The sequence below is a fragment of the Sus scrofa genome, chromosome X (genome assembly GCF_054392235.1).
Source record: "Sus scrofa isolate SSC_HxYL_T2T_F1_AM1 chromosome X, Sscrofa_HxYL_maternal_Yorkshire_Landrace_v2.0, whole genome shotgun sequence".
NCBI classification, from domain to species: Eukaryota; Metazoa; Chordata; class Mammalia; order Artiodactyla; family Suidae; genus Sus; species Sus scrofa.
The window spans coordinates 47,068,290-47,140,378 of record NC_139401.1 but is presented as its reverse complement, the minus strand read 5'-3'; the positions used below and the strand labels follow the sequence as shown (position 1 = coordinate 47,140,378).

Below are 72,089 nucleotides of genomic sequence, written 5' to 3'. Positions count from 1 at the left end.
GTGACTCGCCCCCAGAGCCAGTTCCTTTGTTGGAGAGTTCCTTGAACTCCACCTCATAGCAGTTTTTAAAAATCTCTTTTCTGCTTAAAGAAGCTAGAATGGATTCTGTCACCTGCAATGAAGAAGCCTAAATGGATGAAGAGAGACTCGAAAGCAAACAGGAAACCAGTCAATGACAATGTTTCTCGTTGACACATTCAGGGCTAGGCATCTGAATCGGAAGCAATGAGTAGAGGATTATAAGCCTCATCTAGCTACCTATTTATAAAGTTATTTATTTAAACTCTTTTGCAATTTTATTATTTATTTATTTATTTATTTGCTTTTTAGGGTCACACGCACGGCATGTGGAGGCTCCCAGGCTAGGGGTCAAATCAGAGCTGTAGCTGCTGGCCTACACCACAGCCACAGCAACGCAGGATCCGAGCCATGTCTGTGGGCTACACCACAGTTCACGGCAACGCTGGGTCCTTAATTCACTGAGCAAGGGCAGGGAATCGAACCTGCATCCTCATGGATGCTAGTCAGATTCGTTAACCGCTGAGCCACGATGGGAACTCCTAAGCTCTCTTGCAATTTTAAAAGTCATAGAGCCGCCAACCCCACTAAGGCCAACTCATCCACTCACCTACCAAGAAGGCTGAAAAGATGCTTCTTATTGGCATTGATGTTCCTGCATGACGTACACTGACCACAAGGTGGCGAAAGAGATTATCACATCCAGCCAGCCTCTCTGCCTCCACACTATTACTGCACTAAAGAGAGCATTTATTGAGCACTTAGTGTGTGCCAGAACTGTTCCAAAGGATCGAATGCACTCAGTCATTTACTCCTCGTGGTAATCCTGTGAAAGAGATACTATTGCACATATGAGAAAACTGAGGCACAGAGATATGTGTGTGCCTATCTCCCTAGTTCATCCTTTTTTTCCTTTATTGGCCACGCTGCAGCATATGGAATCCACAAGTCAGGAATCAGCTTGGAGGCACGGTTGTAACCTATCCCACAGCTGCAGCAGTGTGGGATCCTTAACCCAGTGTGCTGGGCCAGGGATCAAACCTGCATCCCCGCGCTCTGGAGATGCCACTGATCCTGTGGCACCACAGCAGGAACGCCTCTAGCTCATCTTTCATCTCTATACCATTTATCTATATGCATTTTCTATCATCTGTATCTACCTGGCAACCTATCATCTATATCTTTTGATTTAAAGTTTATTCTTTTATAAAAATAGCACAGGCTCATGGTAAAAATATTCAAATGATCATGACTGGTAAGACTCTTTTAAGTCTCCTCTGCTCCCTTCCCACCATCCCAGTTCCACTGCCTAGTGAGAACCACTGTGAACAGTTTCTTGTGTTCTTGTCCATAAATTTTCATAGAAACGAAAATTGTACTTTCATAATCACATAAAACAAATATGCAAGCATATTTTATGTCTATCCTACACACACACGGGACCATATCCCACATGCTACTCTAGAGCATATATCTCTGCTTAGCTTTTCATCTTGGACATTAAGAGGCGAGTGAGCCACTTGCCTGAGGGCCTCATTTATAGGCCTTGGGTGTGACCCTGGCTGCACTCTCCTGGGCACTAGAGAGCAAGTGGTGTGGTCTGGTTCACTGGAGCCCCAGGTGACAGTGAGTACTGGAGAGGAATCGAGTTGACAGGCTGTGGGGGGTGAGGAGACGTGATGGCGTGGAAGGTGGGTCTGTGGATAGATCCCAGGTGGCTGTCACTTCTAGTGTAGTCCAGCCTCTAGCCCTTGTCCTAGACAAATTGAGGTTTGGCTACAACCAACATGCCCTGTGCCTTTAGAATGGGCCTAGCTTTCCCTTTGAGCATTGCCATTTTTCATTTCATTTCATCTCTGCGGAATCCCTGTGAGGTAGGAATTATCTCCAGTTTACAGGCAACAAAGCTGAGACTCAAAGAGGAACATCTACATGTTACATGTAGACACATAGCTTTTAAGTAGAAGGATGCGCCAACTCAGTTCCTTTGATTCTCCTCCAGGGCACTGTCCTCTGCACACCAGCAAAGGCTTCTGGGGAGAGATTGCCTTGCATCTCCTGTGGTACTCCCAGAGTATAGGCTTTTTGCCCCCTTACACAACCCTGATCCTCCCGTCCTTCCCTTCATCCATGCAGCCTCCCCCAGCACTGCAGGGCCAGGGACCGAGGGATGGCCGGGTCCAGAAACGTCCCCGAGGCTGGGAAATGGCCCCCCAGAGGCCCGGTCCTGAGGAGCGCCGGCAGAAGCTGTCACAGGCCATCATCTCCGCGGCTCAGCCTGCCCCAGCCCTGTCCCAGGCTCCCTGCCCACCCTGGGTTCTGCCCTGCCCCATAGGCACCAAGACCCAGGGCCAGGCCTGGACCCCAGAGCCACAGGGGCAAAGCTCCCAAGGCCACTGGCCCCAACAGGCATGTGCCATGTCCACCTGATCCGTGCTCTGCGGAGTCTGTACCTGCTCCTCACCTCCTCCTCGGGCCCCCAAGGCCAAGGGAGGTTTGGCAGCCGGCCTTGCAACCCAGCAGACGCTGAGCCCCCTGGAGGGGGTGGGGTGGGGCAGCGGGAGGGACAAAGCACGACAAGGCTGTGCCTCCCCTGGCACCTCCCCTACTGCTGAGAGAGGGGCCTAAATTGCAGGACACTGTCCCAAGACCCTCGAGCCTTAGCAGAGCCCCAGGCGGGCAGCAGGTGGGAGGGGCAGGGATGCCTTAGCAGAGCCCCAGGCGGGCAGCAGGTGGGAGGGGCAGGGACGAAGCTACCTGTGGGGGGAGTGGGAGGAGAGGGCGGCCATGCGGCTGGGGGGTGCTCCTGCGCTGAGAGCTGCTGACAGTGGGCAGCAGCACGGGGGGGGGGGGCACGAACACGGAGCCCAGAACAAGTAGTTTGGGTCTTGGGCAGCTGGGGGATGTTGGGAAGCAGCCACAGGTGCGGGTCCCAGGGAGTGCAGCCAGGGCAGGCATCAGGACAAGGCTGAGGAGCAGCAGACTCCGGGATCAGGGAGAGTGTGTTCTAGGAGAGTCTGGTCCCTGAGTCCTGGTGATGGCTGGCCTTGGCCCGGTACACACAGCGTGGCCCTTGGGGGCTGTGGTCCTGCCTTGATTACACTGGGGCAGAGCTCTCCGTGGGGAGCGCAGGACAGCACCCCTCCACCTGGCCCCTTCCTCCAGGGAGGGGGAGGTGCCTAGGCCTCCTGGGGTCAGCAGCAAGAGGTGGCTCTTGCCATCTGGAGCCCTTAAGGAGGGTAGGATGCTGGTCCCCATGAGGCTGCCTCCGTGCTGGTTCTCCCAGAGTGCCAGGAGGGTTGCCACCTCTCAGGTGAATTAGACAGAGAGTGCTACATCCTCCATGCTCTGGGGTTTTGTTTCACACAGCAAGGCAAGGCAGAACCGCTACAGGTGAACCCCCGGAGCTGCCTTGGTGTCTCCCCTTCCTAAGCCAACTCTTGCTTTAATTCCTTGAAGTACCCCAGCATCTTTCCAATGCCTGCCCTTTGTGGCCTGCAATAAAACACTAAAATTGGTCCCCTGCTGTCATGAGCCACCTAGTTTAAAGGACTCTTCCCATCCATCTGGCATCTTTCTCCTGTCCACAGATGACACTTGCAGAAACTGACCATACTGTCCAGGTTATATGAGGTTTCCTTCTATCTTTTTTTTTTTTCAATTGCTCTTTAGGGCCACATCTGCAGCATATGGAGGTTCCCAGGCTAGGGGTCTAATCAGAGAGACAGCTGCCCACCTACACCACAGCCACTCGGGATCCAAGCTGCATCTGCGACCTACACCACAGCTAACGGCAACACTGGATCCTTAACCCACTGAGCGAGGCCAGGGAATGAACCCGCATCTTCATGGATCCTAGTTGGGTTAGTTAACCGCTAAACCATGAAAGGAACTCCTCCTTGTATCTTACAGCAATCCAATACATGTTGAAAAGTGGGTAAAAGCCCAAAGGAAGGACCGGATTCAGTGCAAGGCTATCTTAAAGGCCAACTAAACAAATGTTTTAGGTCACCAGCAGGAAGGGAGCTCCCAACGATGAGAGAGAGATTGTTAGTAACATTTGATACCTGAGTTTGATATTCAAAGAAACTACAAAATCAACATCATTGGGAAAAGATAAAAAATTTACCATTAATTTTTATCATGATATATACATGGCATGTGGAAATAAGGGCATGCCGTAATCTTCCTGAGGCTCAGAGCCTCTAACGATCCTAAAGTGACCCTGGCAGAAGGAGAATCAAATGAGAGCTTCTGCTTCTCCTGATAGGGGCTCATGTGCACCTCAGAGCACATCATGGCTACAAAGTAAGTGACCACAAGCTTCTCTTTGAAAACATCTTAAATAACAAAATCTTACTACTTTAGAAAAACAAATGTCATCATGATCAAAATTCAAAAATCATAAAAGGGTATAAAGGAACAAGTAGAGTCCTCCTGTCTGCTTTCTAATCTTACCCATTTCTCTACTCAGGGAAATTTATACAGCCTTCACCTAACTGTGGAAAGGTGTCCCTGTTCCTCTCCAAGGCCAACCCCTCCAATTGGGCTTGGATCCCTCCCCTACGGGTTTATCAAAGTCTTTCATCCTCTGCTGGACCATTCTCAGTAGCACACAAGTATGCCTTAATACAACTCCACCAAAAAAGAATCCTCCCTTGACCTCATGCTGGCCTCTTAGCTAAACTTCTGTTTCCTTCTTCTTCACCATCAAAACTCTTCAAGAATACTCTTCTGTAACATAGACAAAACAAAAAGATAACCTATTGAATGGGAGAAAATATCTGTAAATGATATGACTGATAAAGAGATTAATATCCCTGGTATATATATATAATAGAATATTAGCCATAAAAAAGAACAAAATAATGCCATTTGCAGCAACATGGATGAGCCTAGAGATTATCATATGGAGTGGAGTCAGCCAGAGAAAGACAAATATCATATGATATTACTTATATGTGGAATCTAATAAAAATGATGGAAAGGAACTTATTTACAAACAAATGGACAGATTTTGAAATCAAACTTAGGGCTACCAGAGGAAAACCATAGGGAAAGAGGAATAAACTGGGAGGATATCCACTATTATACATGGAACATATAACTAGGTAACTAGTGGAGAGGTCTGCTCAATGTTCTGCAATAACTTACATGGGAAAAAAGAACGGATATATGTACACAGCTGTTTCACTTTGCTATACACCTGAAGCTAATACAACATTGTAAATCAACTATACCTCAATAAAAATTCTCTTAAAAGTTTAATATCCAAAATATATAAACTCATATAACTCATCATAAAAAAAATAACCCAATTAAAAACTGAGCAGAAGAGTTCCTGTTGTGGCTCAGCAGTAAGAAACACGACTAGTATCCATGAGGATGTGAGTTTGATCCCTGGCCTTGCTCAGTGGGTTAAGGATCCGGCATTGCCGTGAGCTATGGTGTAGGTCAAAGATGCAGCTCAGATCCAGCATGGCTGTGGCTGTGGTGTAGGCCAGAAGCTGCAGCTCCAATTTAAGCCCTAGCCTGGGAACTTCCATATGCATGCCACACATGCAGCCCTAAAAAGCAGAACTAAAAAAATTTTAAAAAGCAGAAGACCTAAACAGACATTTTTCCAAAGAAGACATACAGATGGAAAACAGGCACGTGAAAAAATGCTCAATATAAATAATTATCAGAGAAATGCAAATCAAACTATCACCTCACACCTGTCAGAATGTCTATCATCAAAAAGATCACACACAGGAGTTCCCTTGTGATACAGGTGTTAAGGATTCAGTGTTGTCACTGCAGCCACTCAAGTCACTGCTGTGGTGAGGGTTTGATCCCTGGCCCAGGAACTTCCACATGCCACAGGCATGGCTAAACAAACAAAAAAACCCCCACAGGAGTTTCCATGTGGTGCAGTGGAAACAAATCCAATTAGGAACCATGAGGTTGTGGGTTCAATTCCTGGCCTCGTTCAGTGGGTTAAGGATCTGGCGTTGCTGTGAACTGTGGCTCAGATCTGATGTTGCTGTGGCTGTGGTGTAGGCTGGCAGCTGTAGCTCTGATTGGACCCCTAGCCTGGGAACCTCCGTATGCCAAAAGTGCGGCCTCGAAAGGCGCACAAAAAACAAACAAACAAAAAACCCCACAAATAACAAACGTTGGCAAGGATACAGAGAAAAGGGAATGCTCATGCCCTGTGGGTGGGAATATAAACTGGTACAGCCACTATGGAGAATAATATGGAGGCTCCTAAAAAAGTTAAAAATAGGTCTTCCCTGGTGGCTCAGTGGGTTAAGGATTCAGTGTTGTCACTGCTTGGCTCTGGTTACTGCTGTGGTGCCCGTGCAAGTCCTGGCCCAGGAACTTCCACATGCCATGGGCATGACCAAAAAAACAGAATTATCATATGACCCAGCAATTCCACTCCTGGGTATGTAACAGAAAAAATGAAAACACTAATTCAAAAAGATACATGCACCTCACTGTTCATAGCAGCATTACTTATAACTGACAAGATATGGAAGCAATCTTAGTTACCATTAATAGATGAATGGATAAGGAAGATGTGGTGTGTGATACATATCACACACACACAATGGAATATTACTCAGCCAAAAAAAAAGAATGAAATTTTGCCAGCATGGATGGGCTTGGAGGATTTTTTGTTTTGTTTTGTTTTTTGCCTTTTAAGGCTGCACCCAAGGCACACGGAAGTTCCCCGGCTAGGTGTCCAATCAGTGATGCAGCTGCCGGCCTACACCACAGCCACAGCAACGCCAGATCTGAGTCACATCTGCGACCTACACCACAGCTCACAGCAATGTCGGATCCTTAACCCACTGAGCAAGGCCACGGATCAAACCTGCATCCTCATGGATACTAGTTGGGTGTGTTTCTACTGTGCCACAATGGGAACACCTGTGAGCGTAGTAATCTTAGTGAAGTAAGTCAGAGAAAAACAAACGCTGTATGATTCTCCCTTATATACAGAATCTAAAAAATACAACAAACTGGAGTTCCCTTTGTGGCTCAGTGGGTTAAGAGCTCAACTAGTATCCATGAGGATGTGGGTTCGATCCCTAGCCTCGCTCAGTGGGTTAAGTATCCAGCGATGTCGTAAGCTGCAGCGTATGTTGCAGATGCGGCTTGAATCCCACGTTGATGTGGCTGCGGCATAAGCCAACAGCTGCAGCTCCAATTTGACCCCTAGCCCAGGAATTTTCATATGCCATAGGTGCAGCATTTAAGAAATAATTTTTAAAAATTTAATTAAAAATTCAACAAACTAATGAATATAACAACAGAAAGAGACTCAGACATAGAGAACAAACTAGTAGTTACCAGTGGGGAGAGGGAATGGAGAGGGGCAAGACCAGGTAGAGGATTAAGAGGTACAAATTACTATATATAAAATGAATAAGCTAGGAGTTCCCGTCGTGGCGCAGTGGTTAACGAATCCGACTAGGAGCCATGAGGTTGCGGGTTCAATCCTTGCCCTTGCTCAGTGGGTTAAGCATCCGGCATTGCTGTGAGCTGTGGTGTAGGTTGCAGATGCAGCTCGGATCTGGCATTGCTGTGGCTGTGGGGTAGAACAGCAGCTCTGGCTCTGATTGGACCCCCAGCCTGGGAACTTCCATATGCCATGGGTGTGGCCCTAAAAAGCAAAACAAACAAACAACAAATGAAGCTACAAAGGTATATTATACTGCACAGGGAGTATAGCCAATGTTTCAACTATAAATGGATGGAGTATAACCTGTAAAAATTGTTAATTACAATGTTGCATACCTGAAATTTATACTGTGTATCAACTAAACCTCAATTAAAAAGTACATTTCTGGAGTTCCTGCTGTGGCACAGCAGAAACAAATCTGACTAGGAACCATGAGGATGCATGTTTGATCCCCCCTGGCCTCCCTCAGTGGGTTAAGGATTCGCCGTTGCCATGAGCTGTGGTATAGGTCACAGATGCAGCTCAGATCCTGCGTGGCTGTGGCTGTGGCAGTGGCCACAGCTCCGATTCAACCCCTAGCCTGGGAACCTCCATATGCTGTAGGTGCAGCCCTAAAAAGCAAAAAAATAAAAAATGAATTCTATAATTACTCTTTCCACTTGCTCACCTCCCATTCTCACTTAATCCTCTTCAGTCAGGCTTTCTTCTCCACAACCCCATTAAAACGGCTCTCATCAAGGTCTCTGGTGACATGTCTAATCAAACTAACACTAAATTTCCTATACCTCTTTTGCATGACCTCTCAGCAGCATTTTGTTATTTTGTCTTTTTAGGGCCGCATCTGCGGCATACGGAGAGGGGGTCGAATCGCAGCTGTGGCTGCTGGCCTACACCACAGCCACAGCAACATGGGATCCGAGCCGTGAGCTGTGACCTACCTACACCGAAGCTCATGGCAATGCCGGATCCTTAACCCAGTGAGCGAGGCCAGGATCAAACCTGCATCCTCTTGGATACTAGTCAGATTCGTTTTCACGAGCCATGTCGGGAACTCCTCACCAGCATTTTAAATTACTGACCACTTACTAGTTTAACTTTATTTCACTTAAACATTTTATTGAAACACTAGATTTTGATACCTTTCTAGTGGTCCTTTTTTCCAGTCCTTCATAGGTTCTACCTTTCGTAGAGTGCTCCAGGGCTCTATCCGTGGCTCTCTTCTATGTTCTCTCTCCCTAGGTAATTTCCTGTGGACTCGGCTTTGAATGCTCTCTATGTCCTTAAATTAATTTCATATTTATTGTATTCATTTTATCCAAATGCTTACTGACAACAGGATAATCGGCAATAAGTAACACCATATTTTAAAGAGATGGGGATAATTTATTCCCTCACCCTGCTGGCCTAACCAGTCTATATAAAGATAAGATTAGTAGAAGTTTGAAAACTCCTTAAACAGAGGTTTGTTGAGAATAAAATGCCTAAATAGTGAGTTATCAACTCAGTTAGGGCTGGTCTGAAATAAATCCTCCTTTACACTAAGCTGGAGGGAGGAGTAAGTTACCCATGCCCCTTTGAAACCAAATGAACTGGGATCTAAGAGAGCCCCTGAAAGATGATTGAAATATATTTAACAGGGAAGACTGGCATCTCACCAGCTGTATGCTCACTGAACTGTGGGAGAATCAGAGACCCATTCTAGTCCTGCACCAGAATGAGGTATGATGACTGAGATTTTAGAGCTTGACATGTACTCCCTGGAAACAGGTATCTGGTTTTTGCCTGAAGTTTGAAAGAAAGGCTTGTAGAGCTGCCTGTGACAGTTGGGAGAAAAGAAACAATAGCATAGGAAAGGAACTTGAGCTACTACCACTATGTGGGTATGGCAAGAATGAACTAGTTTCCTAGAGGCCAAGGGAAAGCTGAGGAAGGCAGCAAGCCTGGAACCATTGCCCAAGGGTTCCTTGCCTTGTCAGGGCAACCAGACTAGAGCACTAAAATCTTATACAACTGCAGGACAGGAACACAAAGTTAGGCAGAGTACGTCACTCACATTCAACAACTGAATACATATTCTTTTCAAGTACATATGGAACTTTTTATAAAAACTGACAACATGCTGGGTCAAAAACACATCTCAACAAACTTCCAAAAACTGAAATACACAGTGTATATCCCCTTATGAATAACTGCACTGAAAAGAATATGTACTGAATATGTAGTGGAATTAGGCAAAGTTTGTTAATCATGATGTACCAATCTGACATTATCCTCACTGATTGCTCCTTGTGGTTCTGCCAATTTTTCCATTACATTTTGAAGACATGGTATTAGGTTCATGCTTAAAACTGTTAAATCTTCCTGATAAATTCAATTGTTTTCAACACGAAGTATCCCTTATTTCCAGTAATTCCTGTTCATCTTAAAGCCTATTTTCAGTTATTTTGTATGGAATACTGGTCCATCCTTTTACTTTCAACTTTTCTGAATTCTTATGTTTTGGCTGTCTCTTCTAAACAGTTATATCAGTTATGTGTGCTACATAACAACAAATTAGACAATGTTCAAATGTTTAAAAGTTAAAAGAAATACACTTAGCAGTAATCCATAATTCAAAGAAAACAAGCTGAAAATTGGAACATATTTTGAGCTGAATAACAAAATTACTGCCTATCAAAACTTGTGAGATGAAGCTAAAGTCCTATTTGGAGAAAATACTATAATTTAAAAGTATATGTTTAAAAGGCTGAAAATTGATGAGCTAAATATCTCAAGGAGTTAGAAAAGAAGAAAAGAAATGATAAAGGTGAGAAATGAAACAAAACAGAATAGGATCAGCACAGCCAAAAGCTGGTTTATTTTGAAAAGACCAAAAAAAAAAAAATTGGTAAACCTCTGGTGAGACATTAAAAATGCAAGAGAGAAGGTACAATTTTATCAGTACAAAGAATGAAAATGGCAGTATCACTACAGATTCTGAAGACATTAAGAGGATAACGAGAAGATACTATGGACAATTTTGTGTAAATAAAGATTTAGATAGGCCAAAGTCCTAGAACAATAAAAATTATCCAAACTGACTGAAGAATAGGTATTGAATTATTAATTAAAAACTTTCCTAAAAAGAGAACTCCAGGCCCAGATAACTTCACTGACAAATTCTATCAAATAATTAAGTACTTCCAACGTTAGATGAATTCTATCAGGTAATAGAAAACAAGGCTATTTAACATCAACTCACTTTACCCAGCCAGAATAATCCTTGATATCAAAACCCAACATGGAGAGTACTTTTAAAAAAGTATGGGCCAAGCTAACTCATAAACAAAGATGCAAAAATCCTACACAAAACATTAGGAAAAGGAATTCAGTAATACAGATGAAGGACAATATATCATTTCTCAAATTGAGTTTTTTCTAGGAATGCCACATTTAGAGATTAACGGATGGAGTCCCCGTCGTGGCTCAGTGGTTAACAAATCCGACTAGGAACCATGAGGTTGCGGGTTCAATTCCTGCCCTTGCTCAGTGGGTTAAAGATCCGGCGTTGCCGTGAGCTGTGGTGTAGGTTGCAGACGCAGCTCGGATCCTGTGTTGCTGTGGCTGTAGCATAGGGTGGTGGCTACAGCTCCGATTAGACTCCTAACCTGGGAACCTCCATATACCACAGGAGCGACCCAAGAAAATGGCAAAAAGACAAAAAAAAAAAAAAGCAAACTAGGAATAAAAAGGCACTTCCATAAATCTAATATAAGAGGTCTAATAAAAATTTACATTACACATCATAGTGAAATACTGAAAGTTTTTCCTTTGAGGTCAGGAATATAACAAGGATGTCCACTATCATCACTTCTGGTCAACACCATACTAAAAGGGTCTGGCCAGTGTCATAAGGTAAGAACAAGAAATAAAGATTCAAAAAGAAGTAGTAAAACTGTCATTATTTGCATACAGTATGATTGGGTATGTAGAAAATCCAGAAGGATGTAGAAGCAAAGTTACCAGACACAAAAACATTACACAAAATAAGCAGCACTTCACACCAGCTCTAAACATAACATGAAGAGTATTTTTCTTTTTTTTTTTCTTTTTTTTTTTTTGTCTTTTTAGGACCACACCCATGGCATATGGAGGTTCCCAGGCTAGGAATCGCAGCTGTGGCTGCTGGCTTACACCACAGCCATAGCAACTCGGGATCCAAGCCACATCTGGGACCTACACCACAGCTCATGACAACGCTGGATCCTTAACCCACTGAGTGAGGCCTGGGATCAAACCTTCGTCCTCATGGATACTAGACAGATTCGTTTCCGCTGAGCCATGCACGAAAATCCACGCAGTCTTTTGAGATACCACTTATCAAGTTCCTAGAAACAGACTGAACCAAAGATGTACATGATTTCTTCTCAGAAACTGAGAACTTTATTGAGAGGATTTAACAAGCCAAATTATCAATATAACAACAGCATGTATGGCTTCAGCTTGTATTCTTTTTAACTTATGACTGGCCATCACCTAAAACATAAACATAACAGTTGTACATTACTTCATAGAACATTACTTAGACAATAAAAAAGGTACACAACAGACACTACAGTTTTTGTTTTTTGTATTTTCTTTTTCAGGGCCTCGCCTACAGTATATGGCAGTTCCCAGGCTAGGGGTCAAATTGAACCTAAAGCTGAGGCCTATGCCACAGCCATGGCAAGGCCAGATCCAAGCCTCATCTGTAACCTACACCACAGCTTGTGGCACACTGGATCCTTAACCCACTGAGCAAGGCCAGGGATCAAACCCGCATCCTCATGGATACTATGTTGGGTTCTTAACCAGCTGAGCCACAACAGGAGCTTCCAGTTTTGGTTTTATAAGATGAAACGGAAAACAGAACTCTAACTACTGCATAGGTTTCCATGCTAATGTACATTTTCAGGCATATGAGCACAAATTTTTTTTCTTCTTTTTTTTTTTTTTTTTTTTTTTGGCATTTCTTGAGCCGCTTCCGCGGCATATGGAGGTTCCCAGCCTAGGGGTCTAATCCGAGCTGTAGCCACCGGCCTACACCAGAGCCACAGCAACGAGGGATCCGAGCCACGTCTGTGACTCACACCACAGCTCACGGCAATGCCAGATCCTTAACCCACTGAGCAAGGCCAGAGATCGAACCCGCAACCTTATGGTTCCTAGTCGGATTCATTAACTGCTGAGCCACGACGGGAACTACGAGCACAAATTTTTTTAATGCATGATTGGTTTGGGTGGTATGAAGAAACAGATCTCTCAAGTCTAGAACAGATTAAATCCTATTTGGCTACTTAAAGACTATTTATTCTTTTTTTTTTATTTTCCCACTGTACAGCAAGGGGATCAAGTTATCCTTACATGTATACATTACATTTTTTTTTCCCCACCCTTTGTTCTGCTGCAACATGAGTATCTAGACATAGTTCTCAATGCTACTCAGCAGGATCTCCTTGTAAATCTATTCTAAGTTGTGTCTGATAACCCCAAGCTCCCGATATTTTTATTTTTTTAGGGCCGCACTCGTGGCATATGGAAGTTCCCAAGTTAGGGGTCAAATCAGAGCTACAGCTGCTGGCCTACACCACAGCCACAGCAACGCCCAATCTGAGCCACATCTGCGACCTCACGGCACAGCTCACGGCAACACCGCATCCTCAACCCAATAAGCAAGGCCAGAGATTGAACCCCTATCCTCATGCATACTAGTCAGGTTCATTACTGCTGAGCCACAACATGAACCCGAAGATAATTGAAATAGTAGAAACTGCCAGTGATTAATAACATCAACCAAACAAAAACTCCAAGAAGCAAAACAAGCAAGCAAACTCAGTGTTATTCAAGACCACTGACTTTAAGTATCCTTCTAATTATATGTATTAGCCAAAATTATGTCATACTTGGAACCGTTCAAAGAGAGGACAAAGAACAGCATCCTGTTTGGTTTGCCTCTTTTGTGCAAAGTATTTCACTGGTCTAGCTCAACCTTTATATGGCCTATTTATAGTAAGGTGGCATTTGCTGCAATTTGCACCTGTGATCCTGGAGTTGCGTAGTCATGGCACTCCCTCTAACTCTCAAGAGTATCCCAGTTTGGATGATAAAAACTACATGGTCACACATTAAAATGTGAGGGGAAACGCTACTATTTCTCAGCCCAGCTCACAATTAAAAAACCACCACCAACCAACCTAGAAAAGCCAAAACATACAGATCCATTATTATTCTTTGGCAACTAAAAAGATAATGATTTTTGAGAAACAGTTCTGGCAAATTAAAAAAAATCAATACTGGAGTTCCTGTTGTGGCTCAGCAGGTGAAGAATCTGACATAGTGTCCATGAGGATGCAGGTTCAATACTTGGCCTTGCTCAGTGGGTTAGGATCTGGTGTGGCTGTGGTTGTGGCACAGGACTGCAGTTGTAGCTCTGATTCGACTCCTAGCATGGGAACTTTCATATGCCACAAGTGCAGCCATAAAAAGGAAAAAATCGCAATACTACTGTATTGTTTAGATATCTAATTAGTACTAGGGTATGTTTATTAATTTTTATTGAAGTATAGTTGATTTACTATGTTAGTTTTAGGTATAAAGTATATATAGTTTTTCAGATTCTTTCCCATTATAGTTATTACAAGATATATATAGTTTTTTCTTTTTAGGGCTGCACCTGTGACATATGAGCTGCAGCTGAGGCCTACGCCACAGCCGTGGCAACACCAGATCTGTGCTGTGTTTGCAACCTATGCTGCAGCCTGCAGCAATGCAGGATTCTTAACCCACTGAGTTAAGAACCTGCATCCTCAGAGACAGTGCCAGGTTCTTAACCTGCTGAGCCACAATAGGAACTCCTGGAGTATGTTAATTTAAGTACTTTAAAAAGTATTTGATCACTTGCCTTGGATTTTAAAGGACTTCTACTCCAAAGTAATAATACTTTTATGTTTTATAACTCAACAACATGGACTTGGCAATTAATTTTCCCGACATTGTCTGTGAATCAAGCATGTAGTGTCTGTACTACCTTTTAAATAATGTGTGTATGTGAGATTATTATGAAAGTATAATAGTGTAGAAAAGAACAACTCCGTGAATTACTTTCTTAAGAGGTAACTTACCTGCTTCCAGATTTTTCGCAGGCATTAGATTAGGTGGAATCTTCCCTTTCACATCAGGGCCATCTCCACGCTCACCCCCAGTCTTTTCCAGACCCGTTTCCTGGCTTGCACCTTCCAATTTAGGTTCTGCTATAAATAGAGAGTTATTAACATAAGCATTAAACCATAAATAAATGTTACTAGATAAAGCACCGTAGGTGAGTACTGTAATAAATGCGTGATGCATAAGAATACAGTGAGCACTAGAGAATTTGTTGCTAGAAAATGGAGAATCTCCTATATTACCTCTTCTCTGAGGCATATTTTATTCTAACACCGTTGAAAACACAATCGGTTATCACCTTTGCAACCCATACACATGTCTATCAATGCACGTATCTCATTAGATCAGCTACTTGATTACATGAATTTCTCTGATAGGATTGTGAACTCAAGATAGAATTCATTCTCATTTGTGTTTACACCCTTAGCACCTAGTACATTACCTGCTACCAAGCAGACCTCAATAAACAAGTGAAAAAAGTCTTCAAAAATAGTAAGATGAGACAAACACAAACTAAAGAACATTTTACAAAACAACTGGTTTGGACTCCAAAAGAGGTCAATCATGAAAGACCAAGATTGAGATACACTTCCAGGTTAAGAGAGTCCAGAGAGAGATGAGTAGTCTTGGATTGAATCCTGGACCAGGAAAAAAAATGGTATAGAGAACATTAATAGGCCAACCAACAAACGTGGATATTACAAGCCAACTGACTACATATTAGATAATAATGTTTCCTCAATGTTAAATTTTCTGAATTTGACCACTATACTGGGTTATGAAATATCCTTGTTTTTAGGAGATACTTACTGAATTACCTAGAGAGTAAATAGTTGTATTTGAAATTTGGTGGTTTAGCAAAAACAATACTAATACCCAAAGAGAGGGCAAAATGTTAGCAATTGGTGAATCAAGGTAAAAAGGATACAGAAATAGGGAGTTCCCGTCGTGGCTTGTGGCGCAGTGGAAACGAATCTGACTAGTATCCATGAGGTTGTGGGTTCGATCCCTGACCTTGCTCAGTGGGTTAAGGAACCGGTGTTGCCATGAGCCATAGTGTGGGTCGCAGACACAGCTTGGATCTGGCGTTGCTGTGGCTGAGCTACAGGCCCGCAGCTGTAGCCCTGATTCAACCCCTCGTCTGGGAACCTCCATATGCCGTGGGTGTGGTCCTAAAAAGCAATTTTAAAAAAAAGGATACAGTAATATACTGCACTTTCTTTTAACTTTTCTGTGCATTTTAAACCTTTTCTAAGTAAAAAGTTTAAAAAAAGATTATGTGACAACTAGATTATGGTTCAGGAAGACAAAAATATTGAAGACTTTAATAGCAACTAGGAAAGGATTTCACATTTTTTATTTCTCTGTATTATGAAAAAAATTTTAAATTACAATCTAAGAGCTAACCAAAATACATCTAGCATTGCTTAAACTTTCGATGCAATGATTTAAGAAGCCCTGAAAACAGCATTCCAAAAATAACAAGTTTAACTAGAAAAACAGTGTATAATTTTGTCTAAATTTAATGTTGCTTCCTTTGATTTGCTAATTTAGAGCCCTGGCAAGGACTGTGTTTTCCAAGCATGCCAAGTAATTTAAAACATGGATGGGAGTTCCCGTGTCATGGTGCAGTGCAAACGAATCTGACTAGGAACCATGAGGTTGCAGGTTTGATCCCTGGCCTCGCTCAGTGGGTTAAGGATCCGGCGTTGCCGTGAGCTGTGGTGTAGGTTGCAGATGCGGCTCGAATCTGGTGTTGCTGTGGTTGTGGTGTAGGCTGGCAGCTGTACTTCCAATTAGACCCCTAGTCTGGGAACCTCCATATACCGCGGGTGTGGTCCTAAAAAGGCAAAAAGACAAAAGAAGAAAAAAAAGGAAGGGTAAAATGCTGAAAGGAGGAAAATTTATCACAGAGAAGGACTGAAATGAGCTGCAAACTACACCTTTCCCTTACCAAATAGGTTTCCACTCAATTTTCAGGGAACCCTTTATACCTGTCACTAGTAAAATACCGTAAATGTAATACAAATTGTCCACCCCTCTTCACCTTGAACCTCAGATGTTCCTCCTTTCTCTTGTCCAGGTTTGATATCCAGATTCTCAGTTGGTGGTTCCTTTTGTTGAGACTTCTTGCCACTTAATTTCGGGGTCTTAGAGGACAAGAGGCGCAAATAAAAAGTATTGTGATTAACACAATGACAAAAGAAGGCACAAATACACATACTACATAGACGTAACTAACCATCCATCTAAAGAAGATTTTCCTATAACTTTCTCTGTAAGTACTCTTAATAAAGTTACTCTTCCTATATAGAAAATACTCTAAGAAAGGAGTTATCTCCAAGGACCAAATAATTCTAGAAACCATTTTAATCTTTTCTGGGCTGTGTGTTTCTTATCAATAAGCTCAGCAGGGAAGTCATAGGGATGATTTCCAGGCTCATATCAATATATATATATATATCCAGGCAATATCTGAACATAAGTCTCTTTGCTCAATGTCTCAGTTACGGAATTTCATTTCCCACCCATTCTCAGCAAGATAATCCTTTATACAACATATCTGTATTGGTTCAAAAATGTTTTCGATTTTATTTCTGCCAATGGAAATAAGATGTTAAAGCACTCACAACCACAGGTTCAACCGAATCAGAAGACTCCTGACCATCTCCTCTTCCTCTAGATCTTGATCTTACCCGAGCACTCATAATTCACACTGAAAGCAGAAAATGGTGAGCTGAACAATGCGATTTTTTTTTTTTTTTTTTTTTTTTTTTTTTTTTGCTTTTTAGGGCCGCACCCACGGCAAATGGAAGTCCCCAGGCTAGGGGTCGAATCAGAGCTACAGCTGCCAGCCACAGCCACAGCCACACTGGACACGAGCAGTGTCGGCGACCCACACCATAGCTCACGACAACGCTGGATCCTTAACCCACTGAGCGAGGCCAGGGATCGAACCCGCATCCTTATGGATCCTAGTCGGGTTCATTAACCACTCACCCTGAAGGGAACTCCCTGAAGGATGTAATTTTAAAAAGACTATACGCAGCATTATTTCCGTGGCCAACTGCTGATTGGAAATCCTTTTTTTACATCTCATGATAGTTCCAAAGTAAGTCTTGAATTAATAATAACGTTATTGCCTGTTTTCCAATCACCTCAAATAAGGCTGTCAGCAAACCCCTCTGTTTCTCTCACAGCCAATATACAGAAAAGGAACCTTCAAGCATTTGATGAAAAAACGAATGGCTTTCCTAAAAACACTGTTTCACTGCTGGACTCTCCAATATGTTGAGATTTTGTAATCAACAGCCATGTCCAGCTCCCACTACAGACTCTGGATTCTGTGCTCCGTCGGCAGATCCAGGCACCTCCAGGACCCAAACCCCTCAAATAACGCCCCCAAGCCTCTCCCCACCTTCATCGGACCCCCTGGCCTCCGCCGCCCGCCCTCCTTCCTTTCCCGCCACCACAACCAAAGCCACGGTGGCCGCGACACCTGTGAAAAAGGACGACGACCTCAAGGACCTTCCTCCTCAGAGGCCACAGAGCAAACCGCCTGACCTGCTGGCTACACACACACACACACACACACACACACACACAAACTGCCGACAGGACGCACATTTAAACTCTGGGGACCTACCTGGAGAACCTCTGCCAGATAGAAAGAACCCAGACGCTAAGACGCTAAGAGGCAACCCGCACAGCTCGGCACCCCAGACCTTGTTGCACCGCACAAGCCAACTGCTGATGGGAAGGCCCGCAGCCCTGGACATGCGCATTGCGTCTAGCTTGGGCCGCGTGGGCTGGTGTCGCCGCCCCCCCGCCACGGGACCGCCACGGGACCCCACGGAGGACTTCCGGCTCTGTACTCTGTCAGCAGTTTCTGGTGCCTCCCGGACTCTATTCCATCAAAGAAAGCCCCCGAAACGCGCCCCATCTTCACCTGATCCCCTTCTCTCTGCCGCCCACTGTCCTCCCTTGCCTCCCCACCGCCAAGAGCCAAAGCCACCGCGACGCCTGTAAAGGGAAAAACAACGACATCGAGGACCTTTTGGAGCAAGTTATCAAGCTGCACCCATTCACCTGAATCCCCCCTGGCTCACACTCTCTCGCTAACGCCTATTCACACTCATACCTGCCATGAGACATCAGAGAACCTGGGGGAGAACCAGAAAGGGTATGAAAATGCTATCTAACCTTTCGTCGCCGCCGAAACACGACCTCTGCAGAGCTGACTCCACTAGCCAAGCCCAAGCCTCGGAGGTGTGTGAGTAAGTCCTGCGCACAGGCGCAGTAATGTGTGTGTCACAAGGGCTGTGGTTGCAGCCCTCCCTGACCAGGTAGAGGCTCCACCCCGCCTGGAAGAGGGCGTTGCTGACCAACCCCAGAAGGGACTTGTCCTTCTTCTCTCCATTCCAAAATATTTCCCTTCTTCTGTATCTAGAACGTTCTCAGTTGTGCATTTCACCTGCCGATTGAACCCTCCAAATTCTCCTCTCGGGGCAGCTGTCTCAGTGGCTCTCAAGGGAGTCTTTCGTTTCCCCCAGAGATGTGTGAAAGCTTTTAGGTTCTGAAAGCATGAAAAGGCATTTTAAACATGAGAGTGTAAAGGAAAGGATTGATAAACCCAAATGCATAAGCCTTAAACCTTAAGCCTTAAATCATCCTGTGACCGAGTATTTCTTCTTCTAGAACTTTATGTTAAGGTAGCCGTCTGGGATGTGAACAAAGATTCAGATACAGGAGACCTCCAAAGCAGCTGAATTTATAAAGGCATGGTCACGGACTTGCTATGTGTAAGTAAAACTGAGGCACATTTGAAAACGAAGTATGGCTGCCCATCAAAAGGAATGCACAATGTTTGCTGTCTTAGGGGTGCTGGTCACATTAAGTTATTCACTGTTATTAACAGCTGATTATGTAGCATTGTGTATGTGCAGCGTGACCCCAGAAGAAGTCGGAGGCTTTAGAGAAGTGCACCAGCACCACCACACCACCACCAACCTCCCCCCCCCCTTCTCAGACTGTAAATATGCTTTGTTGTCCTGAAGTCGGCAGCTTCCAGGGCTCCAGAGACATCTGGTTCTCCAAGGGTAACCCAGCAGATAAAATGCAGCCCTCCGGGTTGTAGGTCTTCTGCACCCGGTGCACCTCCCCGGTGAAGGGTTTCAGCATCCCCCAGGTGATCTGGCCCTGTGCTGTCGGGGGAGGGTGGGCAAAGGGAGGTGGGAGAGGACAGCAGCCCACTGTTCTTGCTTTAGGCAAACAAAGGTAGGTGGCCACCTGCAGGATAGGAAGGAGTTTGCCCTGCCTTTTCCTATACCAACCCCCCCCCCACCACCATCACCAAAAAAAAAAAAAAAAAAAAAAAAAAAAAAAAGGCCTTTCTGTATTTGCATGTCCAGGATAGTTCCCAGACCCTGAAGGTATCTTTAGAGAAGCACATATTCTTTGAGAGTTAGAAAGATCCCCTGTGGCAAAAATAGAATTGCCACATCTCTCCCTTCCTCACTCTCTCTCCTCTATCCTCTCCTACCGTCGAGACAGAGTCAATTTAGAGCCAAGTGTAAATATATCATCCTTCCTTGGTCTCACTGATCAAGGATAACCACTTTTAATGTCTAATCGGGAGCTGTTTCTAGGACTCAGATCTTTGTGTGTACGAAATAAAGACTTACGGGGAAGGGCTGAGTTCTCACATTGGTTAATTAGCATAAACTGCGGGTGCTAACCTCCGTCTCCAGTATCTCATGCAGCATGCTTTCCTTGGCTCTTGGTCATTTCTTCTTATCTCCTTGAAAGGCTATCTGCAGCCCAGCTGTCTCCCTGACCTTGCTGCTTTGAATGCAGCAGCTGTGTTCTCTAAGTTGGAGCAAGTTTCTCCAGGATATCGTGAAGAAGTTGGAGGGAAGATGGGGTCCTTTCTCTATGCGAGCTTGAAGTTTGAATTGAAAAAGAAACCTTTCCAGGACACCTCATCCTCAGGCAGGGTTAGTTTGGAGTGAGCCCTCTCACCAAGAACAATCAGGGACTCCCAAGCCCTTGTTTATATCATGATGATGATTGTAAATATCATGTCGTTTTGTTTTATGGTACAAGTAATACCTGCTCCTTCATGAAGAATTGGCCAGTCCCACTGTCTTTGTCGTTATTTAAATCCCCATATAAGGTCGCCCAACACCTGGCAGTAATAGTATTGCTAAGAGCACTGAGGGGAGCTGCAGAGCATCGCTCCTGTCCCTCCCCACTCCCCTTCCTCACATTAGCAAAGGGAAAAAAAGACCCTTTGTTCATCCACCTGCTACAGAGATACTTATCAGGAGTGGGAACTGGCGACTGTGCCCGACTGTGCCCGATGTGAAGTGCAGCAGGTGTCAAGGTCAAGGCCCACCCAGGTGGTGCATGGGCCAAAGGTGAGCTCTGTGCAGACCGTCCAGAAACCCAGTCGGAGAAATGTGGGAAATGCTGCCTGGGCCAGCTGTGAGCAGGATGCGCAGACACGAGGCTTTGGTGAAGCTGCGGTGAAGTGGCAGCTGTGGCTGTGTGGTGGATGGGGTGACACCCCGACCCATTGCCAATACTTGGAGGAGGGAAAGATTCAGGGTTCCATGCTGACGAGAGGCATATGCTCCAGAGGGAGGCGATGGTGATGGGGAGTACTCTGGTCTTCTTCTGACCTGGGCTACTGACCCTCTAAGGTCTGGGGATGGGCCAGACCTGGGAGAGTTCCTACAGACCACCTGGGTGATGCTGGGAGAAATCCCAACAGCCAACCTCGGAGAGAGACCAATAGAGGGTGCTGCTGGGATGTATGGGGGATGTCTTTGTTGAGCCCCAACAGCTCTTGCAACCCATCTCCACCTCTCTGGATAGTGGGGAGGGAGCAGGTTTAGAGGTTCCTGAGAGACTCTTGTTACTCTCAGTGTCTTTCAGTTAGTAATGCACTAAGCACCCTTTCCCAGCAGTCTGCCTTTGGGAACCCATCCTAGAGGTCTGTTCATCTAGGTAGACCGCAATAAATACATAACAGTTGCAAACGTGAAAACTCAAAAGTGCCAGTGTGTTCAGTAATGTGCTTGCTCATATGAATTGCAGTAAAACTGGACAGTGGACGCCTTGCAGCCCCTCAAGAATTAGATAAATTAACGCGTATTGCTATAGGATAATGCCCACTAATTAATGTTAAATAGTACCCCAAAAAAGCTGTGGAACACTCTAGGATGATTCTATGGTTGTTTGAAGCAGGCATGTGACTGTGTGTGTGTGTGTGTGTGTGTGTGTGTGTGTGTGTTCATGTTGATTGTTCATGAACGTTTTAATATTGTAAGTAAAATTGGAAGGAACCTCTTATACTTGGGCTGTAGCACACTTTTCTCATATTTTCTTAGGATTTATTCCTGGAAATTGAATTGCTGGGTGAAGGGAAAGTGGATGCTTAAAGGCTTTTAATGTATATTGCTAGATGATTGTAGGATATAAGAAACCATTTTATATTCCGGCTTGTGTACCGAAAGTCCTGTTTTCTTCCAATCTTGCAGTTGTTGGGTGTAACAGTTCTTATCCTGCTATTTTGATGGGAGAAAATGATACCATGCAAGTTTTTTTGTTTGTTTGTTTTTTAGGGTCACACCTGTGGCATATGGAGGTTCCCAGGCTAGGTGTCAAATCAGAGCTACAGCTGCCGGCCTACACCACAGCCACAGCAACGCCAGATCTGAGCCGTTTGCGATCTGCACCACAGCTCACGGCAATGCTGGATCCTTAACCCACTGAGCGAGGCCAGGGATCAAACCTGCATCCTCATGGATACTAGTCGGGTTCGTAACTGCTGAGCCATGATAGGAACTCCCCATGCTAGTTTTTGAATTTGCATTTTTAATAAATAATAAGGTTTAACATCATTATTCAAGTAATTTATACCCATAGTAAAAAAAAATCCATAAAGTCAGAAACAGGAGAATTAAGAATCAACCTTATAATTCAAGCATTCATTAAAAACCTCTCTTGGAAATTCCTGTTGTGGAGCAGTGGGAACAAATCTGACTAGGAACCATGAGGTTGAGGGTTCAATCCCTGGCCTCGCTCAGTGGGTTAGGATCTGGCATTGCTATGGCTGTGGTGTAGGCTGGCAGCTGTAGCTCTGATTAGACCCTAGCCTGGTAACTTCCATATGCTGTGGGTTCAGCCCTAAAAAGACAAAACAAAACTCTCTTGGAGTTACAGCTGTGGCGCAGTGGGACCAGTGGCATCTCTGTAGCACCAGGATGCAGGTTCAATCCTCAGCCCAGCACAGTGGGTTAAAGGATCAAGTGTTACCGTTTCTACAGCATAGGCTGCAACTGCGGCTCAGATCTGATCCCTGGCCCAGGATCTCCCTATGCTGCAGGGTGGCCAAAAATGGAAGGGAAAAAAAAACTCTCTCTGTCATTTTAGTGCATATAGTTTCATATATATGTCTCACACATTTATTCTCAGTTATCACCCATGTTGCAGCAAACATCCTCATGGATCACTCCCTGCCCACTTCCGTAATTATTTCTTTAGGGGAAAAAATCCTGCATAAAGGAATAGGAGCCCAAGATTATTTCTAGTTTGTCCAACATCACACCCTTGGCAAGGTCTTCCAGGAATTAAACCTGTGTCTTTCTGCTCCCACTGCCTTTGCTTGTTTCTTTACCTTGCTGACTCATGGATTTGCTGGTATCCTTGAATCCCTTAGCTCAAGAAGAAGCTTAGCAACCCCATGAGCACCCCATAACCACCATCCACGAGAAGTGATGTGGTGTAAGTACCCCCATGTGCAAGAGGCAGCACTCCCGGAAGAAACATCATGAGCTAAGTCCATGAAAACTGCTAGGCCATGACATGCTTAGCAACCACATGAGGTCACTGAGGCTGGAGATTCAGGCTGTGGGGTGAGAGGGGAATCTCTTCTTTGGTGTTCCCGACCACTAGCAGGCCACAATAAGTGTGCAAGTAGATTGTGAATGTAAATATTCTGTGAGGTAAGTTTTTCTAAAGCACTGCCTGGTAAACATAAAGGGAGTCTATGTAATTGCAAAGGAGTCTTCATGTAAATCTTATTGATAAGGTATATGCTGCTTTTTTTTTTTTTTGTCTTTCGTCTTTTTAGGGCCACACCCACGGCACATGGAGATTTCCAAGCTAGGGATCTAACCAGAACTGTAGCTGCCAGCCTACGCCACAGCCACAGCAACGCCAGATCCGAGCCGCGTCTGCGGCCTGCACTCATGGCTCGTGGCAACACCAGATCCTTAACCCACCGAGCGAGGCCAGGGATCGAACCCCAAACTTCATGGTTCCTAGTCGGATTCGGTTTCCACTGCGCCACAATGGGAACTGCAGGTATATGCTGCTTTTAAACTTTGACTCCAACAGTCTGTAAGCTCCCTCAGATACTACTCATGCACATTTCGGTATCGCATACACACTCGCATGTATCCAGATAGCCATTACTTAGTGTTGGCATACCTGGGTGGTGCATCTGAAGCCATGGAGAAGAAGGAAGGCTCTGTCCCTATTGGAAGCTCTCCCCCACCCCTCATACAGAAGCCTCCAAGTTTGCCTTTCTGTGCCAACTGGTCCCAAATTTGTAATTGTGCTTTCAGTCTCACCTGTCCTAGAAAGCTCATCTGGCTTTGGACTTCTCTCTTTTGGGTGACTTTCTTCTTATGCACACATCTGCCAGTAGTTTTAGGCAATTAATTGGAAAGGTGCCAAGGTCATGCCGGCTTCCTCTGGCACTTATGCCCCTGCCTATATGCCTTTGCCAAAAATCAGTTGTCCATATAGGTGTAGGTTTATTTCTGGACTCTCTGTTCCATTGATCTATTTGTCTATTTTAATGGCAAGCTGTTGTGATATAGTTTTATAATAATGCTTAAAATCTTGTTTTGTCTAATCTAGGTCCTTTGTATTTCAATATCACCTTTAGAATCCGCGTGTCGATTTCTCTGAAAAAGAAAGAACTGGGATTTTTATTAAGAGTGTGTTAAAATTATGGATCAATTTGGGGAGAAGTGACATGTTAACAATTTTGAGTCTTTCCTTGGGTCTTAATTTCTCTTGGCAATATATTGTAGTTTTCACCTCTTCTGTCAGATTCACCCATATGTATTTCACCTGTTTTAATGCTCTCATAAATTATATTGGTTTTTATTTCAAGTTTTGATTGTTGCTAGTATATAGAAATATACCTCATTTTTTTTTTTTTTACATTGAGCTTGTTTCCTGAAGCTTCACTAGAATCATTTGTTGGTTTTAGTAGCTTTTAATTAAATTTATTCACACTTTCTATGAAAATGATTGTGTCATCTGTGAATAGACAGTTTTACTTCTTCATTTCCAAGGTGGATGTATTTTAGTAATTTATCTTGCCTGATTACACGATCTAGAAACCTTGAGTACAATGTTGAATACAAGTCGTAAAAGGGGACATCCCTGTCTTGTTCCTGATATTAGGCCAAAAGCATTCCGCATTGAGACAATCACATGGTTTTTTTCTTTTTTAGTTTGTTAATATGGTGAATTTCGTTTTTTTTTTTCAAATATTAAACCAGCCCTGCTTTACTGTGATAAATTCCATTCAGCCATGATCTATTAGTCTTTTAACATGTTGTTGAATTCAACTTGTTAAAATCTTATTTCTTTATGAAAACAGTTTTTCACTGCGTTTTTAATTCCTTTACTAGATAAAGGGCTATTCCAGTTATCTATTCTTTTTTTTGCTTTTTCCTTTTTATTATTCTTTTATTATAATTGATTTACAGTCAATGTCTGCTGTACTGCTAGTTATTTTTTTCTATCATAACTGAGATTTTACTTGTTGTTTTGAGAATCGGTACACAGACATGTCAGCTTGTACACAACTCTTAACATACATACCGGAGTTCCCGTCGTGACTGAGTGGTTAATGAATCCAACTCGGAACCATGAGGTTGCGGGTTCAATCCCTGGCCTTGCTCAGTGGGTTAAGGATCTGGCGTTGCCATGAGCTGTGGTGTAGGTGGCAGACACGGCTCAGATCTGGCGTTGCTGTGGCTTTGGCATAGGCCAGCAGCAACAGCTCCAATTCGACCCCTAGCCTGGGAACCTCCATGTGCCTCAGGTGCGGCCCTAAAAAGACAAAGGAAAAAATATACATACCAAAAATCTAAAAAATCATATAGTTGTGATTCTTTTCTCAACCATTATTCCAGTGACTTTACAGAAAATTTGGAGGCAAATTTTCCTTAACAGGATATCAAGTACCAATATCTTCAAATGCTGTTATATCACAAGACCCACTAATTCACAATTTAATATCATATACACTACATACTCAAATTTTCAATCTTTCACAGCACATTAACAAAATTACTAGGAAAATTGGACTACCACGACCAAAGATGTTGCAGAGTGCACAAAATTCTGACAAGGAGAGCCAAGATCAAGGAGTGGTATGCTTTAGGAAACAACATGAGAAGAGAAGTAATTTTTTTTGTCTTTTTAGGGCTGCATCCGTGGCATATGGAGGTTCCCAGGCTAGGGGTTGGCTGCTGGCCTATGCCACAGCCACGGCAACCTGGGATCCGAGTCATGTCTGCAACCTACACCACAGCTCATGGCAATGCCAGATCCTTAACCCACTGAGTAAGGCCAGAGATTGAGCCCACATCCTTATGGATACTAGTCAGGTTTGTTAACCACTGAGCCATGACGGAAACTCCGAGAAGTAATTTAAAGTGTTCAAGACGTTAAATGCACAACTGACTCCAAATTGCTATTTAGTATGCTTTGTATTACAGGATATAAAAGCTACTCCATCTATGGAATGTTAAGCTGACACCCAAGACAATTGAAGCCTCTCATATTCAATATCCCACTATTTTCTGGTTGTACCAAAAAATAAATAACCAAATGATTTCACCTCTTAAAAATAAGCATTTACACTTAAAAAATGGACTGAGGTGGGATTCCCTCCTTCTTATAAATGTTTCTAGGAGTTCCTGTTGTGGCGCAGCAGAAATGAGTCCAACTAGCATCCATGAGGATGCAGGTTCAACCCCTGGCCTCGCTCAGTGGGTCAGGGACTCTTCATTGCCGTGAGCTGTGGTGTAGGTCACAGACGCAGCTCAGATCCCGTGTTGCTGTGGCTGTGGTGTAGGCCGGCAGCTGCAGCTCTGATTCAACCCCTAACCTGGGAACTTCCATATGCTGCGGATGTGGCCCTAAAAAGACAAAAAAAAAAAATGTTTCTAGAGCTACTAAAAAACTTGCATTTACAAAATAGTTGATAAAAATACTCCTCTGGGTTGTACAAGAAGGGGGACAGGAACCACTGACGGGACTGGGTGTGTGTGTGTGGTATTAATCGGACTTGGCTTCTTTCTCTCCTGCTTCATCAGAGGCTGGGCTCTCCTAATTTTTAGTTTCTCTGTTTTCTGCAGGTAAATCCTCTTTAGTCTCTGGTTAGTCACTTCGGCCTGTTTTCCCTTTGCTCCCCTTTTCCCTTTTGTTTGTACTTTTTTGTCTGAAGATTTATCCTTTGCAGCCACCTTTTCTGGCTTCCTTTCCACTTTTGTAGGAGCAGGTTTAGCTAGCAGTCTCCTCTTGGGCTCCTCCTTTACCACCCTCTGCGTGGAGCTGACCTTCCTCTTGGGCATCCTGGCAGCAGGGTGGGCACGTGCTGGGTACCTGAGGGCTGCAGCTGGAGAGGCTTCACGAAGCTGGGCTGCCTGGCCACTGCCAGTAGTTACCTATTCTTAACTGAGCTTTGGTACTTCGTACCTCTCAGATTGTCTATTGCATCCTTGTTGATATTCTGCTTAAATGTCCTATCAATTATCAAGAAAGGGATATTGAAATCTCAGACTGTAATTGTAGATTTATCTATTTCTCTTTGCAGTTTTATCAGTTTTAGCTTCATGTATTTGGTAGCTCTGTTATTAGGTATGTAAACATTTAGGATTGTTGGGATTATCATGAATATAAATGTAAACGTCCTCAACAAAATATTAGCAAATTGAATCTACTGATATATAAGAAGAATAATGCACTACAACCAAAGGAGGCTTATTCCAGGAATACAAAACCAGTTCAATATGCTGAGTCAATCAATGGGGAGTTCCCATTGTGGCTCAGCAGGTTACAAACCCGACTAGTATCCATGAGGATGCAGGTTCGATCCCTGGCCGGCCTTGCTCATTGGGTTAGGGATCTGGCATTGCTGTGGCTGTGGCTGTGGCATAGGCTGGCAGCTGCAGCTCCCATTCAACCCCGGGCCTGGGAACTTCCATGTGCTCCAGGTGTGGCCCTAAAAACAAAACAAAACAAAAAATCAGTCACTGTAATCCTCCATGTTAACAGTCTAAAGAAAACCACATGCCCATGTCAGTTGTTGCAGTGGAAGCATTTAGCAAAATACATCCATGAATCATGAAAATTCTCAGCAAACTAGGACTAGAAGGGAACTCCCTGAATTTGGTAAAGGGTATCTTCAAAAAACCTACAGCTAACGTCATATTTGGTTTGAAAGACTGAATGCTTTCCTCCAAAGAGCAGGAATGAGGCTAGCATGAGAATGTGAAGCTCCCAGGGGACGCAGGCCCCTGGAGTTCTCACCCTCTTGTGGGCTTTTCCTCTAGGAGTACCACTAGGCTCACAGAGAATTCAGAGAAGTTCTCTTGTGGTGTTAGCAAGAGGAGAACAGCAACTGCCAAAATCCCACCAGACCCATTTCCCCATCTCCCCTATAGAACAAAAAAAGCTTAATCTGCAAGCACTGGTAGAATTCTACTTCAACTAGGGGAAAACAATGGAAACCATCATGGAAACTTGGCCCAGACCCATCTTCAAGAGCCAGGGCACCAAACTGTCACCAGAATACATGGGTAGATACCCATGCAGCTGGAAGAAGCCAACAGGGGGAAAAAGATCTACACAGGAGTTCCCACTGAGGTGCAATGGGATCAGTGGTGTCTCTGGAGTGCTGGAACGCAGGTTCAATCCCCAGCCCAGCGCAGTGGGTTAAAGGATCCAGCATTGGTACAGTTGCAGCATAGGTTGCAAATGTGGCTCAGATCTGATCCCTGACAAAAAAAAAAAAAAAAAAAAAAAAAAAAAAAAGCTCTTCCCATAGACGAAGGACAGAACATTCTAAAGCCCACTCCACCAAGTCACATGTTCATAGTGCTTACCTAAGAATGAGGCTTAATCAAAACCCCAGGGAAGACTTTCTTTCCCACCCCTCCTTCCATCAGAGCCTTTAACATATTAGCTACAATTATTTTAAAGTCTCAGATAGTTTCCTGTCTGTGTTATATCTGAGTTTGGGTCCAATGATTGTTTCTTTATTTTTTATTTATTTATTTTTTTTTTTTTTGCTTTTTAGGGCCACACCCGTGGCATATGGAGGTTCCCAGGATGGGGGTCTAATCGGAGCTACAGCCGCCGGCCTATGCCAGAGCCGTAGCAATGCCGGATCCAAGCTGCGTCTATGATCTACACCACAGCTCACAGCAATGTTGGATCCTTAACCCACTGAGCAAGGCCAGGGATCGAACCTATGTCCTCATGGACGCTAGTCAGATTCATTAACTGCTGAGCCACAACGGGAACTCCATAATGATTGTTTCTTTAGACTGTGTGTTTCTCGCCTTTTTGTGAGCCACATGGGATGTCCAAGACTGTGTGTTTCTAACCTCTTTGTATGCATAATAATTCCATGATGAGGAGTTCCTGTTGTGGCTCAGTGGGTTAAGAATCTTACTAGTGGAGTTCCTGTCATGGTGCAGTGGTTAACGAATCCGACTGGGAACCATGAGGTTGCAGGTTCAATCCCTGGCCTTGCTCAGTGGGTTAAGAATCAGGCATTGCCACAAGCTATGGTATAGGTCGCAGATGCAGCTTGGATCCCGAGTTTCTGTGGTTGTGGTGTAGGCTCCAGCTGCAGCTCTGATTCCACCCCAACCCCAGAACTCCCATATGCCACAGGTGAGGTTCTAAAAAGGGAAAAATATTTCCGTGATGAAAGTCTGACATGTTGAATAGGATAATAGATACTAAGGTAAATACTTGGTATGTGCACAGTTATTTCTCCTAGAATTTTAGTATGTGTACTTCTCCTAGGATTTAGTGCTAATTTAGCAAAGACTTGTACTGAATTTGAAGTTTGCTCTTGCTATGGTTTAGTCTCTCTGTTTAGTGAGAGCTGTCTCTGAAATCAATGGAATTCTGTTTCAAGTCTAAGTTACTTGAGGTCTGTGTTCAGTATGTGAAATTTCTGATCTTTTAAAGGATCTGTGTCCCAAGTTTTGAATACAAGGTGTTTGGGATCTGTTTTCAGAGTGCAAAGGCTAAAATTTTAGAGGGTCTGTCTCCCAGGGATTCAGCTGGAGTTATTTGGGGATCCATAGTCAGAGTTCAAGGCCTCTGAAACTTTGAGAATCTCTGTTCTAAGATTTGATTCTGAGGGATTTGAAGGTCTGTGATCATGGTGTGAGCTCTGTGACCTCTTTGAGGTCTGTGAACACAAGGTTTTGACTCCAGAGTAGTGGTTTGTGTTCACAGTGTGAAGTCTTCGGGGACTTAGGTTGTTAAGATTTGAATCTCAAGGCATCATGGTCTCTGTTCAGGATGAGAGGAATCTGAAATCTGGGGGGATCCATTTCCAAAATGTAAGTTTCATGTATCTGGAGGTCTGCATTCATAGCCTGAGGTCTCCATACTTTTAGAGAATCTGTATCCCAAGGATTCAGTTTGAGTTATTTAAGGGTCTGTAATCAGAGTTGGAAGCCCCTGCAATATCTAGTTTCTGTTAGGAGGTTTTAGTCTTAGGGATTAGGAGTCCTGAGTTCAGGGCGTATGAGTCTTTGAGCTTTTAGAAGGTCTGAGTCCCACATTTGGGTCCAAGCTATTTGGGGGTCGGTGTTCAGGAAGTGAGGTCCGTGGATTCTTTGAAGATCTTTGTTCCAAGTTCTTTGCCCAAGGTGCTTGGAAGCCCATGTTCAAGGTATGAGATCTCTAATCTCTCTAAAGGCATAAGGTCCACGTTTTGAGTCTGAGATACTTAGAGGTATATGCTCATGTTCTCTGACATTTTTCAGTGTCTGTCCAAATGTTTGAGTCTGAGGTAACTGCTGGTCTGTTTTCAGGTGCGAGGTCTCCGAAATTTTTCAGGGTCTGCACTGTAAGCTTTGGATCTGAGGTAACTGGGGACCTGTGATCAAGTTGTGAAGTCTGAAATTTTAAGCTTAGATCTCAGGTTTCAGAGGTATTTTTGCTCTGCATTCAGAGTAAGGTCTTGAATCTTTTAAGTTCTGGGCTGCCACTTTTTTTTGGTCTGAGTTGTTTAGACATCCTTGTTCAGGGTGTGGGGTCTCTGAACTCTTCGAGGGTCTGTGTTAGCAGAGGTCCTAGGGGGTCTGCGATCAGGATGAGAGGTGTCTGAACTTATTAACTACGTTCCAAGGTTTGATCTGAGGTCTTTGAGGGTCTGTGTTGTAAGATTTTAATGAGGTACTTGTGGGTCTCTGTTAGTTTATGAAGGATTAAGTCTGAGATATTTAGGGGTCCGTGTTCAGGAAGAAGGGTGTCTAAAATTTTAAAAGTCAGACTTGACTGTGAGGGATTTGAGGTCCGTATTATGTGGGCACATTCTCTGAACTCGTTGAGGTCTCTGTCCCTAGGTTGAATACGAGGTATGTAGGTATTTAGGGAATTAGTGTTCAAGATGTGAAGTCTGAACTCTTTGAGGGGTCACATCCTGTGTTTGCTTCTATGTTATTTGGTGTGAGGTCCAAATAATATAGGGCCTGAGGTCCTTGATTGTTTTTGAGGTTCTGTGATCCAACTTTTGGATCTGAGGTATTTGAGACTCATGTTTAGAGTAGGATGTCTCTGAACCCTGAGGGTCTGTGTCTTAAAGTTTTGTTCTTTTTTTTTTTTTTTTTTGCCACACCATGGCATATGGGATTCCCAGGCCTGGGATCAGATCCCACAGTCATGACCTAAGCTGCAGCTGCAGCAACACCGGATCCTTAACCCATTGTGCTGGGTCAGGGGCTGGGGATCAAACCTGCATCCCAGCACTCCCAAGAGGCCACCGATCCCATTGCACCACAGCGGGAACTCCTGTGTCGTAAAGTTTTAATTGATGTACTTAGGGATTTGTGTTTAGAGTGTGAGGGCTCTGAAATCGCTGAGGGTCTTTGGCACAAATTTTGAATCTGAGCTCCTGAAGTCTGTATTCAGGGTGTGAGAGTTTTGAACTCTTTGAGGGTCTGGGTGTGATGTGTCCAACTTTTTGAAGGTTGTTTGTTTTGTTTTGTTTTTAGTATAGGATTGAGTCTGGGGTATTCACACATCTCTATTTGGAATATAAAGTCTTTGAAGTCTATGAGGGTCTATGTCCCATGATAGTAAATTTGAGGTATTTGAACATCTGTGTTTAGAATTTTCATTTTGTGACATCTTTGACCGTCTGTTATGTATTTGAGGCGTTGTATATCTGTGTTCTGAGTGTAAGCGTTCACAAGTCTTTTAGGGTCTGTGTCTTAATGTTTGTATGACATTTATGATTTATTTATTGAAAGAAGTAAATTCTCTAAATCTGTTGAATGTCTGTAGTCCTAGTTTGGAGTCTCGGGTATTTGTAAGGTCTCATACCTTGTAAGGGCATGAGGTCTATGAATTCACTGAGGATCTGGGTTCCAAATTGAATCACTGGTGTTTGGAGGTTGGGACGATGCAGAACCCTCTCATGGTATGTGTTCCAAGGTTGGTGTTTGAGGTGTGTTTGGGACCTTTTTTTTTTTTTTTTGTCTTTTTGTCTTTTTGCCTTTTCTAGGGCCACTCCCACAGCATATGGAGGTTCCCAGGCTAGGGGTCTAATCGGAGCTGTAGCTGCCAGCCTATACCACAGCCACAGCAACACGGGATCCGAACCCTGTCTGTGACCTACACCACAGCTCACGGCAACGCTGGATCCTTAACCCACTGAGCGAGGCCAGGGATCAAACCCGAAACCTCATGGTTCCCAGTTGGATTCATTAACCACTGCCCCACAACGGGAACTCCAGGACCTTTTTTCAAGGTTGGAAGTATCTGACCTCTTTGAGGGTTTGTTTCTGAAGTTTACTTCTGAAGTTCTTTTTGGTATCTCAGTTATCTAAGCTCAAAGTGTGAGGTCTCTAGACTTTAGAGGATCAGTGCTCCAAGAACTGCGCGTGTGGCTTTTGTTTTGTTTTGGCCTTGCCAGAGGCATGTGGAAGTTCCCAGGCCAGGGATCAGACCCGTACCACAGCTATAACCAGAGCCGCAGCAGCAGCAACGCTAGATCGTTAACCTGCTGAGCCACCGGGGAATTCCTATGTGTGGCTTTTGGGTATTTATCTGCAGGTATGAAATCTCTGAAATCTTTGAGGGCCTGTGTTCCAACTTTAGAATCGGATGCAATCGAGGGTCCCTGAGCAGGGGGTAGAGGTCTTTGAACTAGTTAAGTGTGCTCTGATGTTTGAATGTAAGTTATTTTGGGATCTGTGTTCAGAGTGTGAGATCAGTGATTTTTGGAAAGTTTTTTTTTTTTGTTTTCGTGGGACTGAGCCTGAGGTATTTGGTGTTCCGTGTTTAGAGTGTGAGATCTTGAACTCTTTAAGGGTCTGTGACATAAAATTCTGAGTTTGATGTCTTTGTGGTTCTTGGTTTAGGGTTTTGCTCTCTGAAGTCATATGTGTTTCAGGGTTTGAGTCTGAGGTTTTTGGGGTCTATATTCACAATGAGCATTTACAAATAAGCATACGGGTCCTGGGTTTAAGGCGCAAGATCTCTGAATTTTTTGAAGGTATATGTCTGAGGTGTTTGGAAATTTCTATTCTGAGTGTGAGGTCTATGCACTCTAGAAGGTCTGCAATCCAAATATTTGCACTCGAGATATTTTGAGGTGTGTATTCAATTTACAAGGTGCAGGACTCTTTCCGGCTGGTGTTCCAAGGTTAGCATCTGAGGTGTTTGAGTCAATGTTCAGAGCGTGAGGTCTCTGAACTCTTTTCGGGCTTCTGTCCTAAGTTTGCTTCAGAGGTTTTGGTGTCTCTCTTCGGGGTATGAGGTCTCTGAATTCTTGGAGGTTCTGTGTTCCAACATTTGAGTTTGAGGTGTTTGGGGGTTCATATTTAGGGTGTGAAGCCTCTGACTTGTTTGACGTTCTGTGTTTGGGGGTTTTAACTCTGAGGTATTTGCAGGACTTTATTCAGGGAGTGCGAAGAGTGTGAACTTATTGAGTATCTATGCTCCAAGGTTTGAATCTAAAGTATTTTGGGGTCTGGCTCAGCGTATGAGGTCTCTGAACTCGTTGAAGTTTTGCTTTGTTTTGTTTTTCTCCCCAGTAGGAAATGAGTCTGAGGTATTTGTGATCTGTGTAAAGTCTTCGAACTCCCAAGTGTTCCTGAGTCTGAGTTTGAGATATTCGGGTTTGTATTTAGAGTGTACACATTCACAGATCTTTAGGGTCTGCGTTTTCACATTTGAGGATGAGATACATGGGTTCTGTGAGCTAGAGTGAGGTCTCTTAATTTTTGAGGGACTGTGAGCAAAATTTGAATCTCAGTTATTTGTGATCTGTGTTCAGTTGAGCGGCCTTCTGAATTCTTTCAGGCTTTGTGTCAGAGCATTTGAGTCTGGAGTGTTTGGAAGTTCATGTTCTGGATCTGAGCTGTAGGTTAAAAATTTGGAACTGGGTTCCAGATATTGGTTCTGAGGTGTTTGGAGGTGTGTGAAGAGGTTGAGTGGTCACAGAACTCTTTCAGAAGGTGTTCTCCAGGGTGGAGCCTGAGGTGTCTGAGTGAGTATTCAAGGTGAGAGGTCTTCGAAATTTTTGAGAGTTTGTGTCCTAGGTTTTCTTCTGAGGTTTTTTTGGTCTCTTTGCTCAAGGTGCGAGTTTTCTGAACTCTCGGGGAGTCCATGTGCCAAGATTTGAGTTTGTGGTATTTGGAGATTTCTGTTTAGCATGTGAAGTTCCTGAATTCTTTGAGGCTCCAGCATGCGAATCAGATATTTGCAAGTCTTTATATTGCGAGGTTTGCAGGGCGTGAGAGATGTGGGAACTTGGTGTCTGTGCTCCAAGGTTTGCACCTGAAATATTTGGGAGTTTGTGGGCAGGAGGAGCGACCCCTTTGAGGGTGTTGTCCCAGGGTTTGATTCTGATGTGTAGGGGCATGAGTTCACGACTTGAGGTCCAAGCACACTGATGATCTGTGTTCCAAGTTTGAGTCTGAGGTATTGGGAGGTCTGTGTTGAGTGTATTCAGTTTCTTGTAATCCTTGTCTCTATTTCAGGATTTTAGTCTCCTGTGTTTCAGGATCACTGTGCAGCGTGTTGGGTCTGAACACCCTAAGGATCTGTGTCCCATATTTTCTGAGGTAGTTGAGAGTATGTGTTCAGATGTGACATCTTAGAGTGTATGGGTTTCAGGTTTTGAGTGTGAGTTTCTGGAGGGGGCTGGTATACAAGATGGGCGATCTCTGAACTCTTTGATGGTCTGTGTTCCAGGTGTTGAGCCAGTGGCATCTGAGGATTTGTGTTCAGGCCGTGAAGTCTCAGAAATCTTACAGAGCCTGTGTTGAGTTGGAGGTGTTGGTTGTCATTGTTCAAGCTGTGAGGTGTGTGAAATTTTATTGAGTCTATTTCGCAAGGGTCTGTGTTCCAAAGGGTGAGCGTGAGGTTATTGAGAGTTTAGCTCAGAGAGTGAACGATGAGTTCTTTGAGAGTCTGCCTGTGCTCTGACGTTTGAGTTTGAGGTAGCTGAGGATCTCTTTTCAGGGTGTGACCTCTCAAATCTTTGAGACCCTGCCCCAAGATTTGAGTTTGAGGTATTTCTTTTCCATTTGTAAAGCTGAATTCTTTCATGATCTCTGTCCCAAGATTTGATTCTGAGGTAATTGGGGAATTTTCAGGAAACGAACCTCCTGAACTCATGTAAAGTCCTTGAGCCTGAGATACTTAGGGACTGTGTTCAGAGTATTGCTCTTTGGACTTTAAGAGGGTCCGTGTCCCAGATTTGAGTCTGTATTCAGGATAAGAGGTCTCTGAAATCTTTGAGAGTCTGTATTTTAAAGTTTGAGTCTAAGGTCTTGGGAGGAGTCTGTATTCAGGTTGGGGGAATCTCTGAAATCCGTTGGGGGAGTCTTTGTTTCAAGATTTGATTCTGAGCAATTCAGATGTCTTTATTCGGAGTATGAGGCCTCTGACTTTTTTGAACACCTTTGTCACATCCCACGGTTTCAGTTCTACGTAACTAGAGGTCTGAGATAATGGCATGTTGTACCTGAACTCTTTGAAAGTCTGTCCTAAGGCATGAGCCTGAGGTTTGTGGCAGTCTGTTTTTTTGTTTGTTTGTTTTGCTTTTGTCTTTTTTGCCATTTCTAGGGCCGCTTCTGCGACATATGGAGGTTCCCAGGCTAGGGGTCTGAATCGGAGCTACAGCTGCCAGCCTACACCACAGCCACAGCAATGCTGGATCCAAGCTGCGTCTGCAACCTACACCACAGCTCACAGCAATGACGGGTCCCTAACCCACTGAGTAAGGCCAGGGGTCAAACCCGCAACCTCATGGTTCCTAGTCGGATTCGTTAACCACTGAGCCACGATGGGAACTCCTGTGGCAGTCTGTTTTGAGTGTGTAATGCCTCTGCACTCTTTCAGGGTCTGTATTCCAGGGTTTGATTCTGAGGTTTTGGAGGTGTGTATTGGGTCCAAGTTCTCTGAGCTCTTTGGGATTCTGTGTTCCAAGGTGTGATTCTGAGGTAACTGGGAATCTGTTTGTAAAAAATGAGGTTTCTGACCTCAGTTAGAGCCTCTTCCAAGATTCAAGTCTGAGGTATTTAAAGACTCTGTTCAGGGTGAAGTCTCTGAACTTTTAGAGGATCTGTACCCTCTAGATTTGAGTCTGAGGCATTTGGGGTTTGTAGTCAGGATGTGTGGTCTCTGAAGTCTTTGAGATTCTGTGTTTCAAGGTTTAGGTATGAGGTAATTGGATATAATGAGGTAATTCAGTGTAGGAGGTGTCTGAACTCTTGAAGGGTTTTTGTCCCAAGTTGGGTTTGGAGGTTTCTGGAGTCTAAATTTAGCATGTGCATTGTCTTTGGGTTTCTGTGTCCCAAGTTTCTAATCTGAGGTATTTGGGAGTTATATCAGGGTAGGGGGGTCTCTAAACTCCTTGAGTATTTGTGTTTTAAGATAGAGTCTTTCGTATTTGTGGGTTTGACTGTGAGGTTGAATGCGAGGGTGTCTGTATTCAAGTATAAGGTCTCTGAATTCTTTGGGATTGTGTCTTCCGAGATTTGTATCCGAGGTAAAATGAAGTACCACTTCCTATTGAGGGGTCCTCTATGCATAGCAAAGGGGTCGAGGGAACTTCATTTTTTTTTTTTTTTACATCATAAGCACATTTCCAACATCGTGTCTATAAATTTAAAAAATCCTAAATAAACCTTGCTTGTTATAGATTTCCAGTATATCTTCCAAGAAAAAAAAAATGTGTTTGTCCTGAAACTATTGTAATAGTTGTTTTTATTTTATTTTTTTAATTTTTTTCAGCATATGGAGGTTCCCAGGCTGGGGGTCTAATCGGAGCTATGGCCGCTGGCCTACACCACAGCCCCAGAAACGTGGGATCTGAGCCACGTCTTCGACCTACACCACAGCTCATGGCAACGCTGGATCCTTAACCCACTGAGCAAGGCCAGGGATCGAACCCACAACCTCATGGTTCCTAGTCGGATTCGTTTCAGCTGCACCATGACGGGAACTCCATAATGGTTGTTTTTAAAATGCACATAATTGGCAAGAAAAGTGTTTCCGGAAAAAATATATTGTTTATGGTAACACAGATATGTCTTCCATTAGCAGTTGTTTTAGAAAAAGACCACTTGTGTATATCCTATGTTTCTAAACCAAATTATATTCTAACTCTGAGTGCATTAAAAAAAAAAAATCAGGGCTATGTTTAAAGAACACCTCAAATGCCACATCCTGTACGAAACCTTCTTGGTCTCATAGATGTTAAAAAAGTTACCTAAAACCTTTCTGGAAATCCAGCCTCCCCCTCACACACACACACACATACCACCTCTAGCCAAAGCAGACCGAATTGTTTACCCTTCTTCACTGCTGTGGCATTATCATAACATATTTCCTGTGAGATTTCATTTCATGCTATCTGCCGTGCCTCCTCCCACCAAGGGCAGGGGCAGGAGCTCTATTTTCTCCCAGTATCTTTGATTCCTGCCCTGGTGCCTGACCTAGAGAGGGTGGTAGATATTAATACTGTTATTTTTTTCATCCGTTATTCTCATAAGTCATCCTGCCCTTAATCCTCTTTACTTCAGTCCACTCTATCATGTCGCTGACAGCGTAGATCTAGATTAAAAAGAAATGTTCCTAAAGGGACCTGTGATGGACCGTGTGATGCATCAACGCAGATGCCCCTTCAGTGTAAGGCTTAGTCCTTCAGCCGCTGTTGGCAGACAGCTGTCAGCCCCTTCAGGGATTGTCTCAACGGCAGAGAGCCGCTTCACTCAAGGTCACACTCTTTCTCTGGGTTGGTGGGGGGGCATGCTTATGACTGATGGATGTGGGGTTATCAAGGCAGGACCATCTAGACCCAACGTGGGGTAACTCTTAACGGGCCATTCACGGGCTCCCCAGGGAGTCAGCCATGGCAGTATTTGGGCCTGCATCACACTTCGACTTCTCCCTCCACCCATCCATCCATCCCATCTACGTTGTCAAATTTGTTGGCTGAGAGGTGTTCATTCTATTTTCTTACTATCCTTTTAATGTCTGTAGGGTCTCTGTAGATAACTCCATGTATGTTCCTGATATCAGTGATTTGTTTCCTCTCCCGGGTCATCTCGTGCAGCCTAACTAGAGGTTTGTCGATTTTGTTCATCTTTTGCAAGATCAGAATTTTGGCTTTGTTAATTTTCTCTGCTGCCTATTTCCAATAAAATTGGTTTCTGCTCTTTATTATTTCCTTCCTTCTACTTACCAAGTATTAACTTTGCTCTTCTTCTAGCTTCTCCAGGGAAAACCTTAGGTCATTGATTTTATGTACTTCTTTTCTAATATTACCATTTAAAGCTGTAAATTACCCTCTAGGCATTCCTTTAGTTTAATCCCATGAATTTTGATCTGTTCTACTTTATTTTTGGCTCAAAATATTTTCTAACTTCCCTTGTGATTTCATCTTTGACCCTTGAATCATTTAAAAGTATGGTGTGTAATTTCCAGATATTTGAGAGTTTCCAGTATATATATATCACATTATAATTAATTTGTAATCCAATTCAAGTGTAATCATAGAATATAATCTGTATGACCTTGATCCTTTAAGATTTATTGAGAGATGTTTTACAGTCCAGGCTATGGTCTATTGTGGTGAAATGTGCAGTGTGAGCTTGAAAAAAAAACTATGTATTCTGCAATTATTGGATGGAGTATTCTACGGATGTCAGTTAGGTCAAGGTGGTTGATACCTTCTGTGTTCAAACATTCTGCGTCTTTACTGATTTTTTGGTCTAGTCATTCCATCAACTAAAGAGGAATATTAAAATTTCCTACTATATCATGGACAAGGAGGACAGGCTCGGGTTTGCCAGGAGGGAGCAGGAGGGAGTGGAATGGGTTGGGAGTCTGGGGTTAGCAGATGAAAACTGTTGCATTTGGAGTGGAGGGGCAGTGGGATCCTGCTGTATAGCACAGGGAGCTATTTATCTAATCACTTGTGATGGAACATGATGGAGGATAATGTGAGAAAAAGAATGTGTATGTATATGTATAACTGAGTCATTTTGCTATACAGCAAAAATTGACAGAACGCTGTAAATCAGTTACAATAAAAAATAAATAAACTTACCATTGCGTATCATGCCATAACAATGCAAAAAAAAATTCCTACTATGACTGTCAGTTTTTGCTTCGTGTACATTGAGACCTTATGATTAGGCACATCCATATTTATAATTATTATATCTTTCTAAGAAACCTTCCCTGTTATCATTATGACATTTCTCTTTTATCTGTGGTAACACTGTCTTCAAGTTTACTTTGTCTGATTTATAATATCCACTCTATCCTTCTTATGTTTTTTGTTTTCATAGTGTAACTTTTTCCGTTCATGTACTTTTTTTTTTTCTTTTTTGGCCACCCCACGGCATATGGAGTACCTGGGCCAGGGGTCAGGTCCAAACCACAGTTGGGACCTACACCACAGCTGCGGCAACATGGGATCCCTTAACCCACTGTGCTGGGCCGGGGATCAAACCTGCATCCTGGCGCTGCAGAGACGCTGCCAATCCCATTGCACCACAGCAGCAACTCCTTCATTTACTTATGTATGTATTTATTATGATTTGTATTTTTTTCCATTGTAGTTGGTTTACAGTGTTCTATCACTTTTCTCCTGTACAGCAAAGTGACCTGGTCACACATACATGTATACATTCTTTTTTTTGGACTTCCCCTGTGGCTCACAACATAACTGCTTGGCATCGCCTCATTTACTTTTAAACTCTCTGTATCTTTGTATCTTTGTATTTTTTGTATATTTGTATCTATCTTTGTATTTTTGTATCTTTGTATCTTTGTATTTTTTGTATCTTTGTATCTTTGTATTTTATGCCTTGCTTTTTGTCTACTCTGTGCATCTCTATGTTTTAGTTGAACTGCTTATACCATTAACATTTAATGTAATAATTGATATGGTTGTATTTAGGGTTATCAGGTTATGGGGAAGGGAGGTTATTCTATTTGCCCCCTCTGGGTTTTTGTTTGGTGTGGTTTCTGTTTGCTTGTGTATCTGTTCTCTTTCCCCTTTCCTGCGTTCGTTTGGATTATTCAAATATTTTTGAGAGTTCCCGTCGTGGCGCAGTGGTTAACGAATCCGACTAGGAACCATGAGGTTGAGGGTTCGGTCCCTGCCCTTGCTCAGTGGGTTAACAATCCGGCGTTGCCGTGAGCTGTGGTGTAGGTTGCAGACACGGCTCGGATCCCGCGTTGCTGTGGCTCTGGCATAGGCCGGAGACTACAGCTCCGATTGGACCCCTAGCCTGGGAACCTCCATATGCCGCGGGAGCGGCCCAAGAAATAGCAAAAAGACAAAAAAAAAAAAAAAAAAAAAAAAAAAAAGCAAGACAATTATTAAAAATAAATAAATAAATATTTTTGGTCTGCTGCAGAAACCCCACACCAGGAGTGGTATTTAGGATAGCAGTAAATTGGCATTAATGTCCCTGAACCAGTGAGAGACAGCAGTGTGGCAGCATTCATCAAAATAAAAAATGGTCAGTGGGAAAATTTAAAAAAAAATAAAAATAAAAAATAAAAAATAAATAAAAAATGGTCACTCCACCCTTAGGTATATTCATGTTTTGTTCAGTAATGTTTCCCCAACTCCTAAAACAATCTCTAGCCGCATAATACGTGCTCAGTAAGGGTTTATTGAATGACTGAACTCTTTAACCAAGCAATTCTACTTTTAAGAATGTATAATAAACCCTTAGAGAGAGAGAGAGAGCTATATGCACAAGATGGAAGGAGAAAACCTGTAAAAATGTTAAATGTCTAGGGAGTTCCCTTTGTGGCTCAGCAGTTAACGATCCCACCTAGGAACCATGAGGTTGCAGGTTTGATCCTTGGCCTCACTCAGTGGGTTAAGGATCCAGCATTTCTGTGAGCTGTGGTGAGGGTTGCAGAAGAGGCTCGGATCCCAAGTTGCTGTGGCTGTGGCGCAGGCTGGCAGCTATAGCTCCGATCCGACCCCTAGCCTGGGAATTCCCACATGCCGTGGGTATGGCGCTAAAAAAAAAAAAAAAAATGTTAAATGTCTATTAATAGCCACTGCACACTGGAGGGTAAGTGAGTAGTGGAGGTTCATAGCATACCGTGCAGCACAAGCGAGCTGTAAAACAGAATGAGGAGGATGGATCTGTACTGTACAGAAGGATTTCTCTGTGACTCATTATTAGTGGGGTACAGTATTGGGTGATGCTCATCATGGGATTTTGTGTGTGTGTGTGTGTGTTCGCGCGCGCGCACGCATGTGAGATAGGTGAGTGCAGAGAAGAATGTCTGGAATAAAACACCTGTTAACTGACTCAGTTTTCACCTGTGGTGAGGGAGAAGGGGTAGGTGATGATGGCCTCATGTAGTCCACACCCTTAGATGTTGTGCGAAGCATCTTCACTAGATGTTGTGTGAAGATGCTGATGTTGTGTGAAGCATCTTCATCTTCATGATAATGGCCTCATGTAGTCCATACACTTAGATGTTGTGTGAAGCATCTTACCCTAACCCTAACCCTAACCCTATATTTATAAAGGAGAGGCATATACTAAAAACAATACTGGCGCTACAGGGCTTTGTGAGATTGGAGACTTTAAGCATATAGAGGAACAGGGTCTCAAACTCAGGAGGACATATAACTATAGATAATGAGAAAAATCCCTCATCTTGCCTTCCCTTTAGACCACGAGCTCTTTGAGAAAAATCCCTATCTTAAAGTTCTTTACAAAACAGTTCTCTTGTAGTAGTCTCCCTATCAACAAATGGCACCATCAACACAGAAACATGATCTCAACATTCTGCGCCTCCCTCTCCTTCACACTAGGTCCAAATCCTTGCTGAGGTTTGTCCAGTTTCATTTCCCTAACACCCGTCTGATGTTCCCATTTCTTTCCATGCCCTCTGCAACCACTTAGTCCAAAGCATCTATTACTCTCCCTCTCTTTGCCAACATAGTCTAATAGCCTTCTACCTCTGTTTTAATTTTCCCCTAATTTGCATTCACTTCCATGTTTCTCTTTAATTTTTTTGTCTTTTGTTGTTGTTGTTGTTCAGGGCTGTATCCACAGCATATGGAGGTTCCCAGGCTAGGGGTTGAATAGGAGCTGTAGCCACCAGCCTACACCACAGCCACAGCAACGCGGGATCTGAGGTACGTCTGCGACCTACACCACAGCTCATGGCAACACCAGATCCTGAACCCACTGAGCAAGGCCAGGGATCAAACCTGCATCCTCATGGATACTAATCAGGTTTGTTAACTGCTGAGCCACGACGGGAACTCCCCATGTTTCTCTTTAGAGTGATCAAATTGAATCCTGTAATTGATAACTCATTGCTACAACAACTGGTATCATGTTTCGCTTTCTACATATGGCTTTACAGATGTTGCGGGGAGAGTTTGGTCTGTTTCACTACATATTGATCTCCTATTTTTTCTTTCTCAATCTGTAGCTTTCCAGAAATTTAAAAAAAAAGGGGGGGGAGTTCCCGTCGTGGCACAGTGGTTAACGAATCCGACTAGGAACCATGAGGTTGCAGGTTCGGTCCCTGCCCTTGCTCAGTGGGTTAAGGATCTGGCGTTGCCGTGAGCTGTGGTGTAGGTTGCAGACGCGGCTCGGATCCCGCGTTGCTGTAGCTCTGGCGTAGGCCGGTGGCTACAGCTCCGATTGGACCCCTAGCCTGGGAACCTCCATATGCCGCGGGAGCGGCCCAAAGAAATAGCAAAAAGACAAAAAAAAAAAAAAAAAAAAAAAAAAAAAAAAAAAAGTGGTCTAGGTGATTATATCCTCAGCATTGCCCAGAAAGTAAAAAGTGCTCTGAGTGAGCCTTGAACCCATAATCTGGGCATTGTCACAAGCAGATTTTCTGCAACCAAATCAAATGAGCCACCGGGGGGAAAGTGTAGGCAGCCTTAATGAAGACACTTATCTTGACAATGTACAGCCTCTCCTTAGGGACCTGTGTTTTACCTATATTGCCTCAGCATTTTCCAGAACACTCACAGGCTTTTGCTGACCTTCTATCTCCACTGCAATCCCCCCACCCCCATCAGCAGTCAGTATGCATCTAAAGGCTTTCTTTTTCTGTAAATATTACCCCTGGTCACTCACTGATTTCCAACCTGACAAAGATGTCAGAACAATTTGCCACCCTGAAATATTTAGAGGACTAGGAAAGATGAGCCTTTAGAAAAATCATTTTTACAATTGTAAACAGGAGAACACCTGCATCCAGAACACTTGGGAACAGTCAGTGATGAGTAACTCAGAGCGGTGCTTAGAATCTGGAGCCTGTTTACCTGACCTAGTGGGGGAAGGGAGATGGAGAAAGGGCACCTATGGAAAAGCAAGTGACTTTTTGGAAAATAAATGGGCCCTTGGGAGAATAGATGGGAGATAAAATAGTCTTGTGACAATGTCTATTTGGATGTGGGCTTCTCTCGGAGAAGAGGAGAGTCGCCCCCAAGGGTGGTATTTATTACAATTGAGTTCTTTTGAGTTCTTTAGAGAGGCTTTGCTTTGCAACAGATAGGGAGTTCGGAAACTCCAGATTCCTTCCGCTCAAAGTAATTCTTCCTACCAGAGCAGTGTGTTTTGGGGGTGGCAGACCCCGATCCCCTTCATTTCCCTCTAGGTGTTTTCTATGTGTTGCTAAACCCATTCCTGGCCCCTATTAGGCATCAGTGAGTCTGAGCTTTTATTCCCATGTCTCTTGATTTCTCCTTTCTGCCTTCATCGCTTCTTTCCCCTGTCTCTTACCTCCTCAGCCCTCTTGCCCTGTCCCTCGCATCTCACATCCCCCACTCAGGTGCACTCACCTGTTACAAGCTGAGCTCTCTTGGCTTCTGGGATCAAGAACCCTGAGCTACCTGCCATGCTTCTCCCACCAGGACAGGATTCCAGTTTAATGAAGTGACTTCTGTGAAGTTCCTCCCAAAAAAACCAAATCCAATTTTAGTTTTGAGTAAAGAAGAGAATGGTTGAATGCATGAATGCACTTCAGGGATGATTGACCAGGGTCAGAGGTGCCTGCTGGGCTTCTGACTGCGCTTAGAGGCGAATGGGAGACTGCGGGAGCTCAAACAGGTCAGCTCCATCACTAGAGCAGGGACACTGTTGACCGAACTGGCTGATCCCTGCAGGGGCAGAAGTGCAAGGAGGAATCAGGGATAATGGCATTTACAGGAGGATCACAGATGCTCCAAGATAGGGTCTAGCTCTCATCACACTCCTGTGCCGAAGCCTCACCTCCTAAGCCCTGAAAGCTGACCCAGCAACCAAGGCAGCTGCATTGAATAATCAGTAGCCAGTGAAAACACAGCACTGGAGGGAAGGGGTGAGACGTGGGGGGGGGGGTTGGCAATCCCCCGCAACTGGGCAGAACTGAGACAGGAAAGTTCTTAGGACCAGTTAGCGCCCAGGAAGGCTCTGTTTCCCTCATCCCAGAGCCAGCGTCTGCCCAGGGACTCACAGTCTTAAGGCCAATTCAAAGTGGACAATTTGGGGACATGGTAGATCCATGGTAGAGGCCTCAGAGTAAGTGGACACAAAGCTGGAGAGTGGGCGTTGGCCTCGAGCCCAGGTGGAAGCTGGGAGGACAGGATTCCCACTCCCATCAGGGATGGTGTTAATTTCCCCTCCTCCCTGACCTGCAGTTTACAGGTCAGGTGCAGCCCCCCCCCCCCCCCCCGGCCAATGGATTGTCTTCTCCCTGTGCCCCCCCACACTACACTAGTGGAACACCCCATCCGCAGCTCCCTTCCCAACCACTCAATGGAGTCATCCATCCACATCAGCCCACACACGCCCCGGACTGTGCCTTTCTGTTTGGCTATCCCAGCGCCTGGAAATGACTTGTCCCAAGCCCTGAATCTTTTGTCGGAATCAAAGGCCAAGTTTCCATTCCCTTGCTTCAGAACTTCCTAGGATGTTGTTGAGAGCCCCTTGCACAAGACTGAAGCCTGGGGCCAAAAGAGGCACCCAGCTTTCCTGCCCCAAGGCAATCAAGCTTCAGAGACTGTGTACTGGCCGGGCCCTGGGTCCAGTCCACACATCCCCACACTTGGCCTGTTGGTTCGTCTTTTGGGGGGCTCAGTTCAAACCACCTCATCCTAGAGTCTCTTCATGGTCACCCCAAATGAAAACATACCATACCCACATCATCCCTTGCTGTCCCCTTAAGTATTTTATTTTCCCATCTCCCTTCTTCTATCTCCAGCCCTAGCGTAAGGGCCAGGTGTTGTGGGGTCAGCCAAAGAAGGTCAGATTCCCATGGGATGGCCCACTAGAAGAGTACTTGTCTGACCCTTTTACCAGTAAGAACATGAACCACATCACTTGAAATTAGGGATTGTCTCAAAAGTCCAGGGCCTAAGCTTGAGTGGAAAAGGAGAGCAGATATAGGTGAGGCACACCGGTGACTCAAGAGATGGGAACGGTGAGACCAAGAGGCCTGGACTGGGTCCACTGAAGCCTTTTAAGGGCTGGGAAACAGAAAAGCCTCAGAGAATCACCACTCTGTGGAACTCTAGACCTGGGGATTGGCATGGGCTATGACAGACAAATGAGAAAAGAGGCATGGCTGGGGGTATGGACAGATGTAGACACATCAACCCTTTCTGACCAGCATGTTCCTCAAGGCACAGCCTTCTTCGCAGGGGTGACTCTCTCCACAGAGCCAGCTTCTAGGGCCTGCATAGCAAGGGCCTCCCAGTTTACCTGGGTCCCCACCTGTCCCTCTGAGAATAATAGTGTCTTGTCACTCAAGGTCATATCTTTAATGTGGGACAGGTCCCAGGCCCAGGAGTCTCTACTTCTCTAAGCCAGGGACAGTGTCTACAGGAATGGGGACAGTTTGGTTTCCTAGGATCTCCTCCCTCACCCCATCTTCCAAGGACCCAACCTGAGCCCCTCCTCCCTCAGAGCCTGGATGGTTTTCTCTCCCTGCCCTGACCAGTCTGACGTTCAGCCAAGTGCAGACAACCCTCCCCACACACACACACACACACTTATGACATACTCCCATCATCTCGAAGCTTCCGGGCCCCAGGAGACTTCACCACCTCCCATGGCTACTTTTCCACACAAGACTCTGGGCTCAGAGACTCCCCTCTCAGACCAAAACTCAATAATGATAATAATCCAATGACTCTGCTTGTCACAGAAGACAGGAAACACCCTGCTTGTGCAGGCAAGAGGGATGATGAACAAATGATACATTTTCATCCTCAGAACATGGGGGACAGTGGATAGAGATGAACATGTGGGCTATTAGGGAACAGTCTCCAAGGCACATTGTTCCAGGAAGCCACCAAAGGACAGACCATGTGTTTCCACTTGGGAATAAAACGGAGAGGGAGCGGGTGATAGCATGTGTACGCACACACTAGTGTGTGCCGAGACCATCTCAGGAGGGACCCACGAGAAACTGGTCACCATGACACCAGGCGGGGAAAGGAAGCTTATTTTTACTGTACTCTCTCTCTCTCTCTCTCTCTCTCTTTTTTTTTTTTTTTTTGGTGCATTTGTGTTTTGTACAAGGTGTGTGTGAGTTTCTTACCTATCCAAATTATTGGCATTATTTCAGTTCAACCTGATGAAACAAAAGAACCCCAGGTCATGCTACAAGAATACGAAAACCCTCACATAAATCCCTGCTCAGGCCCCAGAACCAGCTCAGGACTGCTCTTGAGTCCACTGGAGCACCCCCACCCCCCAGCTTGACTGGGCCACGGGAAGGATCAGGAGAGGGCTTGGGCCATCGCCAGATGGGGGAATGGATGGATGTGGGCCGGGACGGGGTGAAGAGAGACAACCCCCTCCTGGACAGACACAGATGCCCTTCAGAAGGGCACGGAGGAGCTCTGGCCTGCACTGAGGAAAACTCGTGCCACAGGCCTGTGGGTGCTGATCTCTTCAAAAGAGCGGTGAGGGTGAAGGAAAGGTGATGAAGGGATCCTCTTTGTGAAAAGCCAGTGACGTCCTGGGCTGTGAGCCAGGGGCTTCACAAAGCTCTATCACGCTTCATCCTCAGAACAATCACCCGAAGGGAAACGTGGGTTTCTCTGAGTTTAAGATGAGGAAAGCGGAGTTCCCACTGTGGCACAATGGGTTGATGATCCAGCGTTGTCTCTGTGGGGATACAGATCTAATCCCTGGCCCAGCGCACTGGGTTAAGGAGCCAGTGTTGCCGCAGCTGTGGTGTAGATGGCAGCTACGGCTTAAATTTGATCCCTAACTTCCATATGCCATTGGTACAGCTGAAGAAAAAAAAAATGAGGAAAGTAGCCTCTGAGAGGTTAAGGCAACTGCAGTGTCACAGAGTAGTGAGGAGATGATTGAAGATACTGACCATCAGGAGCTGAAAACAAGGAAGTTCGTGTCCCCGATCAGACCCCCAAATAGCTTCTAGACCTCATACCTTGAGATAAAAGACCCTGAAACCAGCTTAGAGATGCCACATTATAGAAGGAATCCCCCACCCCACCCCATAGACCTCATATTGTGGATACAGATCCACAGATGATGCAGAGACCACACACCTAGGACTGAATCCAGGCCCCCTAAACAGCTGACAGACTTTATACCCAGAATGCAAAGTCCCAAACAGTAAAGAGTCTTCACATCAGGGAACAAACAGATCCTCGAGCAGCCCGCTAATGGCACGGCTTGGGTCATAACATACCCAGATAGCTCGGAAACCTCACATCTGGGACAAATACCCTCTTAGAGTTAGGCCATTGGACACTGAGGACATAGACCCCTAAGAATCCACAAACCTCAGCACCTGGAGAATAGATCCCCAGAGAATCCATTGGCCTCTGAGCTTAGGCAAAGACCCCTAAATGGGTTAGAGACTTAAAATCCTGGACACAGAGTCCTAAAGATCTCAGAGAGCTATGCAGGCCTCACTCCATCCAAGCTGCTCTGACAGCTCACACTTGTGGCGCAGACACTTGAACAGCTCAGAGAGCCCATGTCCTAGATACAGAACACCAGAGAACTCAAGGGACCTCACGTCCTGAACATGGCCTAGCATCCTTCAGACTCACATATTGGGATCCAGACTCTCCAAAAGTTCAGACACCTCAAACTCTGGACACAGAACCCCCAAATACTTCTGATGAAAACTTTGGTACAGACCCTCAAAGAGTTCGGACATCTCACACCTTGAATACAGACCTGAAAACACCTCAGACTCAAAACATTAAAACATGACCCACAAAAATTTGAGGGATCTCGTACCCGGAACACAGACTCACCAGATTCAACCCTTACAACACAGACTCTTTCAAAGACTTTGGAGACCTCACATCATGAACAGATTTCCCCCAGGCTCAAATGTTGGGACATGCTTAAGAAGTTGAGAAGCCTCAGGCTCCACTCCGACCCTCATTACCCCACTTCATACCTTGAGACACAGAGCCTCAGAGAATGCAGAGATATCAAGCCCTGAAAATAGATCCCTAATTATCTCTGGCTCCTGGAGTTATGACATATGCTTAGAGAGTTCACAGACATCACACCCTGAACATATACCACAAAATACTTAAGGCTCATGGAGCAAAGTCTCTCAGCTAGGCAGTCTCACACCCTGAACACAGAACACAAATAATTTAGTTTAAACTGAGGGACAGATACCATCAAAGATTTCAGAAACCTGGGAGTTCCCGTCATGGCTCAGCGGTAACGAACCCGACTAGAATCCATGAGGATGCGGGTTCCATCCCTGGCCTCGCTCAATGAGTTAAGGATCTGGCATTGCTGTGACTGTGGTGTAGGCTGGCAGCTGTAGCTCCAATTCAACCCCTAGCCTGGAACTTCCATATGCTGTGAGTGCAGCCCTAAAAAAGCAAAAAAAAAAAAAAAAAAAAAAAAAAAATCCTCAAATACCTGAAACTCAAATCTTGGAATGCAGACCCACAATGAATTTACAGCCCTGACAGCCTGATCTCAGACCGCCAAACACCTCCAACTCAAACTTGTGACACAGACCCTAAAACTCCAGTCATGACACCTTGGAGACCCCACACTACCTGAGACTCAAAATTTGGAAATAAACTCAGTTATTTCAGAGGCCTCACACCATGAACCCCAGATATCATAGACTCAAACATTGGAACACAAACCCTCGAAAAATTCAGAGACCACAACCCCTGAACACTGACCCTAATAACTCCATGCTAAAACCTTAAGAAAAAGACATTAAAAGTTCAGAGACCTCACATACTGAATGATGAATCCCAAATACCCAAGATTTAAAGTTTAGGACACAGTTCCTCAAAGAATTAAAGACCCAAACCTCAGACTCAAGCAACAAAACCCAGATCCCTAGAATTCAGAGACCTAACACTTTGAAAAAGATCCCAAATACTAGAGACTCATATCATGGGGCACAGAACACCAATAGTTCAGAGACCTCTTACCCTGAATACAGATTCAAACATTAATATATAGACTCTCAAAGATTTGAGAAGCCAAGCCACCTGAACACTGATCTCCAAATACCTCAGACCTAAAACCTTATACTCTCGAAGATTTCAGATCTTGCACTCTGAATATGGACCCCCAGATACCTCAGACTCAAACATGAGGACACAGTGACGATCCAGAGAGAGACCTGACAACTTGAATATTGACTTGCAACCTCCTCATTCTCAACCTTGGGGCATAGGCCTTAATGAGTACAGAGACCACATACCTCGAACAGAAAATCCTAACTAGCTCAGACTCAAACGTGAAAACCAAGATCCGGAGTTCCTCGTCGTGGCGCAGCGGTTAAGGAATCTGACTAGGAACCATGAGGTTGCGGGTTCGATCCCTGGCCTTGCTCAGTGGGTTAAGGATCCGGCGTTGCCATGAGCTGTGGTGTAGGTTGCAGACGCGGCTCGGATCCCACATTGCTGTGGCTGTGGTGTAGGCTGGCAGCTGTAGCTCTGATTCGATCCCTAGCCTGGGAACCTCCATATGCCACGGGGGCGGCCCTAGAAAAGGCAAAAAGACCCCCCCCCCAAAAAAAAAAAAAAACCAAGATCCTCCAAGAGTTCTGAAAACGAACACTCTAAACAGACCAGCAAATATGACAGACTCATCCCTTGGGACACAGACCCTCAAATGCTTCAAACTCAAACATTAAAAGTCAGACCCTCATACATTTTGAGAGGCCTCATGACCAGGACACTGACCCCCACCCACCAAGTTCTTTAGACTCAGACCTTGTAAAACAGATTCTCAATAAATTCAGAGACATCACACCCTAAACAAAGACCACAAATACCACTGATCCAAACTCGGGACAGAGACCCTCTTAAAAAAAAAAATCACTGACCTGAAACTTTAAGTAATTCACACTAAAAACTTTGGAACAAAAACTCTCTAAGAATTCAGAGACCTCTCACCCTGAGCATTGAACCCACATACCTCAGATTAAGGTTTTTGGATACAGGGCTCAATGGGTTCGAACACAATACTCCCTGAACAGGACTCCCAAACACTTGAGACTTAAACATTGAAACAGACCCTCAAATAGGACAGAAACCTCCAGTCCTGAACACAGAACCTAAATAACTCACAGTGAAAACTTGATAAAATGACCCTCCTAAACGTTCAGATTTCATACTCTTGACTACAGACCCCCAAATACCTCTGACCCAAATAGTGGGGTACAGAAACCTGCAAATTTAGACACCTCACACCCTGAAAAATGCCACCAAGAAACTGACTCATAAAACCTTGGTAACCCCTTAAAAGTTCAGAGACCTCACACCTGGACCTCCAAATATACACTCAAACCAGAAAACATAGACCCTCAAATTTTTCAGAAACATCCCATCATTAAATATTGACCTTCCCATACCTCGAATTCAAACCTTAATACTCAGACCCTCAGAGAGTGTAGAGACCTCACATAAGCCTCCAAAAATGTAAACTAAAAAATTGGTACAGACATTGGTATAAAATTCAGAGATTTTATAGCCTGAACAGAGATGCTCAAATGCCTCGAACTCAAACCTTGGATCACAAAAGTCAAAGATTTCAGAGAACTCATTTCCTGATCACAAATCCCAAAATACCTCAAACTGGATACATATAGACCAAGTTCAGAGACTGTATTAATGAGTTCTGAAACTTAGCACTCTAACACAGGCCTCTAAGTACTTTAAACTCGAAATTTGGAATACTAACCCTTAGAACGCAAGGCTCTCACACTCTGAAATCAAATCCCAAATACCTCCAACCCAAACTTGGAACACAGACACTCTAAAAATTCAAATACTGCACACCCTAGACACAGATGCTCCAACATCTCAGGCTCAACCCTTCAGAAATTCAAGGAACTACATATATACAATGGAATACTACATAGCCATAAAAAAGAACAAAATAACACCGTTTGCTGCAACACGGATGCACCTAGAGATTCTCATACTAAGTGAAGTCAGAATGAGAAAGACCAATACCATATGATATCACTTATATGTGGAATCCAAAATATGACACAAATGAACTTATCTACAAAACAGAAACATATAGACATAGAGAACAGACTTGTGATTGCCATGGGGGAAGAATGGACTGGGAGTTTGGGGTTAGGAGATTCAAACTATTCCATGTAGAATGGGTAAACAACAAGGTCCTACTTATAGCACAGGGAACTATATCCCATATCCTGGGGTAAACCATAATGGAAAAGAATATTAAAAAGCATGTATAAGTGTATAAAACTGAGTCACTTTGCTATACAGAAGAAATTAACATGATATTGTTTTTTTTATAAATATTTATTTATTTTGCTTTTTATCTATTTATTTATTTATTTTGTTTTTATGGACATACGGAGGTTCCCAGGCTAGGGGTCGAATCGGAGCTACAGCTGCCGGCTTGCACCACAGCCACAACCACGGGGGATACGAGCTGCATCTGCGACCTACACCACAGCTCACGGCAACATCAGATCCTTAACCCACTGAGCAAGGCCAGGGATCGAACCCACAACCTCATGGGTCCTAGTCGGATTCATTTCCGCTGCACCACGACGGGAACTCCAACATGATATTGTAAATCAATGGTACTTCGATTTAAAAAAACTGAAAAAAAGGAGTTCCTGTCGTAGCTCAGTGGTTAACGAATCTGACTAGGAACCATGAGGTTGTGGGTTCGATCCCTGGCCTTGCTCAGTGGGTTAAGGATCCGGCGTTGCCGTGAGCTGTGGTGTAGGTCGCAGATGCGGCTCGGATCCAGCGTGGCTGTGGCTCTGGCGTAGGCCGGCGGCTACAGCTCCAATTGGACCCCTAGCCTGGGAATCTCCATATGCCGCGGGAGCGGCCCAAGAAATGGCAAAAAGACCAAAAATAAATAAATAAATAAATAAATAAATAAATATTTAATAAAAAATTTTAAAAAACTCAAGGACCTCACTCCCTAAACAGAGGCCTCAAGTAATGCACACTAGTACCTTGGGACAAAGACCCTCTAGTTCAGAGACTTAGCCTAAACACAGACAATTCAAACCTTGTCACCAACCTTCTAATAGTTCAGGGACCCCATGCTCTTACAAAAGAGACCCCCATGTACGCTATATTCAAGTCCCAAGAAGGAGACACACAAAAGATTTCAGAGATTATACATCCTGAACAAAGGTCCCCCCATTACCTCAAACTCAGACTTTAGAACACAGATCATTCAAGTATTTAAAATCTCAGGGAGTTCCTGTCATGGCCCAGTGGTTAACGAATCCGACTAGGAACCATAAGGTTGCTGGTTCAATCCCTGGCCTTGCTCAGTGGGTTAAGGATCCAGCGTTGCCATGAGCTGTGGTGTAGGTTGCAGACGCGGCTACAGCTCTGATTTGACCCCTAGCCTGGGAACCTCCATATGAGGTGGGAGCAGCCCAAGAAATAGCAAAAAAAAAAAAAAAAAAAAAAAAAAGGACAAAAAACCATAAAATCTCAGATCCTGAACTGAGACCCCGAATACATTACATTCAAACTTTGGGACAAACATCTTCAAAGATCTCAGAGGCCTCACACCCTAAACAGACTGGAAATACTTCAGACTCAAACTTTGGAACCCATACCCCTAATGAGTTCAGAGACCTCACACCCTGAATACAGAACCCCAAATACTATAGATTCAAACTTGGAGCACAGACCTTCAAAGAGTTTAGACACTTCGCACCCTGAACACAGACTTTGAAATACTTCACACTTATACCTTGAAGCACAGACCACCAAAGAGCTCAGAGATCTCACTCCAAACACAAATCCCCAAACAGCAGACAGACATTAAACATTTTATATCAACTTAGAGACCTCATAATCTGAGATAAGGACCCTCAGACTGCTCAGACAACCTGCACCTTAGGCACAGACCCCTGAACTGCTCAGAGATCTCATACGCTGGACAAAGATGCCCACACGGCTCATTAACAGAGACCTCTAAATGGCTCCGTGGAGTCATTCCATTGAACACAAATACCCAAAGTGTTTAGGATACAGACTCCCCAAATACCTCAAAGACCTCACAGTCTGAAAATAGATATAGAAATAGCTCAGAGACCTGCAGACAGACATAATCCTAGACGCACACCCAAAACTGTCCCACAGATCATACACCAAGAATACATATTCCCAAACAGCCAGACACCTCATACCCATGGAGTCAGCCAACCAGCTCAGGACGCTCAAAAACAAAGACACTAACCAGATAATAGATCTCACACATTGACATAAACCCCTAAACAACTCAGAGAATTCACACTCTGAGTTCAGAGACCTCTAGCCCTGCACATGGACCACATCAGATTACTAGGAGACCCCAAACCCAGGATACAGACCCCCAAATGGCCAGCAGCTCATATGTGAACACAGTCCTGCCAACAGCTCAGACATGCCGTGACACAAAACACCCCCCAAGAATGCCGAGATCTTACACCCTGGCCTACAGACCCCCAAAAAACTCAGAAACATTACAACCAGGGACAAAGACATTCAAGGAACTCAGACACCTCACACACTGAGAAACAAACCCCCAAAACTGTTTAGAATCCTCACATGCTGAGAAATGCGAATCAAAACCACAAAAAGATATTACCTCACACCTGTTAGAATGGCTACCATCAAAAAGTCAAAGATAACAAGTGTTGGTGAGGGTGTGGGGAAAAGGGAACACTTGTGCACTGTTGGTGGTAATGTAAGTTGGTGCAACCACCATGGAAAACAATATAGTGTGTCCAAAATAAAACTACCATATGATACAACAACTCACTTCTGGGTGTTTATCCAAAGGAAGTGAAAACAAGATCTCAAAGAGCTATCTGCACCCCCTTGTGCAATTACTGCATTATTCACAATAGCCAAGATATGGAAACAACCTAAGTGTCCATCAGTGTATGAATGGATAAAGAAGATATCATAGTTGAATGGATGGATAGATAGAAAGAACTCAGCCATAAGAGAAGGAAACCCCACCATTTGCAACAACTTGGATAGACCTTGAGGGCATTATGCTAAGTAAAATAAGTCAGAGAAAGATAAATATTATATGATATCACATTTGTGAAATCTACAAAGCCAAACTCAGAGAAACAGAGAGTAGAGTGGTAGTTATCAGGGGCAGGGATGGTGGGGAGAGATTGGTCAAAGAATATAAACTTCCAGCTACAAGGTGAACAATTTCTGGGGATCCAATATACAGCATGGTAATTATAGTTAATAATACTGTCTCATAAACTTGAAAGTTGCTAAGGGAGCAGATCTTAAATGTTCTCACCACAAAAAAAGAAATGGGAGTTCCCCTCATGGCTCAGCCGAAAGGAATCTGACCAGCATCCATGAAGATGCAGGTTCAATCCCTGGCCTCACTCAGTGGGTTAAGGATCCAGTGCTGCTGTGAGCTGTGGTGTAGGTTGCAGACACGGCTTGGATCCTGCGTTGCTGTGAACTGTTTTGTTCATTTTTAATATTATGATCGCTGTCATTGCTATGTGTTGATGTGCTTTTCTCCCCCCACAGGATGGGGACCTCACTCTCCTTAGGGTAGGCCCTGTCTGTTCACCTCTGTGGCCCCAGCATGAAGCCCCAGTATGAAGACAGGGGTATTCGCCACAAAGGTCTAGAAAAAAAAGAAGAGAAACATGTATCCTCCTCCCTCCCAGATCCCTTTTTCCGTCAGAAATGCCCATTTCTCTGGCCCCTATGAGATGGTGACCCTGGGATGAGGTGGTGGCTGTCCCCTCAGTGAGCCTCAGAGACAGAGGGAGACTGAGAAGGGTGAAGGTCCCTTGGAGAAGGTGTGTGGGGACACAGTACCTCTCAAGGGGAAGGTGGGGAAGAGGCCTGGGGTACAAGGAGGCCCCCACCCTGCACATCTGCAAAAAGATAGCCAACTGCAGAATTGGAGGGAACAGTCCACACAGGACCACTGTCACTACTATTGCAAGTTCAGGACATTCCCAAACCACCCTCAGTTTCAATAATTTGCTGGAAGGACTCACAGAACTCACTGAAAGCTATTATACTCACAGTTGCATTTTATTATAGCCAAAGGAGAGAAATTAAAATCAGCCAAGGAGAGTTCTCATCGTGGCTCAGTGGTTAACAAATATGACTAGGAACCACGAGGTTGTGGGTTTAATCTCTGGCCTTGCTCAGTGGGTTAAGGATCCAGCATTGCCGTGAGCTGTGGTGTAGTGTAGGTCACAGACGTGGCTCGGATCCTGCATTGCTGTGGCTCTGGCGTAGGCCAGCAGCTATAGCTCCTATTCGACCCCTAGCCTGGGAACCTCCATATGCTGTGGGAAGTGGCCCTAGAAAAGGCAAAAAGACAAAAAATTAATTTTAAAAAATAATAAAATAAAATAAAATCAGCCAAGAGAAGAAGCGTTTGGGGCAGATTCCAGAATAATGCCAAATGCAGAACTTCCAGTTGTCCTCTTTTCGTGGACTCAAGACAGCATTACTCTCCTGGAATGGATGTGTGACAATTGCATGGAGTCTTGCCAACTAGGAATCTTACCCAAGCCTTGGTATCAAGAACCTCCAATGGGGCTCCATCATGTGGACACAGCTGCCTGCCTACATGGCTGATGTGGGCTCAGTTTCCAATCCTCGGGAGGTCAACCTGCATGACCCAAAGCCCCAGCCCTTCATCGTGTTGGTTTTGGCGTGGCTCTGAGCCCCCAGTGTACATCACATAGTCATCACCTGGCTGGACCGAACCTGCTCCCCCCGCCGCCCATTAAGCACACTATTGGTGTGGGTCAATGCCCCCACTCTAAATCACATAGTTACTATATGGCTGGACCAAGACTCCCAAACAAACAAAGACATTCCTATCACACATGACATTCTAAGGCCTAGAGATTATCTTCCAGAAGCCAAGGGCAAAGGCCAGACCTCTCTTTGGGTGAGGTTAAATTCTTTACATCAGCTCCAATTCTGCCCCCAGCCCGAGAACGTCCCTATGCCACAGGTGCAGCCATAAAAAGGAAAAAATAATGAAGACAACTGAAAGGCAGAGAGAAAACGGAGGAAAAAAATCTTGCAGCAAATATGGAAAAGCACTATTGTCATTATGATGTAAAGAAGTCTATAGAGGAAATAAAAAAGAACTAATGTACCAATGCAAAGTGAGCAGAAGATATAAACAAACAATATAAATGTCCTATAAACGTGAAAATTAGGAGTTCCCGTCGTGGTGCAGTGGTTAACGAATCCGACTAGGAACCATGAGGTTGCGGGTTTGATCCCTGGCCTTGCTCAGTGGGTTAGCGATCCAGCGTTGCCGTGGGCTGTGGTGTAGGTTGCAGACGCGGCTCGGATCCCACATTGCTGTGGCTCTGGCATAGGCCAGGGGCTACAGCTCCGATTGGACCCCTAGCCTGGGAACCTCCATATGCCGCGGGAGCGGTCCAAAGAAATAGCAAAAAGACAAAAAAAAAAAAAAAAAGAAAACATGAAAATTAGCATGGGCGTAACAAAGGAAATTTAAGCAGAAACAATTAAATGCTATTGTTTATCAATCTAAAGAAAAGAAAAGGAACGGAAAAAAAAAACCTTTGGTCTAGGTTTAGAGCCAGGAACTCAGGTAGGAGGAGATTTGGAGGGAAATTCCACATCTCTCTCTCTCTCTCTGCCTCTCTCTCTCAGTCTCCTGTTGTTCGCTATGTTGGAAGACCCCCCCCACACACACACACACGCACACACCAATTTGCACGTCACTCATTCCACAAGTATGAAATATTAGCTTGGTTGGAATAGGAACTGGGAGGGGATTACATCTTGTTGCTTTCAGTCGCCCTGTCAGCCCTTCGACTCCCAAATGGGTTTGCTCATTTTTTAGAGCAGTCATCCTAGGACTGCAATGGTGTTACCAATCCTAAAGCCATTTCTGGAACACCTGTTTTTGAAACTGGCTTCAAATCCCAAAGCACAAGTATTCCAAATATTTACAACCATGACTACAATGTGTTTCTGAGTATGAATTCTCATTATGGGAACTCTTCAGATGATGTTCAGATGCACATCTAGTCCCTAAGGTAGAGAATCCAAAGGTCAAATACCACTGGTCCTTGAACAGGTTGTGGTGGAAAAGGGCAGGGCTGATTTCCTTGTATGTTTCTGAAAACCAGCTCTTAAAAAGAAACGCAAAGAGGGCTTCATGATCTGGCGACAGCTTCTGAAAATAAATACAGCCTCTTAACCAGACCACCTTGAAGGGCCAGCACTTAATGAGTGAAAATGAGAAACATCTAAGCATAAGGCAAAGAACAAGTCATTTGAATGAAGCTCAAGAAATTCAAATCAGGATCCCATCACCACTGCTTCCTAATCTGTGGGACCTGGATATTGGCCCCACATATCTGCAACTCAGTTTCCTCACCTGTAAATGCTTACCTTGTGCAGTTTTTAGGGAAAATGGACATTCTCTGTGAAGAGCATTCAGCTCAGTCCTTGGTCATAGCAAACACTCACTCAATAAATGGTGCATATTATCGTTACTGTTATGGTTAAGTTTTTCTAAAGCTGCCTCTACATTGCAATTACATTTTTACTGAGCTTGTGTTCTCCTTGAAAACAAAGGTTTGGGGCAAATATTTGAGATGCTGAGAAAAAGCAAAGCGGGTTTCTGGACAATTCCCTCCTCCCCTCCCTTTGTTACCTGTGTCTCCTTCCACCAGCTTCGCATGTCTTGTCCCTTCTTTTTTTTTTTTTTTAGGGCCCCACCCAGAGCATACGGAGGTCCCCAGGGTAGGGGTCAAATCGGAGCTACAGCTGCCAGTCTACACCACAGCCACATCTGCGGACTACACCACAGCTCATGGCAAAACAGGACCCTTAACCCACTGAGCGAGGCCAGGGATCGAACCTGCGTCCTCATGGATGTTAGATTCGTTTCCCCTGAGCCACGACGGGAACCCCGCCCTGTTCCTTCTTAAGGATGACCACTTGCAGCATTCCAAATGAACTCCTTTGTTTTCAGATGAGGGACTATAGCCAGAGCCTATCTGATTTGTCCAAGACCACATCCAAGGTAGATCCTGAATGCATCTTCATGTTGTCTGATTCCAAACTCAGTGATCTTGTCATCCTACCGTCTGTTGCTTATCCTACCAAGGTATTTCGGGGTGCTAATGTTCATTAAGGGCCTGTGCTGTATACTTAGCCAAAGCTATTTTATTCTCACACCCCAAACCCTGAAAAGGTAAGAATGATCACTATTCTCACTTTACAAATGAAAATGCTGTTCAGCAGGAGACAAGGAATTTGGCCAAGAACACAAAGTGGCCATGTTATAAAAGACACTTGTCCAAACAGAAGAGCCTTCAGAGTGATGAATCAAACTACGAAGGTGAGGTAACATCTGTGCCCACCACTGACTTCCCAGCTCTAGGAGCACACGCTCCTGTGTGCAGTGCTGGGCCCCTGCCAGGAGAGCCCCCCTTTGAGCCCCTTCTTGACCCAGATCTCTGGTTACAACTGGAGGGGGAAGAGTCATCGAAGGATGTGAAGAACCTGATTTTAATCAGCAAAGTCTACAGCCTGGGCTTTTTTTTTTAGGGCCACACTTGTGGCATGTGGAAGTTCCCAGGCTAGGGGTCAAATCGGAGCTGTAGCCTCTGGCCTACGCCACAGCCACAGCCACACCAGATCCAAGCCACAGCTGTGGCCTACACCACAGCTCACGGCAATGCTGGATCCTTAACCCACTGAGCAAGGCCAGGGATCCAACCTGCGTCCTCATGGATACTAGTCAGATTTGGTTCCACTGAGCCACGACTGGAACTCCCAACGTGAGCTCTTTTAGAGAGGGTTTGTTCTCCCAAGTATAGTCATGGAGCCTTCAGGATCAGACACCCCATCCCCTGGTGTCAGGGGCACGAAGATTTTGCAGAAGAGCTAAAGGATCAGGTATCAGGTGGCCCGTTCTCCCTGTTTGGAGTTTTGGCCGGCTCTTCATTAAAATGGGAGTTTGGACTAAAATCCAAAGGTTCCTCCAGCTCTAACACAGAAGAAATAATGCAGCCAGGTGTAGAGACTCTGAAATCAGGCCTATTTGGGCAACTTAGCTTTGCTATTTGCCAGCCCTGTGGATTGGAAGGAGTTACTTATTTTTCCAAGTCTCAGTTTCCTCCTCTGCAAAGGAGACATTACATGAACTAGTGCACATAAAGCAATGGCTAGCACATAGTCAGCACTTTAAAAATGATTTTTAAATAAATTGTACTGAAACACAGTTGACTTAGAAAGTTGCATTGGTTTCACGTGTACGGTAAAGAAAATCAGCATGGAGTTCCCATCGTGGCTCAGTGGTTAACGAATCCGACTAGGAACCATGAGGTTGCGGGATTGATCCCTGGCCTCGCTCAGTGAGTTAAGGACCCAGTGTTGCCATGAGCTGTGGTGTAGGTCTCAGATGCGGCTCGGAACTGGTGTTGCTGTGGCTGTGGCGAAGGCCAGCAGCTACAGCTCTGATTAGACCCCTAGCCTGGGAACCTCCATATGCCGCAGGTGCAGCCCTAGAAAATACAAAAAAAAAAAAAAAAAAAAAAAGGAAAGAAAAGAAAAGAAAAGAAAATCAGCATGCATATACGTATATCCTTTTTCAGGTTCTTTTCCCATATGGGCTATTACACAGTATTGAGCAGATTACTCTCTGCTATACAGTAGGTCCTTATTACCCATCTATTAAAAATGTTAACCAGTATACCTTTTCAATTAAAGTGTAAGGGACACTCAGAAATACAATTACCTCCCCTAAATTCTCTCCCACTTGTTCCATACAGCAGTTCTCCTTTCCTACCTGATTCCTAGTCTCACCAGTGGACCACAGTGCTTTGGCCCTACCTCCAGGAGGCCCAGAATAAATGTCACACTTGCCTGGCAATGACTCCCACTGCACATCTCAGGCAGATTAAACTTCTGTGAAGACTACTTCCTTCATGTGCTTCAAATCCTCCAACCTTTTCTGCCTGGCTTTTGGGGCTTTCCACGGTCTGACTTTTTTTTTTGTTGTTTTTTTCTTTGTATGGGCCCACGTGCTGCATATGGAAGTTCCCAGGCTAGGGGTTGAATCAGAGCTGCAGCTGAGGCCTATGCCACAGCAATGCCATATCCAAGCCGCATCTGCAGCCTACGCCACAACCTGCAGCGATGCCAAATCCTTAATCCACTGAGTGAGGCCAGGGATTGAACCGGCAACCTCATGGATACTTAGTCGGGTTCTTAACCGGCTGAGCCACAATGGGAACTCCCCCACAGTCTGACTTTTTACCTCTCCACTTCCTATCAATTGTTAAAGATCCAGCTCAGTTTTAAAGATCCTCCCCTTTAAGGCCTTTTCAAGCTTTTACTACATTTGCCTATGAATTCTTATGACTCTCAGCATCAACTACCCTGCCTTGTTCACTGTCACTTTAAAAGGAGTAGTAGTCACTCTCCTACTAGTTCTTTAAGCTTTTTAAGGATAGAGACCAGACCATGTCCTATAAACCTATATGCCCTTATACCAACCAGTACGGAACTGAGCACCTAGAAAGTGGGCAATAGGAGTTCCCGTCGTGGCGCGGTGGTTAACGAATCCTACTAGGAACCATGAGGTTGCGGGTTCGGTCCCTGCCCTTGCTCAGTGGGTTAACGATCTGGCATTGCCGTGAGCTGTGGTGTAGGTTGCAGACGCGGCTTGGATCCCGAGTTGCTGTGGCTCTGGCATAGGCCTCAGCTACAGCTCCGCTTCGACCCCTAGCCTGGGAACCTCCATATGCCGCGGGAGCGGCCCAAGAAATAGCAACAACAACAACAACAACAACAACAACAACAACAAAGAAAGTGGGCAATAGAGATTTCATTGAATAATTGATTGCTCTTCCCTCTCTGGCCTCAGTGATCTCATCTGTTAAATAGCAGGACTGTGAACAGAATTTCTTCTAGCACTGATGATCAATAGGGCTATGAAAAAATCCCCAAACTTTCTTCTGAAGAAGATACTAAATCTTAGCCAGTGGCATCAGTTGGAAGGATCATATTCTAAGCTACAACACTGATGATTTCATAATACTTCTCATCTCTCTGGGAACTCAAAAAACAACAACAACAACAAAAAAAAACCAACAAAAGTAAGGATTACCGTTTCTCCCTCCACCAAGAGTAGGAAATAGCAGAAGCTCAGAGACGAAACTCACTCAATTAAGGAGGCAACTTCAGGAAGCTTCCCCTACGATGTAGTACACACATTGCAAGTTTCAAATTTTGCTAAGGCAGCATCACTCTTTTTGACACAATCAGTAATATAATGATGAATTCTGGCTGCAAGAGGGGCTGCCCCTCAGCTCAAACCTTTTCAAAAGGAGCACCGTGCTGCCTCCATGTAGTTTCGATGTAGGAAATTGGAATTCCTTCCTAGAGTTCGAGGACACTTGTGAAAAAAAAAATGAAAAATTTAAAAGGCGCCTTTCTTCTGCAGCATTCCGTTCCTCCATGATTATGTTGGACACAGAGCAAGTGCTTAGAAAATCTTGGCCATTAGAGGCAGAGAGAAGAAGACTGGAAATGGACAGAGAGCAATGACAGGGGGTACAGGATGCCAGAGAAAATAACCTCCCTTTCTTAAGTGTAGCCCTCAACCAGCTCCCCAACTTCAGTTTATTTCTTTTTTTTTTAATTTTTATTTCCCCAATACAATTTTTTTTTCTACTGTACAGCATATAATATACGGCACAAATGAACCTTTCCACAGAAAAGAAAATCATGGACTTGGAGAACAGACTTCAGTTTCTTTCTAACTAATCAGGAGACATTTCTGTTTTATTCTCATCATGAGAAAACATCAGGCAAACCCCAATTGAAGGACATTCTACAAAATATCTGACCACTACTCTTCAAAAATGTCAAGGTCTCGGAAGACAAGACTGAGGAACTGTTACAGACGGGAAGTGACTAAGGAGTCACGCTGTGTGACTAAGGCAACAAATGCAATGTGGAGGCTGAGACTGGATCTTAGAATAGAAAAAGGACTTCCGTGGAAAAACGGATGACATCTGAACAGATGTTATAGTTTGGTCAATAGCATTGTACCAAGACTAATGCCTTACTTTTTTTGATATTCCAAAAAACCTTCATATGATTATACATATTTAAATAAAAACGTTCTTAAAAGTTGATGCAAGGGGATGCAGATTTTGAGAGGAGGAACCTTAAGTCCTCTTTGTTATGTTTTCATTTTTTGTATTGGCATATAGGTGATTTATAATGTCGGGTTAGTTTCTGGTGTAGAGCGAAGTGATTAAGTTACACATACATATACATATATTCTTTTTCATATTCTTTTCCATTATAGTTTATTATAAGATATTAAGTATAGTTCCCCGTGCTATACAGTAGGTCTTGTTGTTTATCTGTTTCATACCCACTAGCTTCCATCTGCCAATCCCAACTCCCAATTCATCCCTGCCCCACTGCTTGCCCCTTTGGTAATCATGAGTTTGTTTTCTACCTCTGTGAGTCTGCTTATGTTTTGTAAATAAGTTCATTTGTATCATATTTTAGCTTCCTCGTATACATGATATTATATTTGTCGTTGTCTGACTTACTTCACTTAGTGTGATAATATCTGGGTCCATCCGTGTTGCTGCAAATGGCATTCTCTTATTCTTTTTTATGTTAATGCCTTACTTTTGATAAGTATTCTGTGGTCATAGAAGATGTTAACATAAGGGGAAGCTAAGTGACGGCCATACAGAAACTCTGTGCTATTTGCACAGCCTTTTGGTAAGTCTAAAACTATCTCAAGATAAAAAGTTAAAAGGGGGAGCCTGAGACACACCATCCTCAGTGTCAAAACGACAAAGGTTTCTCTCCAGACACCCTCTTTCCTGCCAGCTTCTCACTTCCTCTGTGAACTCGACAGTGACTTAAAGGTCTTCTAGCTGCAGTAACAGCAAATCGGTTCAGCAATCTAAAACAAATGAGCTGTTTAGGAGTTCCTTTGCAGCGCAGTGAGTGAAGGATCAAACGTTGTCACTGCTTTGGCACCCGGGAACTTTCACAGACCATGGGTGCAGCCAAAAAAAAAAAAAAAAAGAGCTGTTTGGATTTGCATTTTACTAACTTTTTTGGAAGGCATTATTTCAGTACCCATCTCTGTGCCTTCTTATGCAGAGCATGGAAAACACCACCCAATTCTTCATTGTCCGCAAGCGTTAGTATAAACATCTGCTTTTGCACAGTGTATAAATGAAAGAGCTCTTGGGGCAGGTCCCTGGGGAGAGCCAATTGCACTGTTGGATATTTTGGTTCTGTTCTGTGGACCTGCACCATCTCCTCTCCCCCTCCCCCTGTAGGCTGTCCTGGTGGTCCTTGAGAGAGAGAAGGGGACACAACAGATGGCTTTGAGGAGGCAACTGGGAGGTCCCCCAAGGCAACCTCGAAAATCACTAGAGCACAAGTCATTTCCACCATGCTCCAGATCTTCTGAGATGAGAGTGTCATTTTTATCGTCATCGTTATCATCAGTGTCCTGGTAGTGACAAGGGCCCATCCTGCCGAGGGCACGTTTTCATGAAAGAGAACAGTGAAGCTGCAGCACGGAGGGCAGTGCTACAACAGGCACCATCTGATATGTTTGTGTGTCATTGAAATTCAGGGATCGATGGGGTCAAGACTTCACTGGATAAAGCAGCCCAAGCACCATGACCCTTATGGTCTGTCCCATTGGCACCCACAGATGTGTCACACACTCAGGCTCTGTGCCAAACTTCTTTCTTAGACTTGGTGCATGTATTTGTCTCTAAAAAAGGAAGGGCTGAGGAGTTCCTGTCGTGGTGCAGTGGAAACGAATCCGACCAGGAACCATGAGGTTGCGGGTTTGATCCCTGGCCTCGCTCAGTGGGTTAAGGATCCGGCGTTGCCGTGAGCTGTGATGTAGGTTGCAGACGCGGCTCAGATCCCGTGTTGCTGTGGCTGTGGCGTAGGCCAGCGGCTGTAGCTCCGATTGGACCCCTAGCCTGGGAACTTCCATATGCGGCGGGTGTGGCCCTAAGAAGCAAAAAAAAAGGGGGGGGACCGAATACTTAAGTCTTAAGGGTCACTCCCATCTCTAACATTCTAGCAGCCTGTTCTTTGAGATAAAGATTTTCTTTTATGTGAAATCCTCCAAAGCCAGCAAAGAATCATTATCAGCACTGCACAGCACAAATCTCAGCTTTATCGACCCATCCTCTCTCTTTGAAGTGCATTACCCTAGATCCTTCCAAGTCACACCCCGAAGAGCTTTACATTGGGAGAAAGCGTCAGTACAGGTCAACAGCATAAATGGCTCTCTGTGCACCAAACCAGTGGGCAACCCTAAAACCACCTGTGGTGGAGGCACATATGAGCTGTCAGCTTTGGATGCCCATCCACACAAGGCGAGCTGGTGCCCAATGAATCCCAGAAGGAAACGTGCCCAAGCGGCAGACTTTGGGCAAGGCTTGAAGAGATCCCATTGATTGTTTTGATTGTTTTCCTTCCCTCAGTAGAAATCTTGCCTCATCACAACGCCATGTGTAACACAAAGCCAGATGAAGACATACAGAAATTCCCCCCCACAGGCTCTTCAGCCTATATATACATCAGCTGGGGCCTCAAGGGAGTTCCAGAGAGAAGAAGTCAAGCAGGACCTCGGCAGAGAAATTTGCTGAAGTACAGAGCACAGGCTTGGGAGGGAGAGGGAACCCCTTACCCCCACCCCACTACCGGGCACCAAGTCCAGGAGAGCTTGGGGCTATACTTTCCCATCACCAGCAGGATGACTGGACTCCTTTGCCCTGGCTTTAAGGCCACCCCGTTACTAGCCCACATTCATATGACCATGAGGCAGAGGGATGGAGTGCAAAGGGCATGGGATTTGGATACAGATAGAGCGGGGGTCTGCATTTTAACTTTGCCATTTACGAGCTGTTGCACTTTATGCAAGATACTGAACAGCTCTGTGACTCTGTCTCCTCATTAAAATGAAGATAATAGTTTCTGACACGAGGTTATTGGGAGAATTAGAGATAATGCACACAAAGCTCCCAATAACAGTGCTTAGGACATGGTAGTCATGGCAACCAATAAAGGGTAGCTGTTTTTCTCTATGCCAAATGAAAGAAGCCAGACGCAAAAGGACACATATTGTATGATTCCTTTTATATGAAATGTCCAGAATGGGCAAATCTATAGAGACAGAAAGTAGATTACTGTTTGCCAAGAGCTGGGGGGCAAGGGAAATGGAAAGTGACTGCTAATGCACACAGGCTTTCTTTTTGGGATAATGAAAATATTCTAAAATTACATAGTGGTGATGGTTGTGCAACATAATGGATAGATTAAAAATCACGACATTTTCCTTTTTTTTGTTTTTTGTTTTTTTGTTTTTTGTTTTTTTTTTTTTTGGTCTTTTAGGGCGTATGGAGGTTCCCAGGCTAGGGATCCAGTCGGAGCTATAGCCACCAGCCTACACCACAGCCACAGCAACATGGGATCCTTAACCCACTGCGCGAGGCCAGGGATCGAACGCACATCCTCAGGGATGTTAGTCAGTTTCCCTAACCGCTGAGCCACAACAGGAACTCCCATGAAATTTTACATTTTAAAAGGGTATATTTTATGGTATGTGAATTGTATCTTAATTTAAAATTCTTAAAAATAAATTCTGTCCCTCAGTTTATAAATATGAGCAGAAATGCATTTTTTCATGGGGATAACGGTGGTAACAATCTCATAGGGTTTTGTGAAGATTAAATGAGTTAATTTATTAAAATACTTATAGTAGTGCTGGTACACTATAAAAGCTCAATAGGAGTTCCCATCGTGGCTCAGTGGTTAATGAATCCGACTAGGGACCATGAGGTTGCAGGTACGATCCCTGGCCTTGCTCAGTGGATTAAGGATCCAGTGTTGCCATGAGTTGTGGTGTAGATTGCAGACGAGGCTCGCATCCCGTGTGGCTGTGGCTGTGGTGTAGGCCGGCGGCTATAGCTCCGATTCGACCCCTAGCCTGGGAACCTCCATATGCCGCGGGAAGTAGCCCTAGAAAAGGCAAAAAGACAAAAAAAAAAACAAAACAAAACAAAAAAAAAACAATAAATGCCAGCTATAATAATTATTACTTTTATTGTCATCATTATGATCAGCATCATTTTTATCACAAGTAATATAGTCTAGTAGTTAAGATCAATGATTTCTTTTTGGTTTGGGGTTTTTTGTTTTTTGGGGGTTTTTGGCTATTTAGGGCAGCAACCATGGCATATTACTAGGCTAGGGGTCAAATCAGAGTTACAGCTGCCAGCCTACACCACAGCCACAGCAACCCAGGATCTGAGCCACGTCTGCAACTTACGCCACAGCTCATGGCAACTGCCGGATTCTTAACCCACTGAGCAAGGCCAGGGATCGAACCCACATCCTCATGGATGCAAGTCACCTTCGTTAACCGCTGAGCCACGAAGAGAACTCCCAAGATCAGTGGGGTTTAAGTCAAACAGCTGGTTTAAAATCTGGCTTCACACTTACTAGCATATAGTATAATAGCTAATGGTGTAGTCACTGGATTCACACTTTCTTGATCAAAATCATGGCTCCACGTATTTCTCAGTTGTGTGACTTTGGGCAATTTTTCAAGTCCTCTGTGCCCCCAGTTTCTCGCTATCTAAAATGAGTATAATAGCAGTTCGTACCTAGTGAGTTGACATGAGAGTTAGATGATGTATCCATTACACTGCTTTTTTTTTTTTAATAACCTTTAGATTCTTTTTTGTGTGTGTGTGTCTTTTTGCGTTTTTTTTTCCTAGGGCCACCCCTACAGCACATGGAGGTTCCCAGGCCAGGGGTCTAATCAGAGCTGTAGCCTCTAGCCTACACCAGAGCCACAGCAACGTGGGATCTGAGCCACGTCTGTGACCAAACCAAGGCAATGCTGGATCCTTAATCCACTGAGCAAGGCCAGGGATTGAACCCGCAACCTCACGGTTCCTCGTCGGATTCGTTAACCACTGAGCCATGACGGGAACTCCTGCTTTTGGATTTAAGTTTCAGAAACCTGGCTCAATTTGCCTTAAACCAGATAGGGAATAGAAAAGAGAAACCAATAGAGAAAACTTAATACAAATCAAGAAAGGAGGGAGAAGGGAAAGAAAAGAGAGAGGAGAGGTTTATTTTGACCAGCCATTAGTTTGAGGATGTTTCTCAGAGAGTTCTCTGCCCAAATTTTCCTCCTGGAGTGTTAAGATTGTTACTCCTATGTTTTTAGTGAAACTGCTTTAAAATTTTGGGTAATGGAAACTAAATAAAACAATACTACACATGCTTAACATGCTTACTAACACCTTTGCTCTCTAGGAGTATAAGTGTCATTGAGAAGACTCCGCAGGAGTTCCCATCATGGCACAGCGGAAACGAATCCCACTAGGAACTATGAGGTTTCGGGTTTGATCCCTGGCCTCCCTCACCCAGTGGGTTAAGGATCCAGCATTGCCGTGAGCTGTGGTGTAGGTCACAGTCATGGCTTGTATCTGGCATTGCTGTGTCTGTGGCTGTGGTGTGGGCTGGCGGCTACAGCTCCGATTCAACTCCTAGCTTGGGAACCTCCATATGCTGCAGGTGCAGCCCTACAAAAGACAAAAAAAAAAAAAAAAAAAAAAAAAAAGAAAGGGCTCCACAGAATGTTTTGATGATATAACTTTTTCTGTCCAGTCAAAGGTGTCATTCAGAATAGCATTTTAAATAGCCCAATATGGTGCCAGCAGACACCGTAAACAGCAGTTAATGTAGTAGGAAGAAAGATCCAAAGCCTTGGATTAAAGATGAAATTCCATCGCCAATTGCTTTGCGCCTCACATAACCTTGCTCAACTTCAACTTCTCCTTTACCAAAATGGGAAGTAAAAGCAAAATGCACTTTTCAGATGGAAGCCTAAGTATGGAAGAGCATCTTGTCACCCTCCTTATGACTGTAGGATCACAAGATTGAATGGGTCTTTAGTAATGATGAATTAGTTCTCTGGATTTCCTGATGGAGACCCTGAGATTCAGTGAGAAGAAGCCCTTCCCAAGGTCAAACGAACTGGGTTTCAACAAGGTTGAACACATTCTAGCCTTATGTTCTACCATGATATGACACCAACTGATGAATTTGTTTCTTTTCCCCTCCTTCTGTCCATCACAGCAACTGATTGATCGATCCATCTATTGATCTATCCTTCTATCATCTATTGATGTAATTATATCCATCTGTAATTATAGACGATGTCAACTTTTTTTTTTTTTTTTTTTTTGGTCTTTTGTCTTTTGTCTTTTGTCTTTTGCTGCTGTTGTTGTTGCTATTTCTTGGGCCGCTCCCGCGGCATATGGAGGTTCCCAGGCTAGGGGTCGAAGCGGAGCTGTAGCCACCGGCCTACGCCAGAGCCACAGCAACGCAGGATCCGAGCCATGTCTGCAACCTACACCACAGCTCACGGCAACGCCGGATCGTTAACCCACTGAGCAAGACCAGGGACCGAACCCGCCACCTCATGGTTCCTAGTCGGATTCGTCAACCACTGCGCCACGACGGGAACTCCTCAACTTTATATATAAATATATAAATACACATGCCGGGTGAAGAGGATCACCTGAAAATATGTACCAATTCTGCGTCCCAGTGATAAATTAGTAAATATTTGTAGACCCTTTAATGTAAAGGTTGGTACCTGTCTGAAAATGGAAAAAAAGAAAAGATCCTCTCAGGTTTCCTTTCAGCCTAATTTGGCAAGGATCAGGTTAGCAAATCAGGGTAAAAGTGAGGTGGGGCTGTGACTATACATTGACTTCCAACTTCTTTAAGTGAGACGATCGAGGGCTTCTACCAAACCTGGGGATTGTTTCTTTTAAGACGTCAGAAGGAGGGTGTGCTAGTCCAGGAACCAGTAAACACTGACCCACAAGCCACTTCGAAAAGCCCATGAGATCTACACAATCATAGTAAGAGAGGAGCACGTCTTTGCATTACCTTTGGCCAGTGCCTGATCCCCATTCAGCCACCAGAGAGATGACACTCAGTGGCTGTCCTGTGAGCTCACAGCATTGGGTGTAATGACTTCCACGGAAGTCTTTGCCGCTATAATTTTTATAGCTCATGTTACCTCATTAAGACAGGTCTGGCAGGGATTTAAATTAGCCCAGCTTTCCCCTTGATCACACACTCTATTCAATTCAAAACTTTGATGAACATTTCATGAAGGTTTTATAATTCTCAACCACCTGGTGAATAGCCTTTGGCCTTTAAATCAAATGACAGGAAAAAGAGTTCTTCAGGCAGAAAAAATAACGATTCTATTTCTGTTCCTAGATTGGTTATTTCACAGTCACCTGGAGTCACCATAGCAGAAGTTTTCCTGGCCAGAACAAATTGCCAGTAACTGCTTGCATGATCAAGAGAAAGTATAACCTCACATTCTCTGTTTCTCCCCCAGGAGATTGTAGCCACAACCCCATAGTCCTACTAGCTCCAATCTCTCCCTTCCTACTTTCCTTCTTCATTTATTTCCTTCCTTCCTAACCTAGTTCTATCTATCCAATAAGAACACAACAGTAGGAGTTCCCGTCGTGGCACAGTGGTGAACAAATCCGACTAGGAGCCATGAGGTTGCGGGTTCAATCCCTGGCCTTGCTCCGTGGATTAAGGATCCAGCGTTGCCACGAGCTGTGGTGTAGGTCGCAGACGCAGCTCAGATCCCGTGTGGCTGTGGCTCTGGCGTAGGCCGGCGTCTACAGCTCCAATTCGACCCCTAGCCTGGGAACCTCCATATGCCAGGGAGCGGCCCTAGAAAAGTAAGAAAGAAAAAAAAATACACCAGTATTCCATTAAGAGGGAGAGAGAGGTTACCAGATCAAAGCATTCATCAAGTAATTTTTCCAAGCAACCTAGAGCTTTTAGTCTGCACTGCCCTTCCTCGCATCTCCAAAGGGCCAGGAGTAGGCCCTCCCTATCCCTCCAGCATATTGCGAAACTCCATCTTTTATTTTCCCAGGAAGCATCCCCACAGTTTCTCTAGGAGGCTGTTCTACTACTTGGAGTTTCCACTCTGCTATGGACTGATCTGTTTCCCCCCCTCCCCAAATTCGTGTGTTGAAGCCCTAACCTCTAATGTGATTGTATTTGGAGACAGGGCCTACAAGAAGGTATTTAAGATTAAACGAAGTCATAAGGGCAGGGCCCTGATTGGATGGGTTAGTGCCCTTATAAGAAGAGACACAGGGAGTTCCCGTCGTGGCGCAGTGGTTAACAAATCCGACTAGGAACCATGAGGTTGCGGGTTTGATCCCTGCCCTTGCTCAGTGGGTTAAGGGTCCGGCGTTGCCATGACCTGTGGTGTAGGTTGCAGACGTGGCTCGGATCCCGCGTTGCTGTGGCTCTGGCGTAGGCTGGCAGCTACAGCTCTGATTCGACCCCTAGCCTGGGAACTTCCATATGCCGCGGGAGCGGCCCAAGAAATAGCAAAAAAAAAAAAAGAAGAGACACAGGAGAGCTCACTCTCCCTGTCTCCATTCACTCACAAAGAGGCCATGTGAACACTCAGCAAAAATGTAGCCATCCGCCTGCAAACCAGGAAGGGAGCTCTCCTCCGAAACCGAATCTGCTGACACTTTGATCCTGGACTGTTCGGCTTCCAGAACTGGAAGAAAAGTAATTTCTATTGTTTGAGCCACCCAGGCTCTGGGATTTTGTAATGCAGCCTGAGCTGACTAAGACACACCTCAACTCCTGTCTGCCCATGTCCATCTCAGCAGTGCCCTCTTACTACCCTGCAAATTCCTCTTTGGGGATTTACAGCCCCGAGTCAAAAGCATATTCTCAACTCTGCTTAGCAAATGTTTCCCTGAGCTCTACACAGTAAATTCTTTTTTTTGTTTTTGTTTTTGTTTTTGTTTTTTTTGGCCACACCCATGGCATGTGGAAGGTCCCAGGCCAGGGATCAAACCCATTCCACAGCAATAACCTGAGCCATGGTAGTGACAATGCCGGATCCTTAACCTGCTGAGCCACCAGGGAACTCCTGCACATTTTTTTAACCTCACCTCACTCTTCCAATCATTTTTC

General features: G+C 44.4%; 1 protein-coding gene and 1 pseudogene across 3 annotated transcripts; both read right to left on the bottom strand.

The window, feature by feature from the left end:
* Positions 1 to 11,863: 11,863 nt before the first annotated feature.
* Positions 11,864 to 19,045, bottom strand: LOC100513450 (P antigen family member 4). 3 transcript variants are annotated; one of them, XM_003135085.5, is made up of 5 exons: positions 18,857 to 19,045; positions 17,284 to 17,369; positions 16,701 to 16,803; positions 14,611 to 14,739; positions 11,864 to 11,986 (listed from the first exon to the last, which is right to left on the bottom strand). In XM_003135085.5, exons 2-5 carry the CDS (start codon positions 17,359 to 17,361, stop codon positions 11,970 to 11,972), a joined length of 327 nt encoding a protein of 108 aa, XP_003135133.1. In that variant the 5' UTR covers positions 17,362 to 17,369; positions 18,857 to 19,045; the 3' UTR covers positions 11,864 to 11,969. The 3 variants fall into 3 exon arrangements, with proteins under 3 accessions (XP_003135133.1, XP_005673677.1, XP_003135134.1); XM_005673620.3 differs by having other exon boundaries at positions 14,611 to 14,736; positions 18,857 to 18,995; XM_003135086.4 differs by lacking the exon at positions 18,857 to 19,045 and adding an exon at positions 18,300 to 18,417.
* Positions 19,046 to 27,028: 7,983 nt separating this feature from the next.
* On the bottom strand, positions 27,029 to 27,324 carry LOC100513253 (non-histone chromosomal protein HMG-14 pseudogene; annotated as a pseudogene).
* Between the last annotated feature and the right edge of the window lie 44,765 nt (positions 27,325 to 72,089).

Bases quoted from the DNA above. Each gene is read 5' to 3' on its own strand.
- LOC100513450 (XM_003135085.5), bottom strand. From the start codon at position 17,361: ATGAGTGCTCGGGTAAGATCAAGATCTAGAGGAAGAGGAGATGGTCAG. The intron at 16,804-17,283 runs GTGAGTGCTTTA...TTGTCCTCTAAG, and splicing joins ATTCGGTTGAACCTGTGGTT to ACCCCGAAATTAAGTGGCAA. The intron at 14,740-16,700 runs GTGAAGAGGGGT...CTCTATTTATAG, and splicing joins AGGAACATCTGAGGTTCAAG to CAGAACCTAAATTGGAAGGT.